The sequence below is a fragment of the Nilaparvata lugens genome, chromosome 1 (assembly GCF_014356525.2).
Source record: "Nilaparvata lugens isolate BPH chromosome 1, ASM1435652v1, whole genome shotgun sequence".
Lineage (NCBI taxonomy): Eukaryota > Metazoa > Arthropoda > Insecta > Hemiptera > Delphacidae > Nilaparvata > Nilaparvata lugens.
This window is the reverse complement of record NC_052504.1, coordinates 15634336-15706424: the sequence shown is the minus strand read 5'-3', so window position 1 is coordinate 15706424 and position 72089 is coordinate 15634336. Positions and strand designations below refer to the sequence as shown.

The 72089-nt window shown below is 33.4% G+C and overlaps 1 protein-coding gene across 4 annotated transcripts; it reads left to right on the top strand.

The window, feature by feature from the left end:
• The first annotated feature begins 20434 nt into the window (after positions 1 to 20434).
• LOC111053702 lies at positions 20435 to 53891 on the top strand. Of its 4 annotated transcripts, none has more exons than XM_022340620.2 (9): positions 20435 to 20642; positions 33753 to 33968; positions 38501 to 38758; positions 41705 to 41961; positions 43250 to 43777; positions 45392 to 45560; positions 46507 to 46611; positions 49539 to 49613; positions 51130 to 53891. In XM_022340620.2, the coding sequence occupies exons 2-9, from the start codon at positions 33759 to 33761 to the stop codon at positions 51331 to 51333; spliced, it is 1806 nt and encodes a 601-aa protein (XP_022196312.2). In that variant the 5' UTR covers positions 20435 to 20642; positions 33753 to 33758; the 3' UTR covers positions 51334 to 53891. The 4 variants fall into 4 exon arrangements, with proteins under 4 accessions (XP_022196312.2, XP_022196313.2, XP_039287707.1 ...); XM_039431773.1 differs by lacking the exon at positions 20435 to 20642 and adding an exon at positions 26689 to 26724; XM_022340621.2 differs by lacking the exon at positions 49539 to 49613.
• The last annotated feature ends 18198 nt before the right edge of the window (positions 53892 to 72089 follow it).

The window sequence follows — 72089 nt, the reverse complement described above, 5'->3', positions numbered from 1 at the left end:
AATTTTGAATGAGTATGCCATAAAAGTTAACTGCACTGCAATCATTCTATTATATTTAATACACTTCTTACTATTATAATATGTATATTATATAATACATTTTATAACTTCATGTGATAATAATTCACAATGATCTTTGAGAAGGCGAAGAGCTTAATTCTCTACAAGTAACGTGGAACTTGCAGCATGTTTGAGCGGGTCAAAGTGCATCAAACGATGCAACCACCGTAGTGTTGTGGCAGGCTGGAAGCAAGGGGATGCACAATGTTTCCAGAGATACTTGGGAGAGAGAGAGAGCGATAGGCTCGACCTCTCCATTCGTCAAACACTGATGTGCATTGATTGCCTGTTCCTGCTTCCTGCTACTCGCTGCTCTGGCTGGTGAGCACGCTTGCACAAGCAAACAAATTATGCCAAAACCAATTACCATCCGACAGTATCCTAAGTTTGATACTCATGCAAGTTTACAATGGACAGTTGGTTACTACTATTCGAGATGTAGACTGCAAAGATGTCCATTATTCAGAAAACTTGGGTATACTACTGCAATTCCCACTCCTACTATATTTAATTAAACACAGTCTCCATTTCCATTCCATTCATAATTAAATTCCAGAATAATTCCAACAAAATGGAATTTGATTAATCGAATTTATTGAATGAGTGAACAAATAGTTATTTGTATATCTAGAGTGAAAAGTACGACTTTTTCTCCCTGTGGGAAAAGTTTGAATCCCGAGGCGAAGCCGAGGGCAGCAATTTTCCTGAGGGAGAAAAAGTATTTTTCGCTCGTGATGTACACAAAATTTTCCCTCCATCTACATTTTTTTATAGAAACTGCAAATAAAATCATTCTAATAACTTACGTATTGGTGACAATGATTCCTAACAACATAACCTAAATCTAAAACCTAAAAACTGGTCGTCTGATTGGCACTGCCGATTGCGCTATCTATCGGCAAAAGTTGTAACAATTATATCAGCTGAGCAGCTACCAAAAATGGCTGACTCCAGATCACGCGGTTCAGATTTGAATTGCAGATCAAAAATATTTGTTGGCTGGTATTTTGAATAGAATAAAATATTTTTAAAATTGTATAAATTTTTATCGTCTACTAATATTAAGAATATAATAATTATCATACAAACATATATTTCATGAGTTAATCAAAATTTCTGGTTGTGGTACTGAATTCAGTTGACTCAATGACAGACACCCCTATTATGGTTTCTCATCTGAGCTTAGACCTTCTAACCTATTACAATGTAAGTTTCAAAATTGAGATGCTCCCCATGTTATTTAAATGGAGTCACTTTTACTCCCTAGGGAGTTTTTCTGCTTTTTACTACCGAGAGCGAAAAAGTGACACTTTAGTATTAGGTTTCAGGGAGTACTTTAGACAGTAGGTGGAGAAAAAAATTATTTTTATCGTATTTGAGATTTCAGTTACAGTATAGTATTCATGGTTATCAGTTTTCAACTAATCTTCTCTCGAAATCAATCCCATATTTTATAGACCACTATTTCTCTTTCGAATTGGTAATCCCTATTCAATCAACACATTGTTTCTTCTGTGGTTTTTGCAAATAAATGTATTGAAATTCAATGTGAATAGACTCTACTGACAGTACTGAGCTCGATTTGCTGGCAGTTGCGGTTCTGGAATGTATCGATGGTTTTTTCAGGATATAAAATCATAATATTTTGGAACTCCAGCTGAACTGATATCATTTTTCGCTTTATCAATATATGTTATCTTAGAAGAGAGTTGCGAGAATCACTTGATCTTCTTCTCTTAGTAAATACCTTACATGGGTCATTGGTCTTTCCGAACTTCATTCAAATATTTTATGAATGGTGTGCTTTTGAGTCTGTTATTCATAAATGAATTTGATGCTCTTTTCAATTCCCCAGAAATATTTTATTATTTGCTTGGAAACGTTCATTATGAAGGAAGAAGTGGATCAGTTCTCAATACATTTTCTATTCATAATCTAGTGTCGACAGTTCGTCTGATATATTTGTTGTGTTGATTTCACTAGAACGAAACCTTCCTCTCATAAGCACTTTCCTCGAAACCTCTTGTGTTTCGCGAATATCAGCCTACTCCTCCATTCCAAAAGCACATCCTAATGGAGGTGTGCATGTCATCAGAGCCGACACCAGAATGATTCCAACGCATCGAGCCTAATCCACAATGACATCTCATGCATTTGCAACTTGCTCATCTTGTGGTCGGATGATGTCAAACTTTGCTTGCGTCGAGCTGGGGTCGACCACCAGAGAAGCTGCAGGCGACTCACTTCTTAATCCGGCTCGATCTGTAGCAGAGATTTATAGAGAAATTGTGCAACTATTCTTCACTCTTCTCTTTATCTGAGAACAACTGAAGAGCAGTTTTGAGGCCTCCGGCAGTTCCAGTGCCATCACCAAGCCACAGCCGCAGATCTCAGCTAGCAGGCCGATCATTCGCCAACTTACCATCGCACAACTTTATCTACAGTAGCAGTTGCAAGAGTTGGAGTTGATCAGCGCTCTTCGGTTTGACTTGAGGACCACCAGTGCTATTTGAATAATTCAAGTTGGGTCATGCAGCATTGAACTCGTATCATATCTATTGCTTTTTTCTTCTTCTGTAACAATACATTTACAAAAAATATTGTATTCAATTGTCTTAATTTGTGATAAATGTTTGTAGAAACACTTAGGCCTACATTTACTTGTGAAAGCATCATGAATTTCAAGACATGTAAGTAGTGCTGGACTCGAATACTCAGAATGTAATGGATTTTCATTTGAAAAATCAATCTTCAATCAACCACAAATAAAACTGAGTAATGCGGTCAACTGGTAACTCGAATGAGAATCATTTTTGTGTATTTTCTCTAAAGGAATAAATTAAATTGATCATATGATTCTTAAGCTGCGTTTACTCCGGAGTTGATAACACGAGTTATTAACTTGACAGAATCGTCAAAATTTCTCTTAACAAGAGTTAATAACTCGTTTTTTAACAGAAAATCCTTGTTATTAAAGAAAATGCTATTAACATAATGTTAATGACTGTTGTCATAAATGTTAACACATGAAATGTTAACATAATTTTAACATAAAATGTTAAAAACTTTTGTTATTAACTCCGGTGTAAAACCAGCTTCATTCTCTCTTATAGCTCATTACTTCGAATAGCTCACTTCTCATGTGCGGTTATCAAGGATTTGCATTCACATCTAACTGGAACTAACAAATGTCCCAAGAAGACCAATCTTTATATAAACGTCATGGGATTTCTTTCTACGTCACTGCACAGGAAAAGGGTGTCTGTTAATCTACGAGTGACTATAGATTCTGGATAATAAGATTTGATACAACTTTACACATTTATGTCTTTTGAAATTGTGCCGTGCTATGAATTTGGAAAGTTAGTGGCAGCTATTTTCCAAATTCCTAACCAAATAAGGCATGATTGATAAATCAATCGAACACACATTCCTTGCCTTATAAGGTCATGAACCAGGCTGATGCTCCAGGAAAATCGTTGATTCTCCTAGTACCATAGCTTCTATGCACACACTAACGAAGTCGACACTACACAACGCAAAAAAGCAAAGCAGCGAAATAAATTTACATAATAGGCTGACTTCTCATGACAATCAACGTAATCCTCATTATTCATAATTAGAACAATGAATATTGTTACAAAATGCTAATGACATATCATAATTATGCTGTGGTGCGCTAAGGCTCAACTCAAACTACCTAGACTCAAATTTGTATGACTCCAGTCGAGGATACTCCAGTCTCTCGACCTTACGACTCTTTTGATCATTGTCACTACTTCAGTTCCATACTACAATTCGTCGCATGTAACAAATTTTATAATTAATATTATTAATATATTGAGTTATCTAATTCTAATCTATTGTCTTATCTAAAATGATAAAACATAACTTTCATAAAACATGTCATGTTATTTTTGTCAATAACGAGTTGCCCTGCTTGGCTGCAGTCGGTAGAGCATGAATAATAAAATATATAACCCTTATTGTGGTTCTTAGAATATATATAATACCAATTTCTTACTGGCTCGACCGGGAGCTCCCGCAATTCTCTGCTCTTGCCGGTTACTGACGTCGGCTGCTCCAACTGTTCACAATTTCTGTGACTGATTTGTCGAAATCCGCAAATATAGATGCGAGAATTTGCACTGCTGCAACTTAATGCTATGATTTTGAGATTCTTCAAATCGTATTTAATGATACTGGATGATTTATATAAATTTCTGGAACGTATTATTTCCAAAGATTTGACAATCAATGCTGTATATTACTGTCTTAACCAACTTATTCGGTGAAGAATATAGTCGGATGGTAATCTTATTAATATTCCAATACTGGTAACTAGATAGATTAAAATGAGATTGGTCATGCATGGAGATAGGGAAACAAATAATGGATACACCATAAAAATTGATATAAATATATTACACAAATATCAACGAGTAAATATATATATATATATATATCAAAAAAGTATCACAGATTAGCTCACTTATTAGGTTTTAGTTGTTAGCACGAAAAGTTACCATGTGCTTCTTAAATCATCAATCATATGCATTTAGATTGTGCAGCTCAGTTATCGACTTGCTGTTGCTTGTCGAATAAAATCCCAAAAACGTTCAAATTTGATAGGTATGTTCAGTTGGTCCTTTAAAGGCGCACTAAGAAATCTTTTGGCGATATTTTAACTCTAAGGGTGGTTTTAAGGGTTTAAAGTTCTTTTAGCATGTTTATTCTTCTTATTCCAATATCTTAAAATTATAATTTAAATTTCCATACCATATGTTAATATAGAACTATAATCTAGAGAGAGTACCTCTTCGAGACAGTTGTTCTGGTAACTAAATTAAAAATTTTGTCAGGTTGGCATTAAGTTGAGTTGACTTTGTTAGGTTGGCACCAAGTTGAAGATTGAAATGCATTTATCCAGGACCTCCTCAATACCAATTTATCCAGTTAGCCAAAATTAGCGGTTTCTCAGCTTTTCTGCGTTTCCTCACCTTTTTCAATAATTGATGGAAATATTTAAAAAAAAAAAAACAGTACACAGGTTTAGCTGAGGTGGAAGAATTTTGTTCGCCAAAGATACGATGATATAGTAACAGGTGTTTTTCGAGATCAAATTGACATAATACGTTCAAATTCGGTACAGAGGTTCCACTGAGGTCTACATGCAGGCAAGCGAAGCGAGCCCGCTGATCTCATTTTTGGACAATCCAGTCGGGGGTCCAGAATTCGGTACAGAGGTTCCGCTGAGGTCTACATGCAGGCGAGTGAAGCGAGCCCGCTGATCTCATTTTTGGACGATCCAGTCGGGGGTCCAGGGGGTGGAGCCCCCTGGCTAGACGGATATGTCGAGCGAAGCGAGCCTGACGGCTAGTATTGTATATGGGCTTCTCTTGGAAATGACGTGAATTTAATAACCAGGTAAACTTTCCAGTCATAAACATCTATCCATCCAATACCTACTATTACTTCAGGTACCACAACTGATCTCTAATAAACTATGACGTCATCACATGTAGATCCATGATCTACTGGCGGTAAGCAAGCGAAATAAGAGCGCTGATGCTTGTTATCACATCTGATATGGTAATCAACAAAGTTAGAATTACAAATTCAATTTTCAAGGTCTTCCATTTTAATGAATATGGTTTGTTTATCATTCTTCTAATATTCGTTTGTGAGAAGTAATAATGAATTTGGGGTTTTAAATCATGGGATACGGTTGTGTACCTAATTGTTACGGGAATTATAACAAGACTCCAAAAGTTTCGATCCGTGCGGTATTTTCTTTTTCGAAAGATGAAACTTTGAAACGAGAATGGATACGAGCGATAAGAAGAAAGAACTTCAATTCTACAAAACAACGGTTTACATGAAGTGTAGAAGAACAGTTTAAATAAAGTGTGAGTGAAAAATTTTATTAAAGTGTGAAAGAACAGTGTAAATAAAATGTGAAATAACAGTGTAATTAGAGTGTGGAAGAACAGTGGGCTAAAGTGCACGTCCAGTGCCAACATACCTGTCATCAAATTTTTGGTTGGGATCGATTTAGTATGTTATTTTGAGCACAAAATCTCAAAATTTCAATATTTTATATAATTCAATAAATAGCAAATAAAATTCTTCCTATTTGGCTGTTCAAATTGTAGCCAGGATACCCGTTATTATCTAATCTCTCACTTGTTGATATCGCACCCGGCGATAACAGAGCAGCTGTTTGCTAGAGACCTATTAAATCTTTTCATTTAGCGATTTTGCTTGCTATACAAGATAATTTGTTATAAACATAAACTCACTTTAATTAAAAATGCACGGTACTACGCAACTCAAGTCGAGGCTCGACCAACATCTTAAGTCGACGCTCGACTCAGTCTCACAGTCTTGAGGTCGCGGAGACTAGACGGGGCTTCTCTTGGTAATGATGTGAATTTAATAACCAGGTAAACTTTCCAGTAATAAACATCTATCCATCACAATAATTATTATACTCGTCAAACGTAATCATTATCAGTCTTTCAAATACACAGATAATGAAGATTACATTCGTGTGAACTCATTCAGCGACAAATGGGAGTAGAATACGTTGACACTAACATAATTCCGTTCGTATGTTTTTTGCTAATCACGTTTCCTCTGATTTCAAAATATTATTACCCACGCGAACCTCTGTCTATGTCGATAAATGAAGAGTGGTATAAAGGAGAAAAGAATCCTGAGGGCATGTCTTTATGCTGGTCCCCTCTATTTTCATTCGGTGAGTCTTGTGGCTGCACAAACAGTGTGAACATACACGAGAACAAGAAGGTCAGAATGAGAGACAAAAGCTGGCAGCGCGTGGGAGTGCGCGTATGTGCACGTCTGCTGCTGGAAAATAAGAACAAGAGATGATGAGAGGAAAAGTCAAGGAGTCGAGATCGGATGAAGTAAGTCGGAAAAGAGATGTTCGGCACTCGCACCAGTATATAGAACTGTAGCCCTCAATCACTAAAGTAAACACCGACAAGAGCAAAACCGACTGCACAAGACAAAACACACGAAATGGGAGAGAAACCGACCGAGAGGCTGGCTTCTTTCTATTTCATGCAGTCCCAAGATAATTTCGATCCTCTTAATAGAGATGAAAGGCATGTCGGGAACAATACAGACTCACACTCTCGCATCTCACGCCGTTTATAATCTTATTTCATTCTGACTAGAGAGAGAGAGGCAGATTCAGATGTTTGCTGAAAAAGTTGTTGGGAATGCTAAGCCGAACGACCAAGCACCATGTTATCCCACTTCTCATTTTTCTTCATACAAGTCAACTCAACTAATTCTATGTGTTGTTGCCTGCAAAGTAGATTCTCATCTTCTTCTCCATTATTTTTCCAAAAATTATCTTATTTTCGTTCAACTAATCAGAATGTTTGGAGGCAGCAAAACAAACCATGAATATTGTTAAACGCCAACAACTTGGAGGAGATAAACAAATACTTGATAGCATATTATACTCTTAGGTAATTCAAGTTCGAACTCACCCACTCACTTGTTCAATGAATGGAAGAATCTCAATTCTGGCAGGTTGAATTCTCTTTATTTCTCCCACACTCTCTCCTTTCAACGAAAATAATAAAAATACAGAAAATGAAATTTTAGGATAGATGGTTCATCCCACATGGTCACCTCCCACAAAGAACCTGTTCATACTGACAGAACAAAACACTTGTCATCCAATTGCCTGGTTTTGAAAACTCAATAAGACTCCCCCGTTATTCCCATAAACTTATGCATAATAGACTAACGGATCGTGGATATGTATTATGATACTGAATGACTTAGTTACATATATGGGTATTTTTTCAAGAATTTTATTCTGTCACCAACAGAAAACAAGTGCTACAATAACATTCCTCTGTCATTTTCTATACGACTAAGGATGATGTTGTCAACACAAGCTTCAGGCTTTTCTGTGGGAGATCTAGCTTATAACATTAGAGCATTGTTCAATGATATTGTATTCTAACATCAGAGTTCTTCACAAGCTTGATAAGACTGGGATAATGTACACTATCAAACGAAAATTGGAGTATCTAGAAGTCATCATAAGGAATGAAACAAAGTAGAAGTTTCTGAAATGTGAACTGCTTGGGAAAGTTCTTGGCAGGAGAGGAGTTGGTCCGAGGCGTACATCTTGGCTAAGGAATTTGAGAACGTGGTTTGGAGTGTCCACCCCCGAACTCTTCAGAGCAGCTGTCAACTAGATCATCATTGCCTGAATGATTGTCAGCATTGTAAATGTTATTGTAAATTGTATTGATGGCAAATAAAAAGAATTGAGAATTGAGAAATTCGTCAACGGATAGGCACTAGAAGATGGAGACAATAAGTGTCTCATTCACTCTCATTTTATTGATTATCTCGATGAATATATTTATTCATTTATTCCTCTCTGGGCGAATAATTTTATGTTCTCGAATAGGCAACTATGTTAATTTTATATTACTATAGTCTCCAATATAAATCGCGAAACTGAAAATGACTACCGGTAAGGCCTATTCTCATTGTTATACAATCACCTATTCACCGGCAAATTCTCTGTAATCGAGAAATTAAATGACAAGCATAGCCTACTAAAAGATTCCCAACAGATTGTGAGTAGAAAATCAATAAAGATCTTTCTAGTAGATGGACTACTGGAGAAATGACAAGGTTGATGGAAGTTGAGAAAATTTATCACAATATGGTTAGTGATATTCAATATCACTTATTGAGTAATGCTGTATTGACATATTGATTTATTATACAAATAAAAACTTTTAGTTCCTTTTTAAATATTTTTAATAAAAGGGTACTAAAAGTTTTTATATTGTTTTTTTTTAATCAAGTAGCCCATATAACCGAAGTGATTTCATGATTTAGGATTAGGCCTATCATGTATTCAAGTGTCCCCACACAGGGTAGCCTTTAGTGAAGTCAAATAATTTGAAAGTGAAAGTTCAGTTGTAATATTGTTTTTGTGCCGTATTTGTTTGTTATCTTTCAATCAAAGTTGTTTTTTGCATATACGTGAATACAATAAAAGTCTCCACATAATTTATGAACAAAATTAAATTTTTTTTATTTCTTCTGATTCGGAAAAGCATCTACAATTTTTCGTAATATATTCTATAGAAATGACACATTTGCATTGAATCAAGTGTGTATGGAATACAAAGTCCGTAATACAGAAAAGTATATGTATCAATGTTGGTTTGAAAGTCAAAATGAAGTTTATACTGAGGAAATGCATGATTCACCTGTCAAAAACCAACGCGGTAGAAGTGTTAAGCAAGACCTGTGAGGTGTAAGTGGCCGGAAGTTGACGCTTTGCTAGGAAAGAGTCCGACTGAACAGAAGAGTCGAGTGGAGAAAGGCTTTTATGACGACTTTTCAATCGTTTCCTGTAAAGAGTTGGAGCCAGCACAATTTGAAGTCGAGAACAATCTCGCTCCTAGCTGCTCCTGCCTGCGCCGCCTTATCCCGTTTATTCAGGTCCGCTCTCTGGCTGTTGCAGTATACAGCAACAGGGAAAAGTTTTGCTTTTGCATTCAAAGTGGGATGAAATCGCTGCGAATTGAGGTCAAAGCAATCTTTAGCTTGTATCACCGTTTCATATGAGTCTCTTCTTCTCGACTCATCTGTTCAAATCATTTAAGTTTTTCTCCTGCATATTCAGTGTCAAATATACTTAGAAATAAGGTGCTTCATTAATCACTGGAATTATTATGTCATCCAAATAGTACTGTATCTCACTCATCACTGATCACTCCGTATTTGTATTATGGTCTATTTCTGTGGATGTTATACTAAACATACAACAACATCTATTATGAATTCTACCATTCAAATTCATATTATATGAGATTCTTACTAAGTAAATGAAATAAAAATATGAATCCCAGTACCCTCTTTCTATTTTATCATAACATGTTTCGGAAATTCGAGTCATTTTCACTTGAAAATGTCCGAAACATGTTGTGATAAAATAATTCAAAAGGGTACTGAGATTTATATTCTTATTTTATTTATATTAAAAGTATTCATACTAGGTATATGGTACACCTACACGAGCTTAGATATTGATTTTCCCCCATGTATTCTATCTTGCTCCAAATTATCACGTGTATGAACGTGTTTAACAGCAATAATTATTTGATTTTTCGTTAATTTATAGATGTAAATAAAAATATTATTTATTATGCGAAGTTAGGCTAGTGACTAAAATTAAATAAAAATTATATCACCTTATATTACATAGTTTAAAAGTATTTGGACAGAAAAATTATATATTCGTAAGTTTCATCAAAAACATTGATGTAACTCAAATCTAATGATCAGAAAAGTATAGATCACTCAAATATCCTGATCACCGTATGATACATGAGTATTGAAATGATTCTTCCTCTCAACATCAAACCAGAGACAAACAAATATCCTATGGAATGAATAGAATTTACAATTTGTAAATAAAAAATTTGAAAAAAATGTACTCAGATTTTAATTTTTTATTTCTATTCAAGAGTAGCCCTAATGAAAAAAGATAATGGAATAAATAGTATTATCTCCCATCTGATCAAACCTAGATTATACTCCGTACAAAATAAATTCTGACTTGGGAGGGACATGCGCAGCAGAGAAGGCATGCTGAGGTAGAAATACAACAGAGGTGGTGTTGCCGTTCTGAACTGGCCAGCTTTATCTAATTTCTAGTGAGTATTTAAGCGCTCATATTAAACTGACGGAGTTTCCTCTCTAAAAGTCTTGAGTGGACTGACTCTAATCGACAAATTGGCAGTTGCGCTTCTACCTATGACTCTATCCATCACTGTAATTGGCTGATCTCCCTCCATTTCTCTGCGCCGCATATTCCTTCAAGTCAAAAGTTATTTTGTACGGAGTATAAAGTGTTTATAACTTGAGTATTGCTGTTGAGTCATATAATAACATATTACATAAAATAATACGTTATACCCATTTTATCTGAAGATTTGAAGAAGTTTTTTTGGACATCTTGAACTTGGAACTTGTTCCTTACCTGAGGGACATCAAACGTGTGGATTCATAGTCCACTGTCTGCTCTCATACAATAATAATTCAAAGAGATCATTAGCTGCTCAGTTAACACCGAACGCCTGGAGCACTGGTCGTTATCTTCCAGATCCACATCCAATGTCTTTTGTCTCAAGATTTATGGCTTTTTGAGCGTATTAGTTCTCAAACTACACAAAAAAGTTACTCTCGAGAATCTGCTGAAAGTTGAAAACTGGTCACATTGTTAAAAATGGTTGTATTTCACTAAAATTCATAGATTTAGACACAGAGTACTATCCTACTACTTTCCTATTTCTATCCTATCACTTTGAAAATATTTTATCGCTGCTGGTTTGTATGATAATATTTATATTTGTAAAGTTTAACTTATTATCCGTGAAGAATAACATACTCAAATATAAAAATCCAATGACATTCGACTAAGAAAAAGAAGATACGGATATCACATTGAATAGATTTTGAATTCAAATTTTATTTATTCCAACAGGAAAAACAAACAAAATACACATTTTCATAGATAATAAATAGAAAAGCTATTGTTGATTTGAAATACAGTAATAATTATATACAGTGTAAAATTTTAATTACGGTTACAACTATAAAAACAGACTCAATTAGGCCACATTATAGTTTGGCAGCTAAATCTGTTGAATAAATAAAAATCCCAAGTAGGCTACTCAGGGGAAAACCTGTATGGGGCATCGTCATATGGAAAAAATTTAAGTAGCATTTGAATAGTTTTTTTCCAAGTAGTAATCCTATTATATTAAGCGAGCAATTTCTGAATATCTCTCTCTATACTTATAAAAGGCTAAGCCCCGACAGACTGAAATCACACCACAGCCCAAACTACTGAGCCTAAAAACTTAAAATTTTGCACGATTGTTTATGGTAGCCTGAAAACATCCACTAAGAAAGGATTTTCAGAAATTTTGCCCCCCTGAGGGAGCTGGGCCCCCCCAAAATTTTGTACTTTTTAACCGCTCATTGCACAGCAAAGTCATGAGGAACTTTTTTGTTCAGCTACGAAAAAAATTAGATCTATGCAGAAAAATTCCGATCAGGAGCACAGGGGGGTCCAGGAGAGGGCATTTTTCGAAAATGTTAATGTAAAATCACACTACAGCCAAAACTGATTGTCCTACAGACTTGAAACTTTACACAAATATTCTTCAAACATGCTAGACGCGCACTAAGAACGGATTTTGAGATATTCTGCCTCTAAGGGTTTCAAAGGATGAAAAAGGATCATATTTAGTAAGGTTATGAACATGGTAAGGTGAATGCCATATGGAACTGAGATTATAAATGAGCTAATAAATGTCATACATATTGATTGTCCTTAATGTAAGTGATTAAACTAATCAAAATTAATGGCTTACTGGTCCTTCACAGAACTTATAGTATTCCTGGTGATTGAGCCTGTCTTTTTCAGTGTTGACTATTAATAATAAAGCTTCATTTACAACTAGCTTACCTGGCGAACTTTGTACCGCCAAAAGTCAATGTACACTTCACTTTATTTGGTGAATCATGAAATTTATCTGACAATCAATATTTTCATTCACATCTAAATACGGAATTTCTATGTGCTTAGTCATGCAGCATTCATTATTCCCAAAACATATTCTTCTCAATCAATTGGTAGTAATATATAACAGTAAAGTGTTGAATTAAAAAAAAATAGATAGGATGAATTAGTGTTGAGTTCAATGTTTTCATAGTTGTTGATTGTCAATAGATGGTCCAGGAAATATGCGATGTACGATGAATCATCACCAGGAATTACATATTCTTTCCATCTTTCATTTTAGGATTTTCAGGATGAAAATAAGCTAAGCTAAATTCAAAAAAATTGTGAATTATTCTGACATCCTTCAGTAATAATAAATGCAATATGAACAACTCTCTTCCATGAGGTGAATAATTTTTTCCAACATTTTCCGGTTACTCAATGATAGGGGAGTGATAATTATTTGTATAGGTCTTCTAAGGAACCATTATCTACAGCTGGTACCAATCAACTACACTTTAACTCCAAACTACCGTTGTAATACCAGTAGCCTACACAATTTATTGACGTGTTTATTACAGCTGGTAACTTTAGATGCTAAATCATATTATCTCAATATGATCTTGAATCATGATCATCTTTCCGTTCTTCGGTAGCCGCTAGGCCGACAATTTCGAAAACATCCTGTAAAGTAGATTAATAAATAATCATTATTAGCCACCCTATTAAAATTTCTGGTCAGAAACCATCCCCAATATTCACACAACATATTCCCAAAGTTTCATGCCGTTATGTTAAGTATTTTTCAAGTCATAGGGAACAAACACACAAAAAGACATTCATTTTTTATATATATAGAAGATATAAGATTTCATTCGGCTCAAACAAAAGCCTCTCTAAATGGTGGTAGAATGATAAGGTTGACAACTTTCAGTTCTGTTGTTTTAACATTTTTTTTTTAAATCACTTTCAAAAAGTTCATGTAGTACCTACTATTGTGTTTGAGACACTTCTGGCGCTATCATAGATTCACAACTATTCTGTTTCACACTCCTATCTCTTGCAGTTGTTAACCATATCTATAATAAAATAAAGAGTTGGCTTATACACGTATGGGATAGGAAAATTATGTTTGACGCATCACCACGTCTGAACTACTGGACTAATTAACTTGAAATTTTGCTTATAGGCTAGATTCTTAATTAACCAAGGATGGTTATAGGCCTATTTTAAGTTCTTTAAAATTTCATTACGTCAAGTTTTCAGATTATCAAGTTTGAAAATAGATCCTTGCGAAGCACGGGTTCCTGCTAGTCTGTTCATATTTTTATTATTTATGTTCAACGGATCTCGAAAACGGCTCTAACGATTTTCACGAAATTTGGAACGTAGTAGGTTTATGATATAAAAATTCGATTGCACTAGGTCTCATCCTTGGAAAAACTCGCTGAACGACATTAAAAGTATAATTCATCCTTGGCTGAAACAGCTGATACTTTCGTCATCTGTGGATAGTAAAAAGTGAGGGAGTGATTGTGTGGAAAATAAAAATATCGCATCCCCGGAATTCATAAGCTGACGTATAGCCAGCTGTAAAATATAAACAAGATCATTTTAGAGAATTGTGTTCTGTTTATCAATAAATGAAAATAACGAGCGAAGCTCGGTGCCCTGATATTGACAATAATTTGATTACAAACATCATTTGTATTTTGGCGGGATGCACACCGGAGAAACGCGTTTCGTGAAACAAGTTTCAGATAACATGTTTCATGCAATCCGTTTCACTCGCGCATGCATACTAAAGAAACTGTTTTCCCGTCAGTTTCACGATGGATTCCGATGACGATGTGGTCGTTTTGTCATGGTGGCTGAGGAATAAAAAGAAAATACGAAAATACTAGGTACACCCACTGATCAGGGATCGAGACTATAGTTCCCTCGTTGTTGCGAACTTGCTCATAAGTGATCCTATCAAATTTAAGGATTTTTTCCGAATGTCTAAGCCACTTTTTGATCGTTTGGTGGCATTGGTTGGTGCACAAATAACGAAGAGGGACACTAACTGGCGATAACAGGACACTACGGGACACTAACAGGACACTAACGGGACAACAACACAGCCATTTTGTGTGTTGTTGATTTACTGGTTCCGATTAACTATTTCAAATTATAAATAAAAATGAATACCTGAATTGTTCACTTCTTTTTCAACTGCTTCCCATGCAATCTGTACTTTGTACCTGTTGCAGTACTCCTTCAGTTTAAAGTCATAAAGGCACGGGCGTTTTTCTACAGCTTCGGCCAACTTTACTTGGAATGAAATTCCTGCCATAATTTTCTATAAAACTATTTCAAATTACAATCACAAATTAAGCTCATTGAATTACTCATAATTTGATTTGTTATATTGTAATTTAATCAAATTACAAATTTCAAACTAAGCTATCACACAAATTTCTACAAATCACACAATTTCTCGATGTGAAACGTGAAACTACAGCTAGAGGAAACAGATTATTCGAGTTTCACGAAATCTGGTTTCACGCAATCAAAGAAACTGGAGTTTCATGAAACGCAGTGTGCACAATCCTGTGTAATCTTATCAGTCGATTGCAAGCAACTTTCGTTTCACGTTTCACGAAACGCGTTTCTCCGGAGTGCATCCCGCCTAAATATTGGAAAAAGCAGTGTGAAAAACAATCTATCAAAACATAAATAGATTTTATGTAAGGTTTCACTAAAATTTACAACTCATACAGCTCTCCAGAATATTAAATAGCATTAGAATAAATAATAATTAACGCTTTCTCATCAATGAGTCTTAGTGATTTGATGTAGAAATGAAACTGAGGAAAATACACGGTTCCATCGAATACAAATCAATTTATAAGTCACACACATGCTAAACTTCCAATTCACAGAAATTATATTCAAAATAATTATTAACAAAATAATAAAATATTGATAAATGGATCAATGGATCATGTATGAAAAATATTACTGGAACATCAATACTCCTTACTCGAGATTGGTAAATATTTCTCATAATAATTAATCTTTTTTTTTATCTTGATACTAGAAATATGATAATTTTGACGAGTATCACAATCGGTTTTGCTCCTCTGCTCTAGAAATATCATCAGATCGAGCTCCTGACACAATTCAAGGGTGAATGCTTACAATGTGAGGGAACTGTGAACAGCTGACTCAGCAAGCCCTGCTGCAAAAATGTCAAAAGGAAGTAATAATGAGAAAGCGAGGAAGAACCAGTAGTCTGGCTGGAAATGAGATTTATAACAAGGGATCATTTGATATACTGTATATCAGTTTATTAGGAGAGTTCTTCCATGCAGCCTTCTCTCACTGTTGGTCGTTGTATGAAGCTCTCTCTTTCTTCTATATCTCTCAAATCATCATTTTTTTCATTTCAAATCATTTCTTAATCATTTTCTGGTTCTATCTGATTACTGTTACTATCTGGTTACCTATATCTATATGGGTATTTATATTATTCTCTATGATTACTATCACTGGTATATTATATAATATTATAATCATAATTAATGCCAATTATAATTCTATATAATTACTATCACTATTACTATCATCGACTCCGTAGACGTTGACTTCCAAATCTCAATAATTTTCAATTTAATGCAATTATCTCAATACAAAATCCATTGCTGCTACATTACTGTATTACCAAGCATCATCATCTCGTCTTTTCGTAAACGCCACGCCTTTCAAGGTTTATGAACGCCACAGGTAATCCTTTTTTGCAGGATATTTCCCACAAAAGCTTCGGCAAGTGCGTGGGTTATGATATGAAATGATCAGATGGGATTCTATTCATGTTTTTCTTACGAATGATGTGAGGAATGAGTTGTGTGCTATCACCACCGGGGTGAAATATCATTCATATCAGTAGGAAGATTAAGGATTTAAATACATACAATGAAACCTCGTTATAGTGAAAATCGTTATAGTATATGCCCCATAATAATAGTAACTTACATTTTTTCTGCAGTCCATTGAAATGTACTATATCGAGGTTCCACAGAAATCCATAAATGATAATTCTGGTGTTTTTATTTTTTGAGATGAGGCACTAAACAAGGATCAACAGGTATAAACAGTTAAAATCGAAAAATATATGCATATTTTGTTTGATTTTCACTTGTGAATAGAACATTCTTGATAACTGAAATCATTGTAAAGAGTAATTGAGGTGAATGATTTGATTCATTGTTATTCCACAAGTATAAATTAGGGTGGGGGTAGGGTATGGTTTATCCAGTAAGGCGCGATGCTAACAACATGAGTCCTTTTTAAGAGAGAAATATGAGTCGTATCATTACCGTAATTGGGTCAGATGGGATTTGTACAGGAGCAAGTTTACAAATATGCTTATGAATATTTAGAAGAGGAGCTGTTATTTGCATATGTTTGGCCTCTGAAGAGAGTTTATTGCCATTTTAAGCTCTCGGGAGAATCAGAGGGAGAGACATGATTATGGAAGAGAAAATTGTGTTTGGGAGAGAGAATAAAATTGTGTTTGAAAGAGAGAATTGTGATTGAGAGAGAGAATTGTGTTTGAGAGAGAGTTTTGTTCCAGAGAGACAATTTTGTTTCAGCGAAATTCTGTAGGGGAGTTTGGAATGGAACGGGTTCTTGCTTTGTAGGAATGGAGGAAGTGGCTCAAAACTTTCATAGATCAATAAAATGACAGAAAAACAACACTAATCCAATTTATAGAAGAAATCTCAACATAGGTATAAAAAGTATATGAATGAAAGGACAGTAGGCTATATGAGAAAATGAGCGTATTTTTCCCTCTTACATTTTCGAGTAGGCTTAATGCTTCATTAATGTTGTATCAACGGATTTTAAATGAGCGAGCGTGTGCTCTTATTAGATGAGTGGGAAGTTGAAGTGTTAAAACAAAACGTATTCATGTTGAAAAGAGAATTTTCGCTCATATCATATAAGATACTCATGCTGTGGCGAAGTTAAACTCATTATTACATGCTCATGCTGGTGCTCACTATCCACTAGGCAAAATGAACTACTGTACTCTATTTCTATAGGCCTACTCGTAGAGTGTAGCCTACTACATAATATAAGCCCACATTATATATACATACGGTATTAAATGTTACTATAATGTAAATCATTAACCATATTTCTACTCGTTTATGCAATATTCTATATTTATAAAAGCGAAATGGCACTCACTCACTGACTGACTGACTGACTCAATCGCAGAACTAAAAATGTACCGGACCAAAAACGTTCAAACTTGGTAGGTATGTTCAGTTGGCCTTTTAGAGGTGCACTAAGAAATCTTTTGACAATATTTTAACTCTAAGGGTGGTTTTAAGGGTTTAAGTTCGTCTTTTAACATGTATATTCTTCTTATTCTCTTAATTATAATTTTAAAATGTTCATACCATATGTTTATATAGAACTATAATCTAGAGAGAGTACCTCTTCGAAACAGTTGTTAACTGGTAACTAAATTAATAATTTTGTCAGGTTGGCATTAAGTTGAGTTGACTTTGTTAGGTTGGCACCAAGTTGAAGATTGAAATGCATTTATCGCGGAAAAATTGATTGGGTACTGCTACTTCAATCAGAGCTATTCCTGGGAATATTATATTACTAGCCGTCAGGCTCGCTTCGCTCGCCATATCCGTTTAGCCAGACGTTTAGTCTGGACCCCCGACTGGATCGTCCTAACATATGATAAAATTGCTCAAAAGAAAAATGCAGGTGAGCGAAGCGAGCCTGCTGATCTCATTCTTGGACGATCCAGTCGGGGGTCCAGGGGGCGGAGCCCCTTGGCTAGACGGATATGGCGAGCGAAGCGAGCCTGACGGCTAGTATATTATATATATGATGACGTATCACTTCCACATCTACTCCCAATTCCTTGTTCAATGGATTGGAAAAATATTACCAATCTATTCGTGAAATAAGATTAGCCTATATTCAACAAGATCTATGCGTTTTAGATAGTGCATAGAAATAAACAAATGGACTCTCATGTAAACAAGGTAAATGATTGCTGATAGGAGTAGTGAGTTTCACGCGAAATAGATTTTCTGTTTTTTATTCCTGCTTTTTAAATATTATTTATAAATTATCAAGTCGAATTGGATGTAGATAATTTATGCCATGCTAATGCAATCATCTCTGTTGTTTCAAAACTCCCTTCTTATTCATATCACTCCATTCCACAGTAGTCATTCTTCTTAATATTTTGTTCTTATTTTCAAATTCTTTCATTTCCTGTGCAGTATATTCTATAAATTTGGTGAGAAATAATTGTCTTATTGATACCGCATGAATAAATTTATTACCTTGATAATGATGAAAAGAGGGAACTGATATTTGATATCAGAAATCAGTATGATCTAAAACTGCCGTAAGCGTTGAAATTGAAGAAATCTGAAGTCAGTGACCATTTTTCTCAATTATTATTTTTTTTTTTTTTTTGCTGAGGATGATGCCCACATGAGCTCTAGGATGGTGCATCCGTAATTAGGTGGACGATAGTGAGAGATGAATGGACCTACAGTTTTAAGTGAGTTCTGAACCACCGGGAAGCGATTTTACAACTCATGAGAGCAATAATTATCTAGGTACTATTAAACATCGTATATCTGCAAGGTCAGCTTCTCGTAAACGAATGGCATAAAGATTGGTGCGTAAACCAATATGTACACAGCTGGTAGGTAGCTCTCTGGTGTCCCACTGCTCACTGGTGATCCAGTAACTTACTGGTGGCCTAATGTAATAGGTAGCCATAGGTAGTAGATTGATTGACTTTTTGAAATAAATCGAAAAGAAAAAATATTTTGAAGTAAGTCCATCAATTTGTCAACTACTCATCAATATGAATAATATTCAATGGAATTTGAAATGATTCAAAACTCCTTCTTGCAACTTCTTGTGAAGAAAATAAATAATATAATTAGAGAGATTAGGCACATTCGAATGATCATTCGTATTATCAAAGAGGATTGGGAGTCCAAGAAGAATCTATGGCCCCAGAAATAAAGAAGAAATTTGGAGCATCAGGTATAATGTGAAGAGATGGAAACCCTACTCCAAAGGCAGAATATTAACAGATTCGTGAAGTCTAGAAGAATTAGTTGGCTGAGACATATCCAGAGGATGCCACAAAGAGAGTTCAGAATAAGCTCATGCGAAAGGTCTTCTTCAGCGCAAGAAAAAGAGGAAGGCCAAGAAGTAGCTGGCTGTGGGTGGTGGAGGACGACCTGCATGTAATGGGAGTGATCGTGATGTAGTGGAATGGTAGTGATGTAGACAAGAATATTATTGATTGGAGGTGAATCGTGGAGGAGGAGAAGATTCTTCATGGACTGTAGCGCCAGTATAAGTAAGTATTGAGAGTCCTTCCAATATTCTCATTGGTATTATCATAGAGTCGTAGAGATACCAATTTGGTATCTGGTATTATCCTGTTTTATTGTTTGAATTGTGGCGCTCAACACTTTCTGTCGTGGTAGTTCAAATTTTCTCCACAGGAGCGGTATCAATCGAGCATTCTCTTCTTATATTAAAACAAAAATATCACCTGATGCTGGTTGATAATTTTTCATTCATAACAATTTTAAAATACTCATTGAATGGAAAATTTGAAGTTTGAATGTTGGATTTGATTGATTATATGAAGTATTCAGAGTTAGCGCTCTGTCACTTTGAATTTCATATATTACAGTGTTGGCAGTACTGTTTTCCTCGTAGCATCAGTCAGCTGTCTCTTTGATGTTGTCAGTTGTCATTTTTCTTGGCTCATCACTTTGACTGTAGATTAGTGTGTCGTCTGTCATTTTCTGTTGTTTTGGCATTGCGTTTGTTAAAAGTGACCTAGAAATAATATTATTGTTGAGTAATAAGTTACTGTTCGTTTTTTCAAGATTAAACTATCAAAATTTCATGAACACATTGGCAAATATCGAATGTAAGTAAATCCTACATGTGTGGCATTTTTCAACATTGCGTTTTAGCTGATGGTACAGTAAAACAAACTAGTAGATCTACAGAATTATTTTATTTAGGCCTACTTACTTTTTTAGAATTGTTTGATTTCATAAATTTAATCAGTTACAAGCACTGAGTTGTAACTTATTAGCTGTTTTTTTATGTTGCAATATTGCCAAGGAAGCATTAATACAGTATAAAATAACTTTACAATATTACCCTATAAATTTAACCTTTTTAGATGTTCAATATATCTTGCTAAAAGTATTATTAAAATACCGATCTTATCATTTGAAGTACAATATGTTTGCACCTGATTTTGTAGTTGTTGTAACCTTGAAATGTAGATACCTACTAACTTTGTACGTCATTGGGCATTGCATAGTAACTTATACGTTTTTATAGATCATTCAAAAACTCAATACCAGACTCTCTTCATTGAGTATTGAACTTCTAATTGACTGAATAAAGTCTGTTTAAAAAATTGTAACTTGAGTATGACGTGTGTAGTAACTAGGAAAATAACAGTAGCCTACCGGTATTTACATAGCTGTATGTCTGAAAGATAGCTTGTCTTTAGAATCACAATGATACCTTACAACTTGATCAATACCACATAAATACAATACCGCAATGATTGTTCCATATTTTTTATGCCAGTTCATAATTTTATTTATGTTTTTTTTTTTTGCTAAGCCCAACCTTTGGTTATTTAGTAGTCTAGGCTATATGATTAGTTTACATAAAACAACTTTAGTAGCCTAAACAAACTTAAATTTGAATTTAAAGCTATTTCAAGGTTTTATTTTTTCAGCTCAAGTTATTCTGAATATTCTTAAATTGTGATGTTTTCAGGTTATATGGTTGAAAAATATTTCAGGATATAGACCTGGATGCTTCTTAGTTTTTTATGAGCTGACTTTTTTGTCAAGAATCTGTCTCCAATAGTTGATTTATAAACTCCAAAGTTATAAACTTACCTTCTTTATCAAATACGGTTTCCATACGGTATAGTTAGACAACTGTACCACAAAACTTTGGTTTTCAACCAATTGTTACAACCACATTCGATTGCAGTTTATCTTCAACATAAAATTAGTGTGAGAAAATATACAGAAAATGATTGTTATATTGTGATCTTGAAATTGGCGCTCAAGTATAGCCTAAGACCCCATTTGTTGGTTCAGTTTTGGATAATCAATCATCTAACCCTGAGTATAAAGGGTCTATAAGTTACATTTAGTGAATTTTTAATTAATGAATAATTATAAGTAGGTTACATGCTGTTTTCTAAGCAATAATAAATAATTCCATTGGAAGCCAAAATATTCGAATAACTCAAGAACTTGGAAGCCATGTTACAAGCATCCAAACGTAAATAATATCCATTTTAGTAAAAATGTAAATTCATGTCACTATCAAAATCTGAGCTCAGAGAATAAATAATTATACGTTTTATCTGCAGTGAATTGAATATCCGTACACTTATTAAAAATATTAAGACCCTCTTGGTGTAGAATTAAAATAGAACAACATTAATGAGCTCATCCAATAGCCTCTATTTTGTAATATACATACTCAATTATATTTTCCATTTTATTTATTTCATTTATCAATACAATAACAAATCATATAGCAATGACTAAATCTTGTCCTTTTTTTGAAATTGTGAGGAGATGCCTGAACCTTGTACCATGCTGAGGATGTTCCCTGTGTGGAAGGGAGTATGTGTTTACATAAAGTCTGGATAATTTTTTTTCTTGTTTATAGTATTAAAATAGTTAATAGTGAGTTGTGTTTTTTCTGGCTCTAAATTTTGTAAAATTACTCAACAATTTTCCAATTAATGGTGATTTGAGTGTGATATTTTTGCTTTTTTATTCTGCTTTCAACCGTCAAAATTTAAAATCTTATTTCTAATCTTGTTTTTGAGTGAAAATGGACTAAATTTTAGTAAAGTGAAATCATAACCCTATTTCGGACTTTTAAAGTGTTATCTAAATTTGGGAAAGAAATAGTATGAGGAGTATCCTTAGTTTTTCTCTCCCAATCAGTGCTTCTCTGTAAAAAATATAAATAAATAAATAAAAAATAAATAAAATAAATAAATTCCACTTTTATTTCTTAAAAGAGAAACGGTTAAAGCTTGATTTTGCACATCGGTAAAGAAATTGTTTGACAATCCCCTGGCAATGCTTTCATATTGCAATTTGTAGTGATTTGAAATCCTCTGATTTTATTTGTTATCACTCTTAAATCCTAGAACATTGCTCATAAAATTCGTTTATTGTTTCTTGTCACAAGTTCCTCCACTCAGTTTTTCTCTTATCATTTATTCCTTTTTTACAATGCTGCAACTTGCTAATCACTTGGTGAATTGTAAGAATAGCTCATCAAAGTGTTATCGTGAGAATCTTGCCATAAACTTAGAAAGCGGTTGTTATTTTTATATTCGTTGTTTTCTCACTGAGATAGGAGTTTCACCTGCATTATTTTCATAGTCTTTCTATTTTTATTCTCTGTTCTTCTCTCTCCTATTTTCACTTCAAACATGTTTACTGTTCCTCTTCTTTTTCATTTGTGTTTCTGAACTGTTGTGGCACAGTTATTCGTCATACATGTCCTAAATATTTTTTTTCACAAACTGGATCAGATCTGCCAGTTGTCTTATGTCTCTCGTGTTTCAAATCGTTAACGGGAAAGAATAAAGCGGAACTGTTCCTTTCACTGCTTACGTGCTGGAAGTCTTCTTCCGTTCCAGATTCCAGTTGAGCTTTGATTTTATTTCAAATAACAAGAAAAGATCAAGATAAGCTTTCTTATGAAACCAGTTACAAGATATCAAGATGAGATTTCAAATTGATTCGCCTCCTGTTATAGAAATTGTGATTTTATCCGTTAGTCTGTTGTGTACAAAAATATTTTACAGTATTACTGTATATACTGTAAAATATCCCACAATCATATAATCGTTGTAAATTCCTCTTCTTGTCAAGTACTGTAACAGTACTGTATTCAACAAGGCTAATTCATTTTCATTCATAGTGTCTAGACTTGTTATAGACACCTATAGTTCATTCATAATATAGAAAATCGTATCATGCTGATTTATATTATAATATCCGTCTATTTGAATGGTAATTTCTACACCATTTTATAAATTTGTTCTAAATAATTTAATTATTCATAGTCTTTCTATTTTTATTCTCTGTTCTTCTCTCTCCTATTTTCACTTCAAACATGTTTACTGTTCCTCTTCTTTTTCATTTGTGTTTCTGAACTGCTGTGGCACAGTTATTCGTCATACATGTCCTAAATATTTTTTTTTCACAAACTGGATCAGATCTGCCAGTTGTCTTATGCCTCGGATATAAATATTATCTTTCAATTTAATTTCATCTTGAAAGATGAAGGTCCTATCTCAGTGAGGAAGCTGTCCCATTAAAATCAACTTGTGAAGAACCAATTGGCCTACAATCTAATTTATTCAATTTAATTAATAATAATATCAATCTAATCAAGCATAAAATCAATCTATGGAGAGTTACAGGTCCATTCTCTCCTCTGCCATCTTGAAAATTGATTTTTACAACTCACGAAGTATATTCACTTGATGAAAAATATAAGTACAGCTTGATAGAAAATCTATCGTAGTTCAACATACATATTTTAATGAATTTTATTGATGTAGCCGAAATATAGCCATCATCAACTACAATCTAGTCAGCAGAAGTTGCCAGTTCTGCTCTACCTCAACCAGTCGCGACGAAAAAATATTGTATAAATAACTTGGTCAGTTTTGGCATCGTTCTAAGCTTTCTAACGTCTTCAGGAATCTTGCCAAAGTAACACAAAGTACTGAATTCTGAAAAATAGTCAACTCAATTTCCTAAAAATGTAAACTAATTCGTTTGAATTGAGTATTATTTTATGATGGGTATTTTGTCCAAGGGCTTGTAATTGAAGGGATGATGCTAACACCTACGAATGCAACAAGAATTTAAAGTTTGTTCTTAACCACTGGCAAGTGATTTCGAAGGTCAGAGCTATCCATAAGCGGACACCTTTCCAACGGGAGTACCGAAAGCAGTACGCTTATCTGTGCGATTAGACGGCTCTGCCTGAAGGACAACCACTTGCCATCCTGTTGATTACTTCGGGAATATGTAATTTCTATTCATGGAACTTTAGAAACCAGTATTGGAATGCGCATTCACTTGCAGTATAAAATATAGCATCAATTATTCCATCAGTTGTGTGTTTATCAATGTGAGTTTGATTCTTCAATGTGGCTGTCTAAACGATTGTTATTGATTTCTGATATAAAAGCGACGTGATGATAGTTGATTAAATGTAATATTGTCCTTTGACAATCCATCTACAGCTATTCGACTGATTTAAAATTAGACACTTCAAGCTTGGCTGATTTGATTTGCTGGGAAAAACATTTCAAGGCAACAAGAGTATGGAAAATGCAAGCAATTAGATAACTGTTCTGTGAAAATGTTATTCTTTAACTTGTTGATTATCTCTATCAATGTGGAGGTCCAAGAGTAAACAGTAGGCTAGTGAATTTCACAAATTTCAGAGCTAAAAAATGCTATTCCACTCATCATATGTTTATTTATTCTTAGACTACTCCAATGTCCAGCATTTAGCTTTATTATTCCAGTGACTGAGATATTGTGATAGGGAACTGAGAGGTTTTGGAAACTTTTGTTAAAGGTTGTAGGGCATCTGAGAGGTAGATAGAAATTATATAGATGATATTTTCATTAACATTTTATCAAAGTTTTTGGAGAGAAACAGTACAGACTAAGCCTAGTTTTTCCTCCATGGACATAATTATATTATGATTATAGTGTATCGTTCAAATAAATAAATAAATTAAATAAAACGTATACTTGACATCCTTATATTAACTTTTAACCCTAAAGAGACACACTGGGGTGTTTCACTCCCCAGGGATTTTTTTTCTGTTCTGCAGTTGACAATATCAAACAGATGGGAATTTTTGCCCAGTCTAAATTAGGTTTGAAGCATTGTCAACTGCTCTCCTCCACTTCCAGTCAGTAATAGCATTCTACAAGGTCACCAGCTCATCTTGTTCTTCGTTTGGGGTGTCTAACACCCCAGAGTGTCTTACACGTAGGACTTTTATCAAATACTTTTTTACAAAGATTTACTTGTATTGACCACTACGAATGTGGTATGGGATGATGGATCAGATTGGAATAAATGCTATAATTCTCTACAACTTGAGGTTCAAAACAATAAAATGAAGAGACGTGAGTTTTTGATGAAGTTATCATTGGCAATGATCAAGCCATTCCATCAAACCAGATTAGGAGCTCCAACACTCAGGCGGAACATACGTACTTCTAAAATTAGTATAAATTGATAAGCAGTGCTTTACTTCCGATTTCTGTATGCACTTGGAACAAAAATGATTAAGTAATGATGAAGTATGGGCTAAGTAATTTTTTCTCTATATTTTCAAAGAAACAAGCAAAATTTAATTGGGGTGTTCAACAGCCTAGTTTTTCCTCCATGGACATAATTATATTATGATTATAGTGTATCGTTCAATAAAATAAATAAATAAAAAAAAGTATACTTGACATCTTTATATTAAATTTCAAGATCATATTATATTGCTCTATAATATTTATAAGAAAATAATTATCAATCTCGAAGTTAATCATTAAAACATAAACAATATTATCATTCATGCTTTCATAATATTTTCACACACTGACATGTGACATAACACTCTATCACATCTGCAAAAATCTTTAATATTTTTAGAACGCAGCAATTTCATTTACGATTTTCGCATCTCTCTATGAGCAGACTCTTAGCTATAGACTGCGAAAAGCTAGTTTCTGTTGAATAGCCTAGTTGGTGTTGGTAGCTGGTGAACAGTGAACACTTTCATCGCTGTAAATTGTTCACCAGTGAGCTGATTGTGGTCATGACTGGAGGAGGAGTAGGGAGGCAATAACGTGACCCACTTAACCGTCGAAAAAAGTAGCTAGCTGATGTCTCTGCTGAGAATTAATGTGAGATATTACACTGCATAACATTGTTTACAATAGTAGGCATGCACGGTATAAACGATAGTGGCTTACCTATTGCATAATAAATCTCATTCAGATTAATGTCAATAGTCTTGAACGCGTACTCCCTAAATTCATTCAGTTCGCATTTCATGCTAGGCCTATTGATATTTCATAATATGAGAAGAGAAAGCATCGCTATTGTAATGTACTGATGGTTTGGAAACAATTGATGATAATTATTTACAAAATTTTAGGTTTAATCACACAATTGTGAAGCAGCAAAAGGTTACTGCAATTTTTGTGTGTAATAAACTCTCCATATTTTCTCTCTATTATTTTATAACTGTCAAGACTATATATGCTTCTAAAAAAGATTCGGTTAGATATGCTTAGACAATAACTCTTTTGTATTAATTTAGTACCGGTACTCAAGTTTTAATCAATTTATGAGTAACCTGCAGTAGTAAGATTAAAAAAGGTGGAATTGAATTGTATTCCTCTGTTTCTAATTCTAATTTAAACTATTCAATACAAATGTGAAACCAACTGGAAACAAAAATATACTGTACTGTAATCAAAGAATACATTTTAAACATTGAATAATTGACTAGCTTGATTACATTGAATTCTGCATAGACTTGAAATAAATTTTGATTCCAGTTTGTTTTAACCATTAGATCTATCAAAGGCTACTGATTATTCTTAATTATTCTATTTTCATGAAAAGGAATTCAAAGTAGAGAAATTACTAGCCCATTCCACCCAAATATTAAATCTCTTTATTCAATATCTGGTGATGTTCAGTATGAATATCAGTCAACCACATGGTGTTTTGTTCATTATAGCGTTTGCTACACTTGTTCCCAGTCTTATCTATTGTATACTCATAGTGAACAGGCTTTCTTGAATGGGACAATGTCTTTCTGTGGTAACAAATAGTCAACCGAACAGTACTAATGAATAGGGTGAAATTTCAAGTAGCTTTCACTAGAGATTTTATAGATTATTTCATTCATCCTCTGCCATGTTCTAAAATCGGCAAGATTCAGAAGACATGCAAGTCAATTACGTCCATTCAAACACAGTTAGCCTAATAGAAAACAAGTATTTGATTTCTCATCTATTTAGATATGTCTACAGTAGATTAAGAGATCACAATCTGCATGTATTGAAAAGTATCTATATTTAACTATTATTAATGTTTTCCAATTCGTCACGTGTAATAATATGAGTAATCATGAGGTTATAGAGAGTTGTCTATTTTCTGGGATAGGGAAAATAAATAGTGAGAATAAATAATAAAATCATAAACATCAATGATGATTGAGTTGGAGAATATTGTGCTTTTCTATCACATACTTAATCTGCTGCCATAGTATGGTTCTCATACTTCTATACAATGTACAAATAATTTTTTGAAATTATGAACATTTTGTAAAAATATCAAGAGACCAAAACTTTGTATGATGAATTGTTGAATCAAAGCCAGAAAAGTATTATCTTGAATTTTTTTAATCACTGCCTATACTGATGACAGGAGCCATTCCAATTGAATTTTTGTTATGTTTAGAATTAAAAAATATTGAATGCTTTGTAATGAGTATTGTTTTATTTGGAATGTATTTGTAACTGTGATGTTTTGTTAATCTTATAATTTTTGTTAATTTTATTAATCTAATATAATTGAGGCAATTTAAACTTTTCAATTTAGTAAACAGAATATTATTATAATACTTTTTATCGTTTATTTCATTTAATAATATATATATGAATATTGAACAAAATGCTCCAAATATCTATTGTACAAGAGATTGAGGTTAACTGTTAGTGTGAATATGTTTCACATTTGTTTCCCCTCATGCAGTAATATTGCCGGTTTGTCAAGTCTCTGTGATGAATCAAAAATGATAACTGGATCTGGAAATGAAGATGAGTTGCGTGTTTGGTTGAACTTGTAGATCTGTCCTGTAAACTGGAAATACTGGATAACGTTCGCCTTACGTAATACGATACTTGTGGAATTTTTCATTTGATGACAGAAGTTTAACAAGTTGTGGAGCAAGGAGGATAAGAGTTCATTATTCTGTGGGAGGATTACGGAGCAAGAAAATATCAAACCAAATCAGTTTAAAATATGAGAAATAAACTCATACTCTAAGAGAAAATATTTGCGTTTTTTCAGTTTTCAGTAGGTATACTTTTAATTTTCATATTACTTGGAAAAGATTTAGTAAAACCATAGATTCAACTTGTATCTATTTACTTCTTCAAAGAGTAGGCTATGCCTGTCTGTGCTAAACTGTACTCAACTCCAATTTTGAATCTTGTGAATCTATGTCCCCTCCTGGGGAGTACAACACCTTGTCGTTGGTGGAGGGGCTTGCGTCCTCCTGTGACCCAGAGAGCTATGCCGGCGGTAGTGTAACTACCAGCAGGGCCACCCAAGCCGGACAGGTCGAAGGGTAGGAGGCAGACAAAGAAGTACTCCAAAGAAGGCGTCGTTGGGCTAATCCCCCACACGCTGGATAAACTCGGATTCAGAGAAGACTAACGAGCCTCGGAACAGGACCGGACTTAAGGAATAAAAAACGGAAATGCAATTTTATGAAATTTGGAACATGGAACGTTACGTCTATTGCTGGAAAGGAGTGTGAGGTGGTCGAGGAGATGGAGAAATATGGATTGAAATTGATGGGCATTAGTGAAACCAAAAAGAAAGGATGTGGTGAGATGGCTTTAGATAAGGGATACACATTTCTATATTCAGGGGTGGAAATGAAAGCTAGAGCAAAGGAAGGAGTGGGCATTATACTAAGTGATGAGTGCCAAAGAAAAATGGTGAGCTGGACGGCAGTAAACTCTAGAATTATTTCTGCAGATTTAGAGTTTGCTGAAAGGGTGTCACTAATACAAATATATGCTCCCACAGATGACTCGGCTGAACTAGAGAAAGAGACATTTTACTCAGCCTTACAGGAAACAGTTGATAAGGCCCGACAGTATGCAAAGCACATAATAATCATGGGTGACTGGAATGCGAGGGTAGGCAATGATATCACAATAGGACATGGATGCCTAGGAAAGCATGGAGCAGAGTCGGTAATGAATGGTAGTGGCAAGAGAATGCTGGAGTTCTGTGTTGATAACGATCTGTTAGTTGGAAATTCCTTCTTCCCCCATAAAAGTATCCATAAAATCACATTCGAATCACCCAACAGAGGAGTCAAAAGTGCAATTGACTATTTTGTATACTCAAGGCACTTCAGATATGCGGTAACGGATGTGAGGGTGTACAGGAGTGCGGAGCTCAGTACAGAGCACAAACTATTGATTATGGACACACAAATTAGACCTCCAAAGAAGTATAAATCTGTCAAGTATGAGAAAATAAAGATAATGGAATTGAAGAAGGCAGAGAACAGAAGAGAATATCAAAGGCTGATGACTGAGGAGCTCTTGAGGAAGGAGGAAGAAATTGATGGAAGCTCAGAAGAGAATATTGAGAAGAGATGGTGCCTACTGAAGAAGTCGCTGTTGAGAGTTGCAGAGGAAGTGTGTGGAAAGACAGTAGTGGGAGAGCATGTAAAAAGAACCAAGTGGTGGAACGATTTGGTGAAAGAGAAGGTTCGACTGAAGAAGGAGGCATGGAAAAAGTTTCTCAGAACTAAAAATGCAGATGATTGGACTGAATATGTACAAAGACGAAGAGAATCCAAACAAGAAGTAAGAAAGGCTAAGTTGGAGTCATGGGAGGAGTTTGGAAGGGAAATTGAGGAAAACAGTCAAGCAATGAGTAATAAATTTTGGCACACAGTTCGAGCCCTACGAGGAAAGTATGGAAAGCGTGTGAGAAGTGTGATTGATGAGGAGGGAAGGATGAAATCAGAACTGAAAGATGTATTGCAGGTGTGGAGAAATTACTATGAAAAGGCATTTCAGGAGGAGGTAAGACCTATTGATGGTGCTAATGAAGAAGATCAAGTAGAAGAGCAAATGCAGATATCCTTTCAAGAAGTTCAAAATGCCATAGAGTGCATGAAATTGGGAAAAGCAGCTGGATATGATGGTATAACACCCGAACTCATTAAATATGGAGGGGAAAGAGTAGCTAACTGGATATGGAAGTTGTGTAAAGATGTCTGGCAGTATGCCAAAATTCCATCAGAATGGGAGAAAAATGTGATTGTTCCCATACATAAAAAAGGTAGTTCAGTTCAATGTGAGAACTACAGAGCCATATGCTTATCATCAGTAGTATTGAAGATCTATTCCCGGATACTAGAAAGACGACTTAGAGTAGAGGTGGAGGAGGGACTGGAGGAGGAACAGGCGGCGTTTAGAAGAGATCGTCAGACCAGTGATCATATATTTACTATCAGACAAGTCATGGACAAAAGACTGAGCCGCGCTGGTGACACCTACTTGGCCTTCCTGGATTTGAAAGCAGCATTTGATACTGTTCCTAGAGAGTACCTGTGGTCAGCCTTGAGGGAGGCGGGGGCATCTTATGAAATAATGAAAAGGATCAAGAGCCTGTACAAGAATGTAACCGGAGTTGTGAGAATAGGAGGTGCTGTGTCCGGAGAGTTTAAAATTGATAAAGGCGTCAAGCAGGGAGACAGCCTCAGCCCTCTGTTATTCATAGTGCTGATGGACCAAATATTGAAAATATGTAAAAGAAGAACAAGTAGAAGTAAAGTCGGAAATCATCAGCTCCGTCCTGTGTATGTTCAAGCACTTATCTATGCGGATGACATTGCATTGATATCAACAAACAAAAGAGACCTTCAGAATTCTGTCACGGAATGGTGTAGTGCAATAAGAGACAAGGGAATGATAGTAAATACAGATAAGAGTAAGGTAATGGTGATATCTAAGATGCAGGGAAATGCAGAAATGGAAATAAAGTGGAATGGAAAATCTATGGAAAGAGTGAATAACTTTGAATATTTGGGAACGGTCATCTCCACAGATGGAAAGGTTGATGAAGAAATCAATAATAGGGTAAGGAAAGCTAACCAGGTATACTACCAAATAAGCAGGACACTACTTGGGAAAAGAGAGATAAGCCAGGGAACAAAAATGAAAATCTATCAAGCAGTTTTTAAGCCCATCCTAATGTATGGAACAGAATGCCTGACACTCCTAGATAAACATAAAAGTAGAATTACCTCCTCAGAAATGAGATATTTAAGAAAAGTCGTTGGAAAGACAAGGAGAGACAGAGTGAGAAATGGAGTGATCAGAGATACTCTAAAGGAGGAAGAGCTGATCATTTCTGTCCAACGAAAAGCTTTAGGTTGGTATGGACATGTCACACGAATGAGGGAGGAAAGAAAAGCAAGGATGGTAATGGAAGCAAGACCGGAGGGACGTCGAGGTAGGGGACGACCACGGATGGAATGGAGCGAGTATGTGGCGAGTATCGCGGCTGGAAAGGGAAAGACAATGACGGACGTTAGGAGGATGGCCCAGGATAGAGTGCAATATAAGAAATGGCTGGAGGCACCCGACGCTTAGCGGCATAAGGGGAAGGAAAAGAAGAAGAAGAAGAAGAAGTGAATCTATGTATAGTATTCATTTATACGGTGCATGCTTGACATCTGTGACTGACATTTTACACACTCTACAAATGGCGTGTGTCTTCCTGCTGAGACATAATATAGTAGTAGGTCTTTGATCTATTTCATTTCAGAGTTTGGAGTGAGATGAATTTGCTTGAAGTTGAGCATTTGCCTTGACATGCTAGTTACTTATTCTGAGTGCCGCAAGGGGCGGAGCTAGGTGGCGTGTTTCTGTCCATTGATTTTATTTCCCAATCGCAAATCCTTAATACCTCTTGATTTATTAATGAGCATTACAACCAAGTCATAGAAATGTTCTCTTGATTTCTCATGTTATGGAATTAAGTATTGGCAATTATGTATTAAGTATTCGGCAATTAAGTATTGATGATTGAATAGCAATTACACATTCATTTTTGAACTATCACTATTTTATTGATAGTTCAACTAATTAATTCTCTAACTTGTAACTCCATGAGCAATATTTTTGACATACATCAGTCATATAGTGAGGCTGAAATGAATAATTTGTTAACCATCGGTATAAGGCTCTTTATGTCATACAGGCTCAAGAAGACCTTATGCACTTCAACAACAGAGAAACTATTCTTTGTAAAACATACTTCCTACATGGGAGCTGAATTTTTCAACCAGTTACCAATTAATAACATAGAGAAGGAGGGTGCGAATAATTTCAAGGACCATTTGAAAATACATTCAATTTTGAATATCCTGTAATAAGTTCAAGAATTTTTCAATTGATTATTGTAAGATGGAAGATTTTTGAGTGGTACCGGGTTCGATTCTCGGTCTGGGCACAATTTTGGGACCGATTCATTCTCGAAATTTCCTCCTGCTATTTAGTTATTTGGTCAACATTTGCAGTAGCATAAAGTCCTTAGTTCAATTTATATAGCTTTCATTGAATATTTGAAATAATATTATTATACAGTAATTATTGTAAATTATTCTTCGATTTTATCATGACACTATTTACGACTAATATAACTTTATATTGTATGAATGCAATGATGAATAAAGTACTATAGTGAGGTCCACGTTATAATGGCATTGTTTGATTAGCAATTGTATTGCTATCCTTGTCTATCATTCAACAAAGCGGATAGCGCTATCTCTTTCTCGCTTTGTTCTGTTGCCAGATCGTCTTTTAACAATGTAGAAATAATAATCAACAAAATAATTCATCTTAATCATGAAATTATTCTGAAATGGTATAATTTAAACAAGAATGAACAGTTAATATTACATCAATAAACCTGTATCAGCTACCATCTATAGAAAGCATTGACAGGACAGAGGTTCGGCAACGTTGTTCTGTTATCTTTCTCCACTGCCAGTATAACGTGGACCTCACTGTAGGTATTTGATTTGCCAACTTTTTTGAATTTTTGTGATGTCATATTTATATTATTCGAAGTGAATGATATCATTTTGTTTTTGCAGGATGTAATGATTCGCGGAGACGTGACACCGCGACGTCGCCTGAGCAGCGATGAGCGGGAGAGCCGCATCCCGGTGCCCAGTTCGCCCATCTTGCGTCGGTCTGGCTCGGTACGCTCTGGCACCTTCTCTCCCATAGCCGAGCATGCGCGCAACGGCATAAGCACCATCCCCACCACCACCAGTCGTACGCCGCCTCTCAACAGGCATCGCAGCTTGGTAGGCTACTATCCTGCAAATAAATTAATTTAAAAAATACCATAATACATAAGCTTTTTGCTCAGATTGTGATTAAACCCATCGGTTATTATTCTGGAAATAAATCAATTTTAAAAATACTTGAAAAGAATTTAAAATTCATAATCTTGCAGCTCAGATTGTGATTAAACCCTTCGGTTATTTATTATGGAAATGAAATAATTTTAAAACAAACTATTCATAATGCTCAGATTGTGATTAAATCCTTGGGTTATTATAATCGAAATAAATTAATTTCAAAAACACTAAATCATAATCTTACTGCTCGGATTGTGATTAATTCCTTCGGTTATTATTATGGAAATAAAATAATTTCAAAAAACCGATTCCTAATCTAATTGCTCAGATTTTGATTAATTCCTTCGGATCGTATTATGGGAATAATTTAGTTCCAAAAAGACCAAATCATAATCTTGCTACTCGGATTGAGAATAAATCCTTCGGTTATTATTATGGAAATAAATCAATTTTGTAAAAACTATTCATAATATTGTTGCTCAGATTGTGATTAAATCCTGTTGAAGTATCTTGCAGTTGCTCCCTATGGTTTGAACCAATGCGCAATAAACCTTGAACCATGAGGCTCATGGAAAAAATAAGGAAAGACTGTTGTTGTTCATTACTCCTCGCCTTTGGTAGACGAATTGTTATAAGAGTGAATTATTAGTTGATATGTAAATTCCATTTCGGATCCTGAAGCTGTTTCATACTGGAGGAATTGTTTTACAGAAATCAGTTGTTGATAGAAATATGTTGGCTTGGAAGCCAACCAATTTTTATTCAATCGTTCAGAATTAGGCTACATAACTTCCAGGAATGTACAACAGGCTCAAGCCCAAATAGTCCAGTCAATATAGACATAAAAAGGGGGTGTGCTTGCAATTTATATAGTAGTTATGATTTTCTAATATATTATTTGGATACATGAGAGAAGTCCAGAACTAATTTCTTCATGTAAAATTTCCTTGTGCTAGATACAGGATGTCCCAAAAACATCGTATCTTCTATTTATTTTCCAGTATTATTAACCAATTTTTATTCAATCGTTCAGAATTAGGCTACATAACTTCCAGGAATGTACAACAGGCTCAAGCCCAAATAGTCCAGTCAATATAGACATAAAAAGGGGGTGTGCTTGCAATTTATATAGTAGTTCTGATTTTCTGATATATTATTTGGATACATGAGAGAAGTCCAGAACTAATTTCTTCATGTAAAATTTCCTTGTGCTAGATACAGAATGTCCCAAAAACATCGTATCTTCTATTTATTTTCCAGTTCTCAGCTATTTCTACCAAATTCATTAATCGGACAGAAAAATTTGCTCTTGCCTTTTTTTAGATTATAAAATGATATTATTCGGAACTCTCTATCTCAAAATGAGTACTGAGTTTTCCAAAAATGAGTGAATAAAATTTAAAGAATAAATCAATTCCGATGAATTTTAGTTTTTGATCAACAATATCTTCCGATTTTTACCATTTAGATATGTAAAACAAAATCCCTCCGGTCGTATTTTTGTGCTCTACAATCTGAGATCAAGTAAAGCACTCTATCTCATATAGAATACCAGGTACATCTGACAAGAATGCTCCTTGTATTGGGAAAAACACCTAATTTTCAGCTTCAACCGTAATCACCAACTACATTTCCTCACATTGATACTTCGCTCAATTATATAAGTTCATGAGTTTATGTTCTATGAGAATCACCCATTAGATGCACGTCATTTTAGTATTTCCTACTACGACACGCCAATTTACAATCCAAAACAAACAAAAACAGATTTTTAATCTAAAAACTATTTAAAAAATAATTAAGTTAGTTTCAAACACTTCAAAAAGTCCAAACTTTAAATAAATTGTTAAATTTTGAGACCAGAAACGAAACACTTCGCTATCAAATGATCTCTGCTATCAAAGATGTTATAAATAAAAAGGCTATTTACCAAAAGTGAAAATAAACTATGAAAAGCTCCTTTGTAAAACTTTCTTTACTGTTTGGTTTGATAGTTCAGTCACTTATGTCACTCATTTTATTTATCTTGAAATAGCTTTAGAACAGTGTTGGACTTGAGCCTCTTGTGCATTCCTGAATTTTGTTAAATAATTGGTTATGATATAATTATTGTTATATATAATTTAATTCAATTTAATTTATTTTTTTAATTAAGGAAAAATTTTTGTGTGTTCTGAATTTTAAATTGAGTGTGTAATTTATTGAAGAATGAATGTTAAGTGACACATAACCTAGCTACATTTGGACTGTTGTATAAATTAGAATTGGAACCGTTTTGGGCGTAAACCTGTGGTACTTATATGTAAGTTGTGTAATTCTCATTGATTCAATAAATAAATAAATAAATAAATAGATATTAAATGGATTAGCCTACTAAATTCAGAAATTTTGATCCATACTTAGCTATGCAAATTGAAACATGGAATATTATTCAAATGAAATTCAAAATAATACAAGTGTTACTTTTTCAATTTATAAAATTAAGATTAAATAAATCACTTGACATTTCAATTGGCTAAGAAATAAATTCGTTGTTACAGTAATTTTTCACTCATAGTATCTGAAAATCGCTTTAATTGTGCATCGCACATTTCACATGCTATAAACGAAAATTTTTCATGATTTTCAGTAGACATGTCACGTTTTCCATGGCTATCATAGATTATTAGCATATCATGTTCATCGCATACCATTCAGTTATTTTGTCTTTACTGTCATGAAGCTTGATCATTGCTGTTTGATTGCATTTGGTTTTCTGAAAGTTTCGTATTATTTGTTTTGAATAGGTACTTTTTCTCTAGCACAATTCCAATGACACAAGAATCACCTTTGAGAAATATAATTATCCGAACCACTCATTTATTTAAATATTGAGAAACTTCGGCTGTTACACAGTTCCAAATTTCTAGATAACTAAATTTCTTCTCAATCAATCTTCAAGCTACTTAGATATTTATAATGCTGTAGCAAGCAAAACTAGATTATTAATTTTTGTGTAGTTGAGAAGTTGATATTGTGGTAATCATTCACATGATGGTTTATCAGAGATTGACAATGGTGTAATAACCGAAACCGGTCTTTCTAATTATCAATAAATCAGTGGTTTTTTGACAATTTCTTATTCTTTTTCATTCAAGATTATTAATTCTTCAATTTATAAGTACAATAGCTTTGATAATTCCAAGTCGTTTATCTGCCACAATATCACATTCACTTCTACACATAAATGTTTTGTTTGCACTGTTATAGAGCTAGCATATTTATGTTACTTCGTCGATATTTATTATTCAATAATTTAGTTTCTGTTTGAATTCTTGACTTTTCAAGTAGTAGTCACACTCTCAAGCTTTTTCATCCAATATAGACATATATACCACAATATCACTAATACTATTACACAGAAATATTTTGGTCACACTACTTTTGTTATTATAATTTTGTTACTTCTTGCACTCATCCGTCGAGCTCTATTCATTCGGTATACATATTTCATCAACTGTGGTGCTAAACGTATTTTATATCACAGAAGCCAGAATTCCTGTGAGCTGATTTTGTAAGAGAAAGAGCGAAAGAGAAAGCGTTGTTCATTTTGATAGAATCAGCATAAAAACGGCAACAGTGTGCTTCTATTCTTGTAAGAAAACCATTGTTCGTTGAGCCCTATGCTGCAAACTAAGGTTTGCACGGACAAGAGTAATATTACTGCAGTATCTCTTGAAACTCTTGAAACAACAACTCTTGAAAAATATCATTTCAAATCCTTAACTCTCTCCAATCTAGACAATCCAAAAATATTGGTTAGGTCGCTCTCAACACTTCACGTTTTGCAACCCAGCTTTGGATGGTTTTCAATTTATCAGACCCACTGAATCCCTCTCCCCTTAACGAATTGGAATGAGTTCACAAATTACTAATTCATTTACCTGAAAAAAAATCATTAACTGTTTCTCCTACAATTGGACAAAGTAGTATATGTTCCTCAAGTTTCTAATCACATTAAAATAAAAATAAATATAAACAAGAAAATAAAATAATTCAAACTCATAAAAAATACATCTTCAAGTACTAATGGCATCACAAGCAAAAAATAAAAAACTGCCCGCTGGTGATCTTTGCTTACGAGAAGATTAAATTTGGGGGAATATACTATTAAATTGAAGAATAAGAGAGAAGAATAAATCAGTAAATTTAATCCAGCCTAAACAACAGGATGTCACAATTTGACATATAATACAATAACAAAATAAATTGAGTACAACACTCAGTGCTCTCTTTCTTGAGAATTTTATATAAATGTTCGTGGCGCTCAAGTCTGTACACAGTTTTACCTACATATCTCTGCATTATATGTTTCGTTGTTTCCTTTGAATAGGCCTACTCGATTTATTTTGTTAACATTTTTTTGTCTCATTTTTTGCAATAAGTTATGATTTGTTGGCATGTTGGTCACTAGCGCACGGCTTGGCTTGTTGCAGCAATGTTTGAGCACCCCAGTTAGCGCGTGCCTCAGTCCCGACCGGGATGATGACATGGACTCTGTGCAGAGCTTCGGCAGCAGTGCAGGCAGTACGGCGTCGCAGTGTGACCACGCCAGTTTCGCTCGCAACGGCACCACCTACAGCGGCCGGCATCGCCGCTTTGTCGTGCACTGCTCGCCGCACTCCCACCCTGACGCCGGCCACGAGTACCTCACGCCCACCCAGCGCGCAAACCTCACCATTCGCAAATTGAAGGTCAGCTATAGATATCAAAATCAGAATTTTTTCAAAAAATATCATTCAAGAAAGTTCTCTTTACAAATCCGGCTGTTATTTATTAGAAAACAGTTATTTATTCATTTATTTGGAAATATTATTCATTTTTCTAAAACAATATCGTTCAAGAAGCTCGCATTACAAATCAAACTGTTATGTTGAAATGCAATATGCATATATCAAAACGTATTACAGTAGAGCACTGTTTAACCGGAATCGGGTTAATCTACACCAGGGTCAACCAAAACGATTCCATAAATAATTATTATAAGTATGTAATATTACTCATTTCTGTAATATATTAACAATTATATTAAACATTTATTAAAAAATAAAATACGATATTACATAAGTGAAGTAAATGCAATCTTATAAGATACATTGAAAGCCTAAAGGAAGTTCTTTTAGTAATTCTTTGAGTAATTCTTTGAGTTGAGTTGTTCAGTTCAATATACCATTTTCTAATTTTAATAACATTTTTTAGTAGCTGAAATTAGACACTGTATCATTTATAGATTTTGTATGAAAATAAGTTTCTCCTGAACACCATGTTGATAGACTATTTTACAATTGAAAAATACAGTTTTATTTTTGTCACATCCACATTTATCAGATTTCTTCACAGGACTACAGTTTCTTGTTAAAACCAACACATCTTCAGCTGTAGTGTATTGGTTTCAACATGAAACTGCAGTCCTGTGTACAAATCTGATAAATGTGGATGTGACAAAAATAAAACTGTATTTTTTATATTAAGGAGAAATTTCACAGTATCAATTCCTATTCAACAAATTTTAACTAACAATTGACGCATATAATATCATATCGTTGCTCTAGCTCATATATTCAAACCATTCCAAAGATTAGGTGTCGGAGAAATCCAATTTATCAACTAACATGTATTGTAGGCGGACTTATCTTTGTTTGTGTCTTTAATCACAACTACCCATTTTTTTGAAAAATTGTTCATCAATGCCACATCATAATTTCATTTTCTACGCTTTTCGTTGGAACAAATAGTACCCCACCGATAATTGACTGTTATGTCTCGTTATGCTAGTTATTTCATGCACGATTACTGATTTTCCATAGAAAATAAGATCATATTCTTTTAACACATATCAGAACAAAAGATGTTCTACTTTATATGTCCAGCTGATGTGATCTAATCCACGGGGATAACCCTGTAAAATCACTACCTCCGTAAACAAAGCCGTAGTGCATTCGTGAGACGTCAGCACAGCTCCTCCACCAATAAAAATTCGTTGATTTCAGCTGATCTATATCAGCTAGTGATTTTATTGGTGTAGGATCCCTACCTGTGCTGACGTCACACGAAAGCACTATGGCTTTGTTTACGGAGGTAGTGGTAAAATAGTGGTTAATCTCCTTCCATGAATATTCCCACCTTTACACCTCACCTCCACTATCAGTGAAACGCTGCTATTTACAAGAATGAAGCTTGAAATTTGATGATATTATAGAATGACTGTAGTTGTACATTTTCGTTTGACTTCTTCTAGAGCTGATCTAATGAACGTTGAAGAACGAACGGTTTTGTATATTTCGAAATTTTTTCAATAAAAGTCGAAAATATTGCCATAATAGAAGAAAATGGTATACTCTCCACGTGTTCTTCAATTTGGATTCATATTTGTGTACCGGAAAATCGCTCCCAAGAAGTTACAAGAAAATAATAGGAATTTCTTATAAAAATGTATCATCTTGCAAACTCTGTAGCGGCTTTGTTTTCCAGAAATAATTTCTATTTCGATTTCCGAATGTAGTTTTGAATAAAACTGGATTCCCACATATCAGTGAACCTATCAGTACCTATCAGTGAACGTGTCCGGTACAGTGAAAATATAATTCTCGTGAGTTTTAATGGGACTATTTCCACTAAGATCGGCCAAGCGAGTGTAAATAGTCTCACTAGAAGTGTTGGAAATAATATTCCCACTGTAACAAATTCGTTCACTGACAAGTACTGATATGTTGGAATCTAGCTTGAGGCGGCAAATTTTAACAGCATTTTGTCCCTGTGGATTTAGCCTGAATAATTTAATGTCAATTATTGAACTATGTATAAGGAATCACAAAACTCTTCATTAATATTGGCTATTTGATGAAATATTGTTTGTTATGGCAACTGCTTCAAGACAAACAATATAGCTTACTGACAAGGAGATAGGTATTATTCCCTCTAATAATGTCAACTATTTATTTAATCTCTCGAATCCCTTCACAAATACTGACATTTTGATGAAAATAGAATAGTGTCTATTTAAAATCTTGACTTTATGTCAATTATTGAACTATTCATAAAGTATCTGACAACTCTGCATGAATCTTGACTTCTTGATAAAAAAATGATGTCTGTTTAAAATCTTGACTTTTTGATAAAAAATAGAATATTGTCTGTTTAAAATCTTGACTTAATATCAATTGTTGAGCTATCTATAAGGTAACTCACAACTCTTCAGAAATCTTGACTTTATGATAAGAATAAAATTATGTCTGTTTGAAATCTTGACTTGTTGATGAAAATAGAATATTGTCTGTTAAAAATCTTGACTTATATCAATTATTGAACTATCTATAACTTGACTTGCGGAGGAGGACTATCTCTTGAACTATCTATTAGGTATCTCATAACTCTTGAGAAATCTTGACTTTTTGATAGCAATAAAATGATGTATGTTTAAAATCTTGACTTTATATCAATTATTGAACTATCTATAAGGTATCTCATAACTCTTGAGAAATCTTGACTTTTTGGTAGAAATAAAATGATGTCTGTTTAAAATCTTGACTTCTTGATAAAAAATTATATCTGTTTGAAATCTTGACTTTTTGATAAAAATAAAATGATGTCTTTTTAAAATCTTGTCTTTTTGATAAAAAATAGAATATTGTCTGTTACAGCAACTGCTTCAAGACAAACAAACAGAGCTGACTGACAAGGAGAGGGAGATATTTCGTCTGACCAAGGAGGTGGTTGAACTGCGACTGGTGAAGGCTGGCTCCACAATCGATGTGACCGCCAAACAGAACGGGTCGCCATCGCCATCTACACCCAACAAGTCAATATTCAATGATTTGTCGACTCCCTCCACGCCTGTGCTTAGCAAGCAGCGTGTCAACGGCACTGATCAAAGCAACTCTCCTTCGGCTGTTGATGGGTAGCTATTATTCATTTACACATTGATAGTTTCCGGTTGGTTTGCGCCCAAACAAGATTAATTTCGTTGAAAACACAAGATTTTGCCTGTATCTCCCACTATATAGTGACTAAAACAGTATCAGGAGTTCATTTTTGAATACAGTCATATACATTGTAATACACTATATACATTGGTGCTTGCAATATTGCTGATTTTTTAATATATTGTTCGGATATGTAAGATAAGTCATTATAGTCATATAGCCATGATATGATATGCCATAAGCCAATTTTTTTATGCAAAATTTCCCTGTGCTAAATACAGAATGCCCCAAATCATCGTATTTTCGGTTCATTTTCCGGTTCTTAGCTATTCTCGCTAACTCCAGACATCGGACAGAGAAAGTCTTTTTCATATTATGAAATTTCAAATAAATTGAAATCATTTGGAGCTCTCTACTTCTAATGAGTACCGAGTTATTTTTTCCAAAAATGAGTAAACTTTTGAGAAAAAACAATCTTGATGAATCTTAGTTTTTGATCAACAATATCTTCCAATTGTTACCATTTATTAAATGTACAACTCAAAATTCCTCATGGCATAATTTTGTGCTCTACAATCTGAGACCAGGTAGAGCGCACTATCTCATATAGATTTCCAGGTACACCTGACAACAATGCTCCAAGTATTTTAAAAAACAATTCATTTTTAGCTTCAAACATCATCACCAACTTAATTGTCCTCACGTTGAGATTTCGCACAATTATATAAGTTCATAAAGTCATGTTCTATGAGAATCACCCGTTAGATGCATTTCATTACAGTATTTTCTAGTGGAGGGGTGCGCATAATGACACCTTAGGAGACACCTCTAATTTCAAACACTCATAAATTTTGACAAAATTATCGGATTTCCTCGTACTACATCAAATCAATCAATCAAATAGTTTTATTCAATTCAACACAAAATACATAGAAGAAATCGAAATACAAAAAATCACAATAAAAAATAAGTTTCTAATAAAATACAAAAGCAGGCTTCATGGTGGGGTGTGCTGAAAAGGAAAAAAAGGAGGAAAAATACCTAGCCAACTATGGTTTCCCATGTAATAGGCAAGTAGAGGGTATAAAAGTAAGAATGAAGTAGGAAGAGGAGTGGAAAAGGAAAAAAATGGAGAAGAAGGCAGGAAAAAGAGAGAACATAGGTTCAAATTCATGTATCATAAGTCAAATTCGTAGGATAAACAGGAAATTTATTGTTGAAAATTTATTGTATGTCCTTATGCGTGTATTTGTTGAATTTCAGGGTATCTCCATCACCGGCCGCTGTACTCGCCGACGTTCCGGCGTCTTTGGTCGACTCGGGCCACTTCGAAGACCTGAACAGCAGCAGCGGAAGCTGCGTCCGCGACCATGACCGAGATCGTAGCCACGATCGTAGCCGCGACCACGACCGCGATCGCAGCCGCGACTGGCCGCACAGTCCGCACAGCTCACCACCCGCCACCGCCCCATCACAAACCGCCGTCATTGACAGGATAAAACACCATCACGAGGATGTGCTCAGGGACGTAAACGAGAAACATCGTCTAGAAATCAACCACCTCAAAAATATTCATGATGACCTACTAGTTAAGTTCAAGGAACACCACAGTGCCGAACTTGTGCAGCTCAAAGAAAGTCATAATGCCGGATTGAGCGAACTTAGAGAAAGGCTTAATGCCGAACTTAGCGAACTGAAAGAGAGGCATAACGCTGAAATCAGCGAAATGAAAGGAAGGCATAATGATAAAGTGGATTCTCTACTGCAGCGAATCACGGAAGCGAATGACAGGTAAAACTCTCGGAAATAATGAATGTTTCAATTTTAGAAACTTGTTTTCCAGATTTACTATAAGGAGGAGATCAAACTGAAAAATAGAATTACTTCACATCAAGGTTAGTCAGATTAGTAGAAGTCTTGCTGTAAGATGATGCGGCTCATATTTTTAAGTATTGGTGATCTCATGATTTTCAATCATTCAATCAGAACTGAAGTTATTCCTCTCTTCAGGATATCTTACACTGAACCCTCTGGTCCGATATTATATTCAATGGATAAGTTAAGTAATAAGTTTGAAAAATAATCGCTAGTTGTTGAAGGTATTATACATTTTCACAAAATTGTTCTTCAGTCATGTGTAGTTACCATGCTATCACTAGAATCAGAATTTAAAACAGGTATTAAAAGATGTATTCCTAATAGACAGGCCTATAGCGAGATTCACGTTATAATGGCAGTGGAGAAAGATGGGAGAAAAACGTTGCTGATCCTCTATCTTGTCAATGCCTTCTATAGACGGTAGCTGATTCAGATTCATTGATGTAATATTAACGTGTTCATGCTCTTTAAAAAATCAATTTTATTTTACTAAGCAAGAAATTATATTTTTCAATAATTTCATAAAGAGTTTTCATAATTAAGATGAAATATTTTGTTAATAAATTATTAATTCTACATTGTTAAAAGACGATCTGGCAACAAAGCAAAGCGAGGAAGAGGTGGCACTATCCGCTTTGTTGAATGATAAATAGGCTAAGGATAGCAATACCATTGCTAATCAAACACTGCCATTATAACGTGGACCTCACTATACGATGAAGTAGAATGATCCAACTGAAGGAGTATCAATTGCTCTAAACTAGTAGTTCTGTGAACAGTAGACCTCGCGCTCAGTAAGTTACATTGACCTGTTGTTAAGTTTTCTCAAAAATTAATAAATAATTTATCAATTTAAAATGTCTAGAAAAAATCCTAAATAAATATAGAGCTTTCTGTCCTATCGTACCGTGACGTGTCGTCCCGGAATGTGAGTGTGAGCGCTGTTATCAGGTCTGGCTGCAACTGTCTACAACGTTGATGGAAAGATACAATTTTCAAGATGGTCGATGTAATTTAACGGGTAGTATTATAGTCAACTGTCTACTAACGTTGATGGAAAGATAAATTTTCAAGATGTTCGATGTTTTTGAACGGGTAGTCTTTTGAACGGTAGTTTTTGAACCGGTAGTCACTAGACAGCTGATTTATGATGAATAATTCTATAGTCTGATTTTACGGTAATATTGGCGTATGAAGGAGGCTCCTTTTTCCTTTTATATCATCCTTTAAATGCAAAATTTCCAAAAACCTTGTATATACGTCGACGCCCAATTTGAAAAGGAACATACCTGTCAAATTTCATGAAAATCTACTACCGCGTTTCGCCGTTAATGCGCAACATAAAACATATAAACATTTAAACATTAAGAGAAATGCCAAACCGTCGACTTGAATCTTAGACCTCACTTCAATGATACGGCCTTCCAAATTCTTCGAAATTCATAGTTTTTTAGTCTCGTAGTCATCAAGCAATTCTCTACTCCTTGTATGAAGTGTTTTATTACTCAACTATGAATTCTGTTACAGGTTCTGTGAACTTAGGCCCAAGTTGGAGGAAGCTGAGAGTCGAATTAAGTCACTGTCAGTTGAGAATGAAGAGCTCAAACGAACTCACCAAGAATCTGAAGAGAAACATAAAGCCATCTATCTTGAAATGTACAATAAAGGCCATGAAGCAGCCAAACTTGAGTCTGATGTAAGTGAAATCGTAGCTCACCTGGCTTAAACTATACTGTAGACAAAACAAAAAGTATTCAAGTATCTCAAACAAACAAACTTTTTTCTATTTAATTTTTTTATTCATGAAGAAGTTTTCTGAATATATTTTATTGTGATGTTGTGATGTAATACTATTCATTTGTGATTTTAACTGTTTGATTCACAGAATAAATTCGAATTTGAAACATAGTATCTTTTAGATGATGTTTTGTATTAGCATAGGAAAATTCACATTTTTCTTATTGGATAGTTATAATATATTGGAAGCCTTTCTTTGAAAATTTCCATAAATCACAGAGTGTAAAGGTGCGTACAGATATACGCGCCGCGAACATGAGCAATTCACTTTTAATCAGCTGATGCCAAGCTTTTTATATCTGTATCTTACCGTTTCTGTAAAAATACAGATATTGTCATCTGATTAAAAGTGAATTGCTCATGTTCGCGGCGCGTATATCTGTAAGCACCTTTACGTATCACATTCGTGATAATCTAAGTTATGTTCTCATAAAAATTTTACGTGAGTCGGAATAAAAAGCTTTGGTCATAAAACTATACTAGGGTAATGAGAGTTAATGGATAGGAAAGTATGTAACCCAATTCTACTGGTATCTTTCTCTACAGTAATTTACCAAATTCAATCTCTATTAAAGATCTCGCTATTTGAAAATGAATGAATAGTCAAGAGCCTGGAAAAATATTTGTGTCTGATGTGTGGAAAATCTGTATTCTTGTATTATTGGACTAAATAAGTTATATATTGTAGCTTACAATCAATCTAAATATTTCTCAGCTTATCAAACATACATAAAAACGATTCTCTGTTATATGGGGAAACATTATCCTGAAAATTTTTTTAATCAAATTGCTTTCTTAAATGATCGTTTGCAAAGTTTCAAATATTATTATTTCATATTTTCCAGATGCATCAAGGAAACGGAGATGCTGGTAGCAATAGCGTCATGACTGAAAATGAAAAACTCCTCAAAGAGCTTAACTTAACAAAGAAGGATCTAGAAAATGTCAAGGTAATACAGATTTCAATTTTCAAATTAAATTATACAGGTGTTTCTCATAGATGTTTGCTTCAGCATATCACGCTCCTTATCACTTCATCTTCTTGTGTCTCATAAACTGTTCACCTTCATCAGCTGTCATCTAATTTAACAATACAATCATTTAAATCCAATTAAGTTCACTAAAATCAATAGATTAATAGAAATTATTCAATTAATTATCACAAACGAACATTAAAGAATAATTTTCAATGTAAACTTGTCGGGCCTTGCAAATAAATTTCTGGAACTGCGGCAATTTCATACATATCTGAAGAAATTCTCATCAATTCTAAATACAGTACGTGGGAATGTGTATACTTTTGACCCTATCAGCACTTCACATTATTCAAATATATAACGATAACGATAACTGCCGTTTTAGAAACCACCCCAATTCTACAAATTATGATTATTGATTTTCGTTTCCATATTCATTCTTGAGTGTAGCTTTGCAGACAGACCCAGTTCATGTGCTGCTTTATTCCTAGGAATAGTCTAGGAATTTCCACCACAGCTCTCCTTGTTGCGCGTCTTTTATTCTGCTTCTTTTCTTTGCACTTTTTATAATTCTATTTCTCCCCAAAAAATTATTTTTCAAGTTCACTATCATATTGCTAGATGAATTGAAATGGACGTTCCAGTCATGTTATGAATTGTAGTTGTACAATGTTCGTTGATAAATATTGTTCTTTACAAATCAAATCAATCGAAATTAAATAATAAACTTATTTGGATGTTCTAATAGAAAAATTGAACCAAGCTTCAGTCAGTCATTCCAACTTTCCAAAATACCAATGTTTATTACTATGATAAATAAATAAATATTCATGTCATATATGACATTAGGTAATATGATCAGTTAATTCCATCGAAAGCTTAACACTGATATATTATTACCAACCATTGTATGAAATAGACGATGTTCTTATTTAATGAATTTAGATTGGATCAGATGGAATGAATTCGTATTTGTAAACTATTCAACGCACTAGATAAATTCATTATTCTTCAGTGATGAAATATTCTCTATTTTGGTGCTTCATTGTTCTCAGTTCTGGCTTCTGGCCATACAGCTAGCTTTTGACATTCGACTTTATGTAGCCTACTAAAAGTAGCCTAATAATTTGTTTGCTCACATCTCTATTCTTCATTCTTGATTTGTACAAACACTTATCATTGAATTGATTGGGAAAGAAAAAAAGAGGCGAATACTGAGATAATTTTCTCTCGAATTCAGATAAGGTTAGCTATTTGTTCAAATATAATATGACAGAATTTTCAGTCCAAAATTATTTATACTATTAGATTTTGTGAGATAAGATGAAAATTTTTGATTGAATTTCTTCCTAGATTTGTTCCAAAAGTGAGTGAGCTACAACTAAAGACTGAAGCAAATAAAGATAATCGTAATTGATTAAAAGTAGGAATAGTTTAGTATTTTTATCAATCAATATTTATTAGTTATAATTCTCACAAGTAGTCATACTGTGAATATAGCGCACTCATCCACTATTTTCCAAATCACTGAATATTTGGAAAAGCGCTATTAAGATGATGAAGACTTGAATGATGCTACAAGATGTTCAGATATACCAAGAAATACTAAGTTGATTGATGTTGAATTATAATTATTCGTGCCCAATCTTTACTTTGTCGTAATCCTTATGTTATCCTAACATTATAGCTGATAATAGATAGAAATTCGTCAATTATTTGTATAAGTGATGCCTTAAGTTGATTGTAATGAAGACTAAGGCCCGGTTGCACAAAATCCGGTTAAATTTTAAGCGTGATTAATTCCAAAAGTCTTTTCAAAGACGGCTTCTCTGATTGGTTCTCGTGGAATTAATCACGCTTAAAATTTAACCGGATTTTGTGCAAAGTGCTGTAATATGATTGGAGCACATAAGATTACAAACTCTAATGATACGAATTATCAATTACCCTGAGTTACCCGCTTACCCCAATAGTCACTTTTACATTGCAACCAGTGGATATGAAGATGATCTTTAGTAAAATAGCAAAGTAATTATCACAGATATCCGAAATAAATTATAATAATTGAAGTTATCACTACATACGTATTCTGACAGTGAGGTATGCAATGCAATCTCATTTGCCACCACAAACAAGTTTTTCCAAAGTTTATCAGTGAAGGTAAAAACAAATATTATTGAATGTCTACTTTTGTTCCATTGTCGAGGATCTTTATTTCAAAATATTAAACTCATATTTGTGAAGGTAGAATATAATATGGAAAAATTGTTTTGTAATGAAAATGATATTTTTTAGGAGAATAAAGTAATTATTTTATAAAGTAATAAATTATAATATTAAAGTAATCACTACGTACGTATTCTGGCAGTGAGATATGCTATCTCATTTGCCACCTGAAACAATTTTGCCAAGGTTTATCAGTAGAAGTGAAAATAAATATCATTGACTGTTCACTCTTGTTTCATTGTTGAGGATCGTCATGAGGAAAGTCATCTTTGTAATGAAAAAATATAGTAAGTCATGAAAAAAATCCTTGAAAACAAAGGTGGATGAGTACAAGTATTGTTGTATGAGGCTCATGTAGTAAAATATCAAAAATTGAAGAAAAACTGAAAATTAAGCTTCTTACGTGAAATTGAGTGATTTATTGATAATAGAATCATCAATTTAGGCGTGTATGCTAGACATATCGAACCATTCATCGACTCATCAAACTCAGTAACAAACTAACTGAATCATCCTCAAATAACGCACAACTGACACTTCGTGTGAACTATCTCGTCCAACGTACTGCTTGATAATATAATGTGTATGTGCTTGTGGTATGTGTTTGTCTTCTCCATCTAAACATGACTCATTTACTAACACGAATGTTTTGTGGGGATCATGCTGTCCTGTAGGATAAGGATTTCGTGTCCTCTCAGAATTTACTTAGTGCAAAGGAAGCTATATCCCTCTGGAATCTTGTCAGGAAGGTCAGTACTGGAAATGATTGCATGGGATTTTGTTGTTCACCAAAAATCTCTGTTTTGCGTTTGCACTCTCTTATCTTCTTTGCTGTTTCGGTTGTTTACTATTGGTGTGTTATTTTCATTAAATTCACTGTATGATAAACCTTATACTTGAGTCTTATGTCTACAGCTTAGTTCTATTGCTAGTGGTTTAATTTTGTTTACTTTTATATTTATAATCATTTCATTCGTGATAATTTTTCTATTTTCGATTTTATATTTAAAATTATTCTTTTCTATTTTCTAGAAAATCATTCCAGGGCACATAATATGAGCGGTCACTTAACTCATGTTCATCACATATCTGAAACTCTATCGAATTCATTTATTCCCTTTACACTTTATTATTGGAACATATTAGTTTGATATAGGTAGTATCTATTATGTGAATGATCAATCCAATTACATTTTATCTCTGCATTCTATTAAGGGATCTTTCTATCATTCCAAATTGTCTTCCTCTCAGTTTAACTTCTCCACTTTCTTGATATATTATGTCCTCTAACTAATCATTTATTTAACATTACTAGAATACTAAATGGAAGATATATTAATTAGCAAAATGTAGTAATAGACTAATTCTAGATATCACGGAAAATTAGTGCATGATGTCAAGTTTAGCTTCAATGATAATGTTGAAGGTTTTTTGTTCTGAACGAAATTTTGAATAATTATAGTGTAGAAATTTATTATGGATACAATATTAATTGCTTGGTCATGTATTTCTTTACTATAATATCAGAATTTTTAAAAATTATTCTTGCTTGATTCATTCTCACACACATTATTATCTAAATCATTAATATTTAATGAATTTATTTTACATTTCTCTTATCAAATATATTTCTTTAGAATCTCTAAAAATATATCAGGTAGAACCACTGCAAGAGTTGGAAAGTGAATTAATATTTCTCATGATATCCATGAATTAATGGTTCAATTCCACTATCTACTCTGGAATGAAGTGTTGTAAATGAAAAACAAGTTGTAATACCATAATCAAATGAATTGTTATAGTCATTCAGGAATCATTTTCCTGGTTTTTATTTTCTCTGTAAATTTTATAATGATGTTTAGTGTTGTTAGTTAATGATGTTATTGTTACTTCTAAACCACATAATTATTTATTCTTTATTCAACGGATTAAAAATAACTACTATTAATAATTATCAAAATTATTGGAAAAGAATGAAATAATGCTAACCTTGAGCTACTCCACTCCCGAATTTTTCTGTTCTGATAAAGTCTGAAAATGGTCAGATCTCCACTTCCAAATAATTTCCAGTCAAAAAATTGAACTTTATACAGAGTGGCCCAAGAGTCACTCGCTACCCATGTAGGTTATGTGACTACGCTTCATGATGGTGGAAAGTTTTGAAAATTATGTTGGAATTAAAGTTTAGATTGTCAGACCTTTGGGCAACTCTGTATCATTTTATAACAGCTAAATCATATCTCACAATGATATTTTTTATTGCAGGCCAACTATCGCAGACTGCAGGAATCGAGACAGAGTGTGTCACAACAAGACCCGGAAATCACTCTCAACTTTCTCAAATCGGCTGTTTACTACTTCCTCACCGACAGAGAAAACTCACAGCGACACCTTTCGGCGATTGAAAGTATTTTAGGCTTCACTGATAATGAAAAAATGAACATTGAAAAAGCTTTTCTGTGGAGGTAGTCAAGTATTCTACACTTTTAACACCAAAAATATTATTATTCGGTTTTTGAATACTCTCACATTGAGGTTGTAGAAAATAATATATGGTAATCAATTCACTTAAGAGTGATAATACTCAATCACAACCAGAAGTATTTTGATTTTGAGAAAAAAACTTGGTGTTTTGATTTGAACATATTCGCCATTAAATTTAAAATCTTTTTCATCTAGTTTATTGGAGAGACTCTATCTCTTCATTTGGACATTTCAAAAGTAATCAACAGGCAACTGAAATCAAACAATGCAATAAGTTAAATTCAAACTTTTATTATATCGGATCATTTGCAATGTTTTTTATTACAGGTAGTAATGGAAGATTCTCCCAGTAGGTATTGAAGTTATAATTTTATTGAATTTCTAAAGCAATTCAGCTTTTTGCTCCAAGCATGACAAGCATTCCATATGAGGGAATTATTGGAGTTGAATGAACCATTGCTCTTTTATTACATAATTAATAATGACTATTAATAATGTAATTGTAGTTTTTGAATACATATATCTATCATGGTATTGTAGTTTACGGTAATTGAAGTTTCATTCAAGAAGATAATTATTATCATTCTCTTGAAATTGCTATTGCATTTTCAATACATAATATTTACAGTTTATTTATATGTTTAATATTTTGACTGTCAGAACAACTCTTTTAATTTAAGACTATGACTATATGTTTCATTTATCATTGTAATTGTAATGAAGTTGAAAATGGAATTGAAATGCTCTGAAATGAGTTTTGTTAATGCTCTTAAAATAAACGCTTTACCAACCTTGGAAAAGTCTGATTCTAAAGTAAGTCCAAAATTAAAGTAATTGAATCTTAGCCTTGAAGAATTCCATCCTGTCAATTATTTAACGTTGAATGAAGATGACTTGCTGCTATAACTGAGATGAAATGTTCTCAAAGATGGGTCTCTGATAAATGGTGCTGTTCATACGTGTAAAATATTATAACTGTTTCAATTAAATACAGTGAATTTACTAAGATCATTGAAGCTCTTATATTGTAGCTGACTATGATAAAAGACTTAGTAGCTATGTATCGTTCAAATTGATTACTTTGATTCATATCTCATGAATCTGTAAAGAGAGCTGAATTTATAAGTTGAAATTTTATGATAATATTGTGCGTGCAACTAAATTTTGTTGCAGCGATCGAATTATTTTGAATACAGGTGTCAAGACTTAAGTAATGCTCAATTGAAACCACTTCAAGGCAGCTTTTAAAATAATTATTCGAGTTTTATCTATAGTTTTTCGATAATACTCTATCAATGTTGCAAATTATATTTTGAAGATCTTCTGATATCAAACATGATTCTATGTTATAATGTATCATGTGCTATTGAGTTTTCCTGTTCTCAGGTTTTATCTTTATACTAATTCAGTATTCGTAATATAAACATAATATATTTCAATTCCAGATCGCGTCTTGAGAATATTACTTTTTTTATTCATCGTTGTTCTAAAACGTCTAACTTACACTGAAGTCGATGCAAACACTGTGGGTTGTATTAAATATTTGAAACCACAAAGGTTTTCCAATGATAATAATTGAATGAAATACTTTTTTTTATAAAAAAAACATCTCTATGTACAATTTTAATCATTATTCAATTATCAACTATGAATATAAGGAAATCTTTTAGATAGAATAGCCATATTCACGGTCGCTAATGGATTACCCATAATGCAATTGAACGTGTAAGTTATATTATCATACTTATGTAACTATTGAAAAATATTCACGGAATGTTATATTCACTTTTTGTAGTTGAGAAGTTGATATTGTGGTAATTATCCATATTAAATAAATAGACTAAGAAATTGTCAAAAACCACAGATTTTATTGATAGTTGGAAAAACCGGTTTCGGTTGTTACACCATTGTCAATCTCTGAGTTTATCAGAATCACAATCAAAATGGAATTCAGAGAGTTTATCTGAGTTTATCAGAGATTGACAATGGTGTAACAACCGGAAGCGGTCTTTTTAACTATCAATATAATCTGTGGTTTTTGACAATTTCTTAGTCTTCTTATTTAATAAGAATGTTATATTGTACGCTGTACAAAAATATTAAATATTTTTGTTTTTGCGATTTTCAAATTGCGACGTTATACTTTCAGTAGCTGCAACACTGATATTCTTTGCAATCCTATTTTGCAATAACAGCATCTACTTATTGTGATAATGACTATCCTAGATCGAAGACTGTACTGGTGATAATGTAAACTACTTGTAGAGAAAAGGGTTGTGCTTTCCTATTTATTTGCTACAAACAACATTGTAAATATTGTATTATACATTTTGATTGTGATAAATTTACTTCGATTCCTCATTTATACTACATGAGTATCCTTCAATTTTAAACCAAAAATTTTATTGAAATATCGGGTTTATGGTTCCACGTGTGATCTTATCTTTTAGTCTAGGATGAACTTGTGATGTTTCACTGTTTCGATTTGTGTGTGAAATTGTATTGATGTTACCTTGAAATAAATTTTCATTCAGTGCAATAAACGACTTGTCTCTCTCCTTTTTCTCACTGATAAGTGTAGAAATCTTCCTTTTCATGTTTCATTCCTATTTCTCAGTTTATCATGCCAGGCTTATCTGCTGTCGCTCCTTGAAAAATGATTATGGAAAGAAGTGATCTACTTACAGTAGTGGAGTAGGCCTAGTTGTCGTCTATGGTGAATGCTCAAAATATATTTCTCTGTAGTGAGATTCTCGCTTCAATGTCAGCGAATTCCATTGGAGTGCATACTTGTCACGCTTCCTTTTCCACAACTGCTTTGTGCCTTCTAATAGTGGGCTACAAGTTATCGAGATATATCTTCTGATTTAATATTAATTTTCTATTCTAATACTAATTAGTATCGTAATATGATCTGTATATCATAACCTAATTAGTATTAGAATAGATTATAGGCTTACATTACATGATTAGAAAACGACCAAAAAAACCAGTCATGATCATAATATGATCTGTGTATCATAACCTAATTAGTATTAGAATTAGTATCATAATATTATCTGTGTATCATAACCTAATTAGTATTAGAATAGATTATAGGCCTACATTACATTATTAGAAAACGATCAAAAAAACCAGTCATGATCATAATATGATCTGTGTATCATAACCTAATTAGTATTAGAATTAGTATCATAATATTATCTGTGTATCATAACCTAATTAGTATTAGAATAGATTATAGGCCTACATTACATTATTAGAAAACGACCAAAAAACCCCGTCCAAACTGTTGCCTTTCCGAAGAAATGTAGGCCTAGGTCCAAACGTAGGTTTATGTTCCTTCACTAATATCAATGATAATAATTTTGAAATTGAAATTTTTATTTGCCAAATAATTTTACAGACATAAATCTACAATCACAAAATAATGAAGTTAACAAAAGTACAAATTTTAGAAGTATACAATACAATAGGCTAATATTAATAGAATTAATCTATTTTATGTGAGGACGTGGCATTAATAATGATCAATTCTGTCTCAAAAATATATCCATCAAGAAAATATATCTTTTTTGATAACAATTTATTAGGATAAAGAAAAATTCGGTTGAGTTGAAATATAGACCCCACTACGCTCGGTCAACTAAAGGACGACTACTATTTTGTCATAGTTTTCTTGTGTTCCAGTAGATGGCATAGCAAGGCACTTGGCCAACTTTTATCAGACAAGCAATCTTCTACAAGCCACTACCTACCTCTGTTTAGAGAGGCAGTGCTCAAGCACTAAGTGGATAGATATTCTTTTTCTTCATTCTTCCATGCATATACCAGGAAACTAATAACTTCCAATAGAATAAAAAAATTATTTAAGTGATCCATCATGTAATAAGTGAATCATATCATTACCTAATTAATAACTTCCTTATCCATTCTGAATTGAATATTCCAACTCTCATTAAAATATTAAGATTCATATTCGATTTACGCACCATTGAAATAGGATTGATTGCTAATATGATTGTAATAGGAAGCATATTGCATAGATACTTGTATTTTTACTAGTTTTTGAATTCTCAACGTCCAGGAATCAATTGATGTATTGAGCATTTTAGCTCAAATTCAATTCTTGAATAATTTCGCATCGTGGATTGTTGGTGCCCCTACTGCCTCATGGTCGGGAGTTGGGCTCAACCCTCCATGACTACACTAATAGAATCACTTACTCCACTATGATTGAATGAATAAATAATGAAATATACGATCAAGAGAGAAAATGCTCAACATTCAGAACTACGTTTGAGAACTATATTCAAAATAGGCTTTTATAAATGCTCAAAATCCAGAAGTAGATTTGAAAACTATTTTTCATAATAGTTTTATATACCGGTATTGATTGTTTTAATAATTTATAAATTATAATCTGAAACCCTGAATTATTTATTGAAAAAAAGAATTTCCGAAAGTATTCATATTTAGAAAAAGAATGTAATAGTCTATGTCTATGGTAGGTTATTATAAAATCAATTGCTGGAAGATGAAATAGCGGACAAAATCCTCCGACCCCTGCACTATGTGACTCTACTTGGACTTGGCTATGTGACTATGATTTTGGTCACATATTATAACACCTATCTAAAGGTGCGTACAGATACGCGCCACGAACATGAGCAATTCACTTTTAATCAGCTGACCAAAATAGTTATTTCTAACAGCTATTTTTACAGAAACGGTAAGATACAGATATAAGAAGCTTGGCATCAGCTGATTAAAAGTGAATTGCTCATGTTCGCGGCGCGTATATCTGTACGCACCTTATTATCCATACTTCCATTATTAGCAAGAGAGCATTACCAATATTTATCCCTTATCCAACAAATAAACAAGAAGTGTCACTGTTGCATTAGTGTTCATTGATCAACGATCATCAATCTTCGTCTTCTTTAAGTTAACTATCATTTTAGTTGTAGCTTTGACAGAATAGATTTAGGCGAGTCAACTTTTTAAATCGGAGCAATCACTTTGAAATGCTAAGCCGATTACTCATGTCTTTATGAATTTCTTTGATCCAACTGCTACTAAAAACTTATCTCCCTGTCTATCTCCGATCCAATTCAACTGACGGTAGGAGTTTCAGATCAAATAGTAGAACCTGTCACTATTATCTCGTGTGATTACAATTTAATCGACACAATATCTTGAAGAGGAGAGCTTCTCTCTAGTCTCACTATTAAATTATCGTATTAGGAGTTATTCCTTTTGACTTTTGATGAATTTCTACTCTAACCAAATCGCAAGGGTTTTAAGTCTTCAATTTCACAGGTTCTGCAAAGACAGTAAAAATACTATCGCAAGGGTAACTAATACTATTAGCCATTTACCCTACTGTCACTCCTCACGAAACTTATAGTATAAAATTTCGAGATTAAAAAAACATATTATATATATATAAATAATAAGGTAATTTTATCGATAGTAATTGGTGATAATAATAATGACAGGTGAAATTATTATCAATAATGATGAAATGTCGTATGAATGTCATCTTTGAAATGTAGGCTACATCTCACGGGAATCAGGTCGATAGATAAATAAACGGTAAATTTATTGATATAGGGTATGCTATTAGTTATATTGCTACTCTGCTGCTAATAGTCAGAGAAAAATTTAAGCCAGAAACCCATCAGCAACGTACAGTTTTGAATTGCACCAGTTTTTATTTGATTATTTACATTATGGTGCAATTTTGAAAGTTGATTGTCTTCGCCTTGTGTTCCAAATTTGTCATTATGAATATGAACTATATTTACAAAAAAACTTGATATTTTTTATACACTATCATAATAGTCTACTTTAAAATTCATACTGTTAGTTGAAAGTGATTATATTCCGAGTCTTTTTGCTAGGATAAGTGAGGATATGAATATCCAGGATAGTTACTCAACACCTTCTGTAATCTCAACTATTCTGTTATTCAATTATTTCTAATAGTGACCAAGTTGAAAATTTTCTTATCGAAATAAAGAATTCACAGATAAAGCATGACAAATCACTCCAGATCGTTTCCTGTATCCATTTCAACTATCATAATATTGGCATCGCAGGATGTTTGCACTATCACAAATGAAGATGAGGGTAGCATCCACTGTTCACTGTTTTTGGTTGTAACGATCTTGATCAATATATCCCGTGACCCGTGATAGAAATACTCCCAACATAGGATTGAATTCAACTGAGCAAATTTTCTCGCAGACTGGAAGATTATATAGGCCTACATGAACTCACAATGTATTATCTCTATGTAGAACTATGATAAGAAATTGGATTTCTTCATCTAATCTCTAAAAATTATTATCGTGATAAGATAATATAGTTTCCAAAATAGGGTGAAATCTTTCTATTTTTTGAATGTACAAAGAAGTACACATCACATTTTCAACAATGAACCCCTGCTCACTATTGAAAACTAATAAGATTCTGATTTTGAATACTGAACTAAACACTTTCATCACAGAGTATCGTTCTCTATTCTCTTGCCCAAATTCTATCTCACGACGGATAGTTCAAATGACTTCTTTCAAGCTTCCTCATTAATCCTTAGCCTAATTGTCCAGCAGCTGAATTGACTTGACTTTGTTGTGATGATGGAATCGTACTTTGTGTTTCTCTGCATGCATCTGAATTCCAGTGGGTGAAAATACTTTAAGATTGCTGCTTTTTACATACATTAGGATCTGCCAAGAGAAATGACACCCATGTATCTATGGGAAACTCTCAGGAAAGACAGGAAAATAAAAAATCATTTTGCATTGTTTCTAAAAACTTGTCCAGTTAGAGACATCAAAGACTCGTGAATGAGAACCTCACACACAATAAATATCATTGATAAAAACAAAATAACGTGACAACGTTTTTTCCTACTATTGTATTGTTTGTTCTTTTCAATAAATACATAAATAAACAGTGACATCCATAGAGTCATTTTTTTAGTTGTCTCCTAATTTTTTCAACTAATATTCTGAATTGGGGATATTATTTTCATTATTGAAATGAATTATTATTAGATTCATACTATACTTCATTCTTCACAACTAATGCTCTAATTGGGTTGAATTTCCTATATCGATAATGTGTCCAATTGATATTTATTTATTTATTTCAATGACAATATCAAATCATATTTATAATAAATATAATATGATTTGGAGAAGACAACAGGCATAGCCAAAAACTGTCTTCTCCCAAATTTTTACAAACAAAAGTTTATTCTTAATTCTTGTTCTCTTCGTCTTGAATGATTGATATTTTTTTCTTCAAGTTTTGGTATAATATTATGATTAAATCGAGGTCTTCTATATCAATATAAATATACCAAAAATTTATACCAATTTATTATTACTAATTCAGTATCAATGAGGTATTCTCTATATCATAGAATATTACTCTCTGTTGTGGTCACAGCATATCTCATAATCTCAAACTCCATTCATGGATACTCAACTGTTTATAATATTGGTTGGTGTTCAGATATTTGGTCCGTTACCTGTATTCTAATTTTCGGTTTGTTGCCTAATAAGTAAGATTAAAGAAATAAATTCACTTGATTGACGAATTTATTGGAAAAAGCTATTACCGGATAATATACTTTATAGAACTTGTTGAACAGAATGGAAAAGAATGAAATTTATGTGTTTATAATACTGAGCGCTAGTGAGTTATAGAACTATGTTTTGTACATTGAATGAGGCACGATTTGAGTGGACACTGCATCGAGTGAAATTTAAAACGCCTGTAATGATTATTAATTTGGAGACGGACGATGTACACAAACAGAAATTTGATTTAAGGAGTGAATGGGGGGGGGACTTTGTAGAGGTTGTAGAGCGACGGTAAGAGGTTTAGCTGGTGATTTACGAAGGCAACCCAACGCGTAATCTAACTCAGCTGAGGACTTTCGGCTCTGCCGACCGCCCGCCCGCCTATTAGAATGGCTGAAATCTTTATCGAGCTATTAAATCACATTCTGCTTCTTGAAGGGTGCTTTCAGTCGTAAGGCAACCTATATTACAATCCATATAGCCTTGCAGCTCCTATAGAATATATTATATGTGAGAGTGCTTGTACATCTGGTCTTACCTGCTACCAAATTATTTGGATTTCAATATTTCTGATTGCTTCAGGTCGCTTGTTAAAGCAAGTATTTCTCTTATATTTTGCACTAGTATATAACCCGTGCTTCGCAAAGGTCTATTTTAAAACTTTGCAAAATGAAAACTTGACGTAATAAAAAATTCGAAACTCGTAATAAGGAATTCGATATAACCATTCTCGGTTAATGAAGAATCTTTATGCAAAATTTCAAATCAATCAGTCCAGTAGTTCAGACGTGATGATGTGTCAAACATAATTTTCCTACATCACGTACGTGTATGAGCCAGCTCTTTCCATTATTATAGTAAAGATGATGCATAGATGCATGATTTATCAGTATCTTTGAATGAGAATAACTTTTGAACGGTTTGAGAAATCGGTGCGGTTTTGATGCGACAGAAAATCAGTAGGATCTCCAATCATACCTATCATCTAATGTCCCTTCTAAAAGAAATGTTCAGCTGCTTCTATAAAACAACTGGAAGCATGACAAATTGAAAACTTGACGTAATGAAATCTTGAAGAACTGAAAATAGGCATAATAAGTAAATAACCATCCTCGGTTAGTTAAGAATCTATATGCAAAATTTCAAATTAATCAGTTGAGTATATTTCAGACGTGATGATGCGTCAAACATAATTCCCTATTCCTTACGTGTATAAGCCAGTTCTTTCCTTTATTATAGTATAGAAAACTGAAGAAGACATAATACTTGAAAACCTCACAGAATCATATAGATTTTCCAATACATCATTAAATCTTAGTATCGATTGGATCCTCCTCAATTTGAATCAGGCAGCCTTTTGTTTTCCCAATTCCAAACAAAATACCTAAAATACTCGTTTCACTGCGAATTCGTGTCTAATAGTACATTATAACTGAAGAATATAAATTATTACTTATTTTATTGTGATCTATTCATGTTTTTCTTATGAAATTCAATGATAGGCCTACAGCATGAAGACTATGTCCATTTCATTTGTACTGGTGGCAAAATTTTACATTAAAAATAATTATTTGATAAAATCCAAGTTCAATTGTAATGAAAACAAATTCCTTCAAAAAATAATTGATAATAATACGTTTCGAGGGAAAAAATTAAGAACAAAAAATTGGGAAGAATCGGGAAACGAGCCGAGGATCCATCGCTCCATAAGCTAGCGTTTTACCGTTACGCTAGACGGCCGTTCGAAAATATTAGTCTTGTAACAGCATTATAACCTCCTCATAAAAAAACACACACTTCTGAGTTGCAACAATGTAGCCTATGGAACTTCATGTACGGTAGCATAGATTTGAACATAAATTCTGAAAAATCTAGAAGGAAAATTGAAATTTGGGCTTCCAGGTGCACGAGATTGATATTTTTAGAATCTAAGTGCAAAATTTGGAGATCTAAATCATTCCCGTTTTTCCGGTATGCAATCCACAAGTTGACATGTTTTGATGCGAACAAACGAACACACGAACAAACGAACAAACACAACCCTACTCTCTCTTATTATATAGAAGAAGAAGATAGGACTTTATTCGACGTTATTTTTATTGTATCGATACTTCTACAGCCACTGTTTTCTGCAGCCTCTTTCCTCTGCTGTTTGTCTCTTGAGATGCTCATATCATGAATCGACGTCCTGGGCATCGCAAGTCTTGGTGGTGAATGGAATGATACAATCCATGACCCAAGCAGCGATAGCAAACTGAAACCTTGTCGCTTCAGACCACTAGGTTCTGCCTTTATCAACATCCAATTGAATTTTCATGGTACGAAAAGGTTGACTAATTTCTTCATAGATGCTAGACCATCAGTAGCCTAATAGGGATAGTGTTCGAATATTAGTAATTTTGTAATAGTTTTGTACTTTTATTAGAATATTGTAATTTCTTACTAGATATTGTAGATATATATTAATTATTACACGTACTACTACAGTACTAGTACAGTAATAAGTGATTTGCAGATGTCAGTATATGAGAGGACTCACATGTCAGTGACTGAGAAACTACTTCAACCTAGAATTGAAGGAGCTTCACGTACTACATGATAATGATTTCCTCCATACATTTTTTTGTTAAGACGGCAGAATGCATTTAAGCACATATGAGCTGAGCTATTTGAGTCCATCTCGTGTGGTACTCTCAATTGCTGAGCTGAGAGCCTACGATGCAGAAGGTGTTTAACACTAGGGACTTTGCATCCCTAGAATACAGTAATCCATGTAGAGTCGCTCGGCACTGTCGTGAGTACGCTACCGGCATAGCCACCTCAACACTGAATGAATACCCACTAAACTGTCCCGTGGTCCCCAAGATTCGAGATTCAAGATTCTTTATTGCCAGAACAACTTTACATTGTATGAGCACGTCAAAAAATAATAAGAATATAACACTTGTGAAATAAAAGAGAAATAAAGAGCACCCTCCCGGATTCCCACGTTTTTATTAACGAACATTTGGCTCCTCACTATAAAAAACTTCTAGGTTTGGCTAGAAATCTCAAAAAGCAAGGTAAATTGGCCTTCGTGTGGGTAAAAGATTGTAAAGTACTCGTTAGAAAGGACCTTTCATCTCAGGTTGAGCGTATTACAGGAGTAAATGACCTGGAGAAATATTCAACTAATGATTAAAACTATTAATAATAACTTACTTTCGATAAGACATGCCTTCTTTTAATAAGTTTTAGTAGAGCATTTACGTTTTGATTTTGATATGAATTCAGTATTTCTATTTTACAATTATATTCCATTTTTCGATTTTTTCATTTTTTTCTGTTCGAATTGTGTTAGGAAGGATATGTCTTTAATTGTGATTAAGATCATCAACGTTATTGTATTTACCGTCAATGAACAGTAAAATTCTAGTGATAAGATAAAACTATTCCGAATATTTTTTCAGTTATACTTTCTCGGTTATAGTACTGCAACAGTTACTCATTTTTACTGATAAATCAGCTTCAATGAATGAAGTTTAATCGAGTATCAATATTTCGGTCTTACTACATAGATTTTATTTTACCTTATCTTTAAGTGAATGAATTGATTGGAGATGGTAAATCGTCTCAATTTTCTTCTTCAGAATACGGAGTTTCGACATACTTTTTTCTTTTTTTTTACTTTTTCAGCTTTCTTAAAAAATTGAGAAAACTAGTCTCTTAGTTGAATAATAATTATTATTTTCCTTATAACTTAGTATTGATCAAAATCATACATTTCTATATTTTTTCTCATTTACAAATTTACAAACTTTAGCATATTAGAACGTTTCTTATCAATAAATTGTTTTATTCAGTACTCTTTTTTCAACCTTGTTAACTTGTCTAATTTCAATTATATCATTTCATGGCTATCATTGATAATTTTGAAGATGAACTAGCTAATGAATACTATGACACTTTAATAGAGGATTTATTTACTTTTGATCCCTGCAATAGTGCAAACCGAGCATGCATTAATGATATTAATATTCTCCAAATGAACATAAGTAGCAGAAATAAGAACTTTGATGAATTCGCATTTATGATTCAGAATAGTAAAGTTAATTTTCATGTAATTATATTAACAGAGACATGGATTAATGAGGAACATTCTTTCGATTTCTCTCTAAATGGGTATTCATCTATTAATCAGCCAGGGAATTTGAATAAATGTAATGGAATCTGCATATTCTTAAAAAATACTACATTCGATTCAAATGAAATCCGTGGTATTATTTTTGAAACTAATGTAAGCGATCACTACTCTACATGTCTTCAACTAAGCACGCCCAGTGCCGTGGTAACCGAAGGAGTTCCAAATCACAGAGTTATGATTGATTTTGAATCTCTGGTGGAGAGATTGAATTCCGAAAAGTGGTTTGATGTCTACTGCGGTGCTGCTGAAGAGTCCACTATTGTTTTCATTAATAAAATAATACATACATACAAAATGCCTCTACAAAAAAATCAATACCTCACAAACTCAGACCATTAAAAAATTGGATTACTAAAGGACTTATTAACTCAATTCGCACTAGAGATAAAATGCACAAGATGCTCACTAAACAACCATTTAATACCAGGCTCAAAAGAGAATATACCAAATACAGAAACTTATTAAATAATTTGATAAAACAATGTAAACTGAAATATTACAAAAATAAAATCAAAGAATCTAAGGGTAATAGTAAAAAAACGTGGAACTGCATAAATGAGATGATAGGCAGTAAACAGAACACATCTAATCCTGTAATTGACCCAGAAGTCTTGAATAATCATTTTGCTAATGTAGGTAGAATCTTTGCAGAGAGATTGAAAGCATCCAACAGCAACAATCGCACACAGAAATACTAATTCACCGCATTCTTTTTTTCTATTTCCTACCAACGAGGAAGAAATTTTACAATTCATTGCCTCACTTAAAAACAGTTCAGCTTCCGGTATAGATGGAATATCAAACATGACTCTCAAAAGAATAGCTAATTCTGTAGCTAAACCGTTAGCAGCTATTATAAATAAGTGTTTTGTGGAGGGTGTTTTCCCTAAACATTTCAAAGTAGCCTCTATCGTCTCACTGTTCAAGTCTGGTGATCCTCAAAATCCATCAAATTACCGGCCGATTAGTCTCTTAAGTGTTTTTTCCAAAATAATAGAAAAAGTTATTAAAAGCCGTCTGCTAACCTATCTAAAGAAACACAATATTATTCACGAAAATCAGTTTGGTTTTCAAGAAGGTAAATGCACAGAAGATGCTATTGTCAAACTTGTGGAGATCTTATATAATAATTTTAATAATAGGAAAAAGACATTGGGAGTCTTCCTGGACCTGAGTAAGGCATTTGACACTATCCCACATTCTATGCTTCTGGAAAAACTGCAATGCCTAGGCATAAGAGGTGTACCCCTGGAACTTTTCAAGAATTATTTACAAGGTCGTTCCAAATTTCTGGCTATGGATGGTGTTACAAGTAAAGCTAATTTATCAGACTATGGGCTCCCGCAAGGTACAGTTTTTTCACCAATTTTGTTTCTCATCTACATTAATGACATGCTTAACCTGGAAATAGAAAATTGTGAAATTTTATCATATGCTGATGACACTACTTTACTATTCACCACTAACTCCTGGAACGACATGAAAAGAGTTAGTGAAAATGGTCTCAGTAGAATTAAGGCATACTTGGATCACCACACTTTGACATTAAACACCACAAAAAGTACTTATTTAACTTTCTCTCCAAATCAAACCGGCCAACCTAATCAAATCAACAATATTAAAATTCATTCACATACCTGTCTTAGTAACAGATTGGTGAACTGTGACTGCCCGATAATAGCGAGTGCTACAAAAACTAAATTCCTTGGCATAATTCTTGACCGCCATCTTAGATGGGATATACAGATAAATAGCTTATGTCGAAGATTGAGGTATCTAATTTTTAAATTTCACAATATTGGTATGCTAAAGAATAAAGATATTTCTCGTCTAGTTTATTTTGCTTATGCCCAATCAGTACTGCAATATGGTATAATAGCCTGGGGAGGAGCCAGAAACATCCATCTCAATAAATTATTCACCATACAAAAATTTTTAATCAAATCAATTACTTCCAAACCAAGACGTTACCCCAGCAGTGATCTTTTCAATGAGTTCGAAGTATTAACTGTCAGACAATTATATACAAAGAGTCTTCTCTTATATATAATAAAAAACAAAAATAACTTCAGACTTCGAGAGACTATGTATGATTTGAGACCATCTAGCATTACTTTTCAGAATGATCGTACAGTGTTGGACGTGTGCTGTAGGCAGTTTGTCTTTGTAGCTAAAAGACTACTGAATCATATACCTTTTGATTTTGTCAATTTCAGATTAAACAGTAGAACTAGGCATGAATTGGATAAATGTATTGTAGCATTCAAGCTCAATGAAAAACTATTTTGATACAAGTAAAATTCATTTACTATAGATCCTATACTTTCTATATTGATCAAAGATTTTCTCCTTCCAAAGTTATAATAACCTTTAGAAATAACAAATATCAAACTTTTTTGTAACTATTGAATAATGTATTCTTTTGTAATGAATACCTTTCCCTCTTATTTTCAATGTTTTTTGAACTGATTCATGAATTAAACTACGTGATTTTCCATTTCTTTTTATATTGTATATAAATTTCAATATGCTAAGCATAGTGGATACTGTTTACATAAATTATATGCTATGATTATCATCATTTTATAATCATGAGTTGTGCTGCTGTTCAATATTTGTAATTTATATTTTGTACATTTCTATTTTCACGAATTATTGCAATTAACTTTCTGTCTGTATATTTAATATTAATTTCTTTCATTTTATAGAGTAGTTTTTCAATATCCTGTTTCCCTCGATATTGTTATTATGTTATTTATAGCGACTCATTCCTGCGCTCAGGTTGAACCTTTGCAGGGATTTTTTCTTCTCAATGTGTCTTGTAAATTGTCATATAAGGATTAGGTTGGACAAGTTTTGTGAAAGTGTTGTATTTTATACTGTAAATTTGTTTTTTGAAGAATAAATGATTTTGATTTGATTTTTGAAATCATGATATAAAATTAAGCATATGATAAAATAAATCGTATAATATATGAAGATATTACAATAACAATTTGTCTTAACATTTTGTCTTAGTTAGGAACAAACTACAATTCATATTAATAAGTTATTCAGTTTTACCAAAAATTAAAAGGTAAATGTTGCATCATGAGCATTCATTCTATTGTAGACTGAAAATACTCATCTACCGAATAGTACGCACTCTCTGTCAATTTTATTTTTTAAAATTTGTTTGGATTCATAGATTGGCAGCTCTCTAATTTCTAAAGAAAGATTGTTATAAATTTTGGCTTTGTTGGAAAATATGGCTATCTCTTGTCTTGGAGAGTCTTATTTGAGGCAGTGATAGATCATTGCCACGTCGGGAGGAGTAAGAATGATTGGCTCCCAGACGCGGAAAAGATTCTATATTCATTTTAACATATAGCAAGGTATGAAGAATAAAGAGAGAAGGGAACGTTAGAATTTTCAGACTTCGGAAACTTTCTTTACAAGACTCTCTGTTCTTCAAGTTATTCAATACTCTCACTGCCTTTTTTCAAATAAAAACCTTTGTTGCATGACAAGAGTTGCCCTTCCCCAGAGACGAATTCCATAGGAGATGAGGGATTGGAAAAGTCCATAATACACAAGTAACAAAGATTCAGCATTCAAAGATAACTTGAGTCTCCTTGAAAGAAAAACAACTCTGGAGAGTCTCGTGCACAAACTCAAGATATGAGGCTCCCAACCCAATCTTCTCTCCAATGTAAATCCCAACAGTTTGACATTAGTATCCTCAGGGGGACCTCTGAGGGAGAACCATATATATTCAGTCTTACTCTCATTAATGACTAGATTATTTGATTCAAACCACAACTTTGCAGAGTTAAGAGCTCCCAACACCTTAGATTTAACTTTTTCATAATTCTGGTCAGAGGATATTAATGTTGTGTCATCGGCATATAAAACAGACAACGTTGGAATATTACAATACAGGTCATTAACAAAAATAAGAAAAAGAAAAGGGCCCAAAAAAGAGTCCGTAATGACAATTCAATTCATTTCAATTTATAAAATAATTTGTAGAATTCTTAAAATTGTTCTGATATACCAAATAAGCTTTAAATACAGTAACTCTTTACAATGATAATAATATAATAATAATAATATAATAATAATAATAATAATAATAATAATAATAATTTTATTAATGGAGACAACAGGACAAACCCATTTTGCCTCCTTCACACAATACAATATTTTCAACACATTATACAATTTGGAATACAAGAAGATAAAAAATGAAGAAATATACAATTAATATGAAAGAATACAAATAATCATTGAAGTAGTCGTAAACAATAATAATGATTATAAGAATAATTATTAAACAAAATAGAAACAAGTAATAATAAAAAGAGGAAAAAAGAAGAAGAAAGAATGAAGAGAGAAAGGATGTCTGTGTAAAACCAAGAATGAATAATCAAATTAATAATAATAGAAATTTTATAAAATCAATCACAAAAAGACAGATCACATGCTACCCAACCAAGTTATATGAGATCTTACGGAATTTGGAGGGGGAGAACCAGAAGACGTCCAAGGGCTCCGAACAATGATTAAAGATTCTCTGAGCTCTATTTAGAGGAGAGTTATAATGACTTACGGTTCTAGAGCGCGCTATATGAAATGAAAAACCAGAACGGCGAGCAATGGTATTGACATATATATTAATTTTTGATAGCAAATAGGATGAATCAATTTTATTATTTAGTAAATTATAAAGGAAAATAAGTGATTTGACATCGCGTCTTACTTTCAAAGAAGTAAAATCGAACTCATTTCTAAGTGAATTGGAAGGATAATCAAAAGGACAAAAGATATTATGTTTTCTGTAATAAATGCATCTCAAAAATTTGTTCTGTAAACGTTCCAGTAGGTAAATCTGTTCATTATAATATGGATTCCAAATTTCACATGCATATTCTAACAGGCTTCTCACAATTGACTTATATAGAAGTATCAAAGGCTCTACATCACTGAAGGGCGAGCAAGTCCTCAGGATGAATCCCATCTGCTGATTGGCTCTATTAACTGTGTACTCAACATGTGAGTTGAAAGAGAGTTCATAGCTGAATACCACCCCAGGTCCTTGAACAATTCCACCCTTTCCAAAGGGATACCACTTATAGAATATATATTATTATGAGGGGCGGATTGCCGGGTGAGACTCATGAGTTTGCATTTATCTACATTAATTTTTAACCCATTTGAATCACACCATCTGGACACATGATCAATATCTCTCTGCAAATTGTAGTAATCATTTAGATCCTTTATTTCTTTAAACAACTTTACATCATCAGCATACATGAGACAGGAAGAGCTGTTGATAACAGATGGAAGGTCATTAATGAATAAAATAAAGAGGAGTGGTCCCAGATTAGAGCCTTGAGGTACGCCTGATGGGCACTGAAAATATTTTGAATTGAAATGATGAATTTTTACATATTGAATCCTCGCCTCAAGATAACTCTGAATAAGATGAACTAAATTTTTACTGAATCCCAGTACTTCGAGTTTTCTAATCAGAAGTCTGTGATTTATGGTATCAAATGCCTTAGATAAGTCTGTGTAGATAACATCAGTATGCCCCCCACGATCCAAAGTCTGTGACACTTCATTACTGAATATCATGAGATTGGATACAGTGGAGCGACCAGGCAAAAATCCATGCTGTTCTCATGATATAATCTTCTTACTCTGTTCATAAATTATGGAATGAAGAATTTTTTCAAAAACTTTCGAAAAGCAATTTAAGATTGATATAGGTCTGTAATTTTTTATATTATTTCTATTTCCACTTTTAAAAACAGGAGTAACCCTCGCAATTTTCCATTTCGATGGAAATTTACCCGACCTTAGAGCTAAATTGAAAATGTATTCTAATGGCTTCAGCAGCACTGCAGCACAGCCTTTTACAATATAAGTGGGGATTGCATGAGGACCCTCAGAGCAGCCCGACCTCAGCCCATTGATGGCAGATAGGATATCATCACAAGAAACCATGCCAACGCTCCCATCTAGAAATGAGCACCCAGACATCTCCGGAAACTCCATCCATGCATCAGGCGCGTCAGCCCCATAAACAGATTGAAAATACCTGGAAAACCCATTTACAATATCAGCCCCACAGTAGGACTCACCGTCCAGTGTCATGGTCGACTCTACAAAAGAAGTTTTTCTTTTCGAATTAACATATTTCCAGAAGTCTTTTACGTCATATCGCAAGCTATTCTGAATTCTATTGAGGTACGCCTGATGAGACAATGCAATTCTATTTTTTAGAGATGCTCTTAATGATTTAAATAGATCATCGTGATAATGTGAAGTTCTTCTCTTTCTTGAGCATTTATTTTTAATTTTCAAATCAGATATAATATCAGACGTAAACCAAGGAGGATACTTATTGTTTGGAAATTTCATTTTCCTCCTTGGAATAAATTTTTCAAAATTATGGTCGAGTACTTCATAAAACCTATTAACTGCAGAGTCAACATCATCACAACTCAAAACGAAGTCCCAACTGCAGTCACAGAGACCACAATAGAGGCCGAGAAATTAAAATCTCCAATTATCATTAAATTACTACTAAGTAATCCATTAAGAGATTCAATATAGTAACAGTAAGTAAGAAAAGTATTTGATGTTGTAGATGGTGGCAAATAAACAGCTGGTATATGATAAAACGTTGAGTTCAATTTCAGTTTAATTCCTACTGAATCAAAACAATTTCCATTATTTTCGCAAAGCTCACTACAAAGCTCAGACTGCAATGATTTTCTCACTGCGATTAGCACTCCACCACCCTCTGACGACCATCACCCCCTCCCCTATCACTCCGATAGACAGTGTAGCGATCATCAAAAATTTCACAACTGAGTATGCCGCTATGCAGCCAGGTCTCAGTCAAAACTATCAAATCATAATTAGCAATCAAAAGAGATTCATAAAGATTTAAGGTCTTAGTACGAAGTCCCCTGACATTCTGGTAGTACACAGACAAACAAGAAATGCATGACATAGGATGAATAAAAATAAATAAATAAATAAATGGGTACCCCAGAAAAAGACTAAGATGAAAATGAAAGATAAATATATAAGTATGATATTATTACAGCCATCCTCAGCCGCAAAAATTATATTAGAAAATAAAACGGACATTTGAAAAACTCTTTGATCGTTCGTCGATGTAAGTTAAATTTAACTTGATAAACATGATTCTATCTATTCACAGAAAACGAAAGATTTACTTCCAATCCAACCGGCAGCTTATCTGCCGATAAGAATATCGGAATACGGTACAGTTCTATAACAATTTTGTACGACCAACTCATAAGATAGAAGGAATATCAAACAGAAAAGTATTCGAGAGTTGATTATTCAGAAAGTGAAATATACTCATATAAGCATAGTATATAAAATCTCATTTAGCAAAAATATGTTTTCTATACATCCTTATTCGTATTGAAAAAAAGTGTAATAGGCTAATCCACATAACAATGTAGATAGATTTGACTCGAGAGAGAAAAAACACAACTCATTAATCACATCCCTATAAATAAAATCTGGCACGGTACAAAATGATCAAAGCTGATTATGTAGAGAAAAAAACAGAAATATTGATAAAACTATATAAAGTGATTTTAAAAAATAAATAATGAAATTTAATCAAATAAAAAGCGAAGGAAAAGAAACGTGAAAAGAATTAAGAATCTACACATTTCCGATAACACATCCGGTGGATTATAAAGTTCAGTATGATACCTCATTCAGCAAGAATATGTTTTCTATGCATCCTTTATTGTATTGAGAAAAAAAAGAGTACTGATAGAGATAATAATATAACAATATAATGAGATTCCACTTGAGTGAGAAAACATTTAACCCAACTCATCAATCACATCCCTCTATATAAAATATGAAACAAAACAAATCATAGCTCAATACAATAAATACATAGCTCAATGTGAAAAAAAACAAACCTAGATATAGCTATAAAAATTAATTCAGAATAAAAAATGAATAATGAAATTCCGTGAGAAAAATTGAGATTCCAAAAATTTTCGACAGCACATCCAACATATCATGAAGTTCACTATAATAAACAATAAATGAGCACTTCATAAATTAATCTAAAATAAGATCACTCTAAAATGAGTAAGATTGAATAATAAAAGTAACCTCACACTGTATTTTAAGCTTTAACAGTAAATAAAAAATTGAAATAAAAGTAACCGTCACTAATGAAATGGTTTGAGAAAGAGAGAGAAGAGCAAAAAATAACAAACATTTATCAGTATGAAGTAAGAAATTAAGTGAAAAAAATTTTGAGAGAAACAACCACAGTAAGAGTAATCTAGCATTGAGCAGTGATAGGTACAGCTTTGAGGTCCTCCTCTGAATTAATAGAAAAAATACGTCCATCAGGTACTACTCTGATTTTTATTGAACCGGATTTATCCACCCAAACATACTATAAACTAGATAACTCTTTCGAAGTTTGTATTGTTGCAACCAAAAGCTGATGAATGCTGAAGACTGAAGATTTTCCCACAGTGAAATATTTTCCATACTAGGACTCATTAAATCATTAACCATTTTCTTTTTTCTTTTGATATTTTACTTTAACGAATATGGCATTATCTTGTCTCATCTAATTTAATATCGGTACTGATAGAAGATTGAAACTTCAGAGCCGTTTCATAAACAAATTGATATTATATAATACTGTATTAGTGATGATATTGTAGCCTATGTCACTCAACCATCTCTTATGATGACTGATTGAAGATTGAAGATTGACTGATTTTAAAACTTTTTATGATCCGCTGCACTATTTGATGAGAACTTGGAATGTTGCAATAAAGACGGGAATCGAACTGCAACAGATGTTCGAGACTAATAGCAGCGCTTAATTTTGTCGATTGCCGGATTTCACGGTGGATGCCAGTCGCCAGATGGACAACCACGGT

Bases quoted from the DNA above. Each gene is read 5' to 3' on its own strand.
- LOC111053702 (XM_039431773.1), top strand. From the start codon at position 26,704: ATGTCTCTGCTGAGAATTAAT. The intron at 45,561-46,506 runs GTAAGTGAAATC...CATATTTTCCAG, and splicing joins CAGCCAAACTTGAGTCTGAT to ATGCATCAAGGAAACGGAGA. The intron at 46,612-49,538 runs GTAATACAGATT...GCTGTCCTGTAG, and splicing joins AGGATCTAGAAAATGTCAAG to GATAAGGATTTCGTGTCCTC.